This window comes from Ahaetulla prasina, chromosome 6 (genome assembly GCF_028640845.1).
Source record: "Ahaetulla prasina isolate Xishuangbanna chromosome 6, ASM2864084v1, whole genome shotgun sequence".
Classification (NCBI taxonomy): Eukaryota; Metazoa; Chordata; class Lepidosauria; order Squamata; family Colubridae; genus Ahaetulla; species Ahaetulla prasina.
In genome coordinates this window covers 111,931,090-112,002,739 of record NC_080544.1, presented here as the reverse complement: position 1 = coordinate 112,002,739, position 71,650 = coordinate 111,931,090, and the positions used below count along the sequence as shown (strand labels likewise).

General features: G+C 44.8%; 1 protein-coding gene and 1 long non-coding RNA gene across 2 annotated transcripts; both read left to right on the top strand.

The window, feature by feature from the left end:
* The first annotated feature begins 17,822 nt into the window (after nucleotides 1–17,822).
* Nucleotides 17,823–30,067, top strand: LOC131200716 (uncharacterized). Its single transcript, XR_009155694.1, has 3 exons — nucleotides 17,823–17,885; nucleotides 25,299–25,364; nucleotides 29,862–30,067. It is a non-coding gene; the product is annotated as an uncharacterized LOC131200716 (long non-coding RNA).
* Nucleotides 30,068–32,865: 2,798 nt separating this feature from the next.
* TFRC (transferrin receptor) lies at nucleotides 32,866–62,283 on the top strand. Its single transcript, XM_058187890.1, has 17 exons — nucleotides 32,866–33,078; nucleotides 35,745–35,955; nucleotides 36,851–36,985; nucleotides 38,601–38,694; nucleotides 39,651–39,773; nucleotides 41,372–41,470; nucleotides 42,487–42,626; nucleotides 46,891–47,054; nucleotides 48,276–48,395; nucleotides 48,971–49,056; nucleotides 49,450–49,513; nucleotides 50,336–50,403; nucleotides 51,577–51,623; nucleotides 51,960–52,041; nucleotides 56,156–56,398; nucleotides 58,070–58,210; nucleotides 59,163–62,283. Exons 1-17 carry the CDS (start codon nucleotides 32,943–32,945, stop codon nucleotides 59,403–59,405), a joined length of 2,196 nt encoding a protein of 731 aa, XP_058043873.1. The 5' UTR covers nucleotides 32,866–32,942; the 3' UTR covers nucleotides 59,406–62,283.
* Nucleotides 62,284–71,650: the final 9,367 nt, after the last annotated feature.

Below are 71,650 nucleotides of genomic sequence, written 5' to 3'. Positions count from 1 at the left end.
GGTTGTATCATTTGTAGTTTACATCATAGGAAATGTAGCAAGGGTCGGTTTTCCTCCTTTCTTGAGAACTTAAGCGGAAATGAGAGCAGTGGAAATACAGGAACAACTGCTAAACCAATCGATGATAGATAGATAGATAGATAGATAGATAGATAGATAGATAGATAGATAGATAGATAGATAGATAGACAGACAGACAGACAGACAGACAGACAGACAGACAGACAGATAGATAGATGATAAAACAGATGATAGATAGACAGGCAGATTGTTATGTATCTTTAAATGTTTTGGCGGGAAACAAGCACGTTGCTGATTGGTTGAAGCCGCCGGTTAAACAGTATATAAGGAGAGGTTTTTCCCCAGCCAGGTTGCTGGGTTCACCCTATATTAAAGAGCTGTTGTCACTACCCTGGTCTCCAGCCTCGTTACTTCCCGAACTTAACACTGGCGACGAAGGTGGGATTTCGAGGCTAAGGAGCACCAGAACCGAGCTGAAGCACGGAAGAACCGAACCCAGCAAACCCAGGGCAGAAACGCGGAGATGGCCAGTTACACTCCGCCCGCGCCGTTTGACCCAACCAGAGAGAAATGGGGAACGTACATGACCCGTTTCGAAAGCTTCCTGGAAGCAAACGAACTGCAAGGAGTTCCAGACAACCGCAAAAGGGCATACTTCTTGAGCCATTGCGGTCCCGAGGTCATCGACATAGCGGAAGCCCTGGCAGAGCCAACGCCGGTACAATCGGTATCGTGGCAAACTCTGCAAACCCTGCTTAAAAAACCATTTCGCGCCAACGCCGTCTAAATACGTGCGGCGTTTTGAATTCGGAGAACGCCGACAGCTAGAGGGAGAATCCATAGGCGACTACATGGCCGCCCTGCGGAAAGCCTCCAAAGACTGTGGGTACCGAGACCTGGACGAGGCGCTGCTGGAGCAACTCATCCGTGGGGTCAGAGACATGCGTTTGCGGAGGCGGCTGCTATCGAAAAGCAACCTAACGCTGGCCAACGCCCTGGACGAAGCCAGAGCGCATGAAATGTCCACCCAAGCGGCGGAGACCCTGCAACAGCCGCTCACACCGAAGGCGAGCACAAAATCAACCCCAGTACACCAAGAAGAGGTCCAGACCGAATCCGACGGTGAGGACGAGGAAGGGGTTTGTCGAACCGAGAAACGCGGAAAAGAAGACCGGGACGAATGCGGAAGTTGCGGAGGTCAACACCAGCGTCAACACTGCAAGTTCAAGGACGCTACATGTCGGCGGTGCGAGAAGAAGGGGCACCTAGCTCAAGTCTGTCGAGCTCCCCAACCTTCCCGCCGAAAATTCAAATCGGCCAATCAGAGCGCGGGATCGGCAAGGCGGCCCGTGATTGGCTCAAACAAAAAAGGCGCGAACTCGAACCAAAAGACGGTGATCATAGGCCGCGCCACAACCCGGGTGGAGAAGAAGATCTTCACCAAGCCCAAAATAGAAGGAGTGCCGTGCCGACTAGAAGTGGACACCGGGTCAGCGATCACCATCATGTCCTGGGACACTTTGGCGAAAGCGTTGCCAGCAGTCGCAAAGCGCCACCTGCAAACAGAACGGCTACGAGTCCACGACTACCAAGGGAATCGCATCCCTGTTCGAGGGACCACCTCTGTCCGAGTCGAGTACGGACCACACAAGAAGACCCTGCCCATCAGGATCGTCGAAGGGACCCTGCCTAGTTTGTTGGGACTAAACTGGTTCCGTGCATTGGGCATGGGAGTGACTGGCATCTACAGAAGTGACTGTAACCTAAAAGACATACTCATGAACGAGTTCGAAGATGTCTTCAAGGACTGCCTGGGCAAGTACAAGGGGACCCCTATTTCCTTCAACTTAGACCCCCAGGTAGCCCCCATTAGGTTAAAGGCAAGGAGAGTCCCTTTTGCCCTGAAACCTAAGATTGACAAGGAGATAGATAAGCTCATAAATCAGGGAATTCTGGTGCCAGTCGATCACGCAAAGTGGGAGACACCAATCGTCACCCCAGTCAAACCAGATGGGTCAGTTAGAATCTGCGCTGACTACAAGGCGACGTTAAACAAAGCCTTACAGAAAAGCGCTTACCCGGTTCCCGTGGTGCAACACTTGCTGCACTCGTTGGGGCAAGGGCAAGTCTTGCAAAGTTAGACTTGGCTCAAGCCTATCAACAACTGCCCAGACGCCAACACAGCCGAAGCCCAAACGATTGTAACTCACAGAGGTGCTTTCAAGTGTACCCGATTACAATTTGGGGTGAGTGTGGCACCGGGGCTGTTCCAAAATTTAATGGAACGACTTCTGCAAGGGCTCCCAGGGGTAGTCCCCTACTTCGATGATGTATTGATATCAGCCGAAAATTTAGAGGAATTGGGGGAGCGTTTGAGAAAAGTTCTGGGCATTTTCCGGTCAGCCGGACTAAAGGTTAAAGTGAACAAATGCCAGATAGGGGTAGAATCCGTCGAGTTCTTGGGCTACCGAATAGACAAGAAAGGAATTCACCCCACTGAGAGCAAGGTCAAGGCAATCAGAAAGGCTCCAGCGCCCAAAAACAAAACAGAGCTACAGGCATTCCTGGGGCTAGTGAATTTTTACGCGGTCTTTTTAAAAAACAAGGCGACCGTTGCTGAGCCGCTGCATAAACTTCTGGGAAAGAATACTGTTTGGTCTTGGGGAAAGTCGGAAGCTAGGGCTTTCGAAGCAGTAAAAAACCTACTCTCGAGCGATAGCCTATTGATCCAGTATCATAGCTCATTGCCATTATTACTGGTTTATATGCCTCCCTTACGGGTGGGGGCTGTGCCCAGCCACAGACTTCCAAACGGCACAGAAGCCCCAATAGCCTTCTACTCCAGAACGATGTCCTCGACAGAGAGGAACTATAGCCAGTTGGATAAGGAAGCGCTAGCAATTGTGTCAGGGGTAAAAAAGTTTCACGAGTATGTTTTTGGTAGAGACTTTGAAATTGTTACTGACCATAGACCGCTGTTAGGGATACTGGCTGGCGACCGCCCAACGCCTGTGGCACTTTCGCCACGACTGACCCGATGGACTATCTTCTTAGCCGCTTATTCCTACAAGCTGCAGCATCGACCCGGAAAAGAAGTGGGGCACGCGGACGCTTTAAGCAGATGCCCACTACCAGGGGCGATCGAAGACCCCACTCCGGGGACGCCCATCCTGCTAATTGACTCTTTGGACTCTGGCCCAGTCACATCTAAGGAGGTGGCTCGGGCATCATACCGGGACATTATTTTGAGGACTGTACTCGGTTGGGTACAAAGAGGGTCATTGCGCCGGGCGAGCGTTTTAAGGAATTTGTAAAAAAACGTGGGGAACTATCGGCTCAAGGGGGGTGCCTGCTATGGGGAGATCGAGTGGTGGTCCCGGAGAAATTGAGGGAAAAGGTATTGGACCTTCTCCACGAGGGTCACCCAGGGATCGTAAGGATGAAGGGGCTAGCGAGAAGCTATGTGTGGTGGCCCTTAATGGACTCAGAAATTGCTGAAAGGGTAGGGAAATGCCAGGCGTGCCAAGAGTCCAGACCTCTACCCCCAACGGCCCCAGTCAGGGAATGGGAAAAACCCCAAGGGCCCTGGTCGAGAATCCACATTGATTTTGCTGGCCCTTTCCACGGCCAAACCTTCCTAGTGGTAGTCGACGCTTTCTCTAAATGGTTGGAAATCATTCTCATGAGATCCATGACTGCCGAGGCAGTAATCGCAGCACTGCGGCATCTCTTTGCAACCCACGGGTTGCCCGACACGCTAGTATCCGATAACGGCCCGCAATTCACGGCAACCCAGTTTGAGGAATACTTGGCAGATGAGGGCATCCGACATGCCCTCTCTGCGCCTTTCCACCCTGCGTCGAATGGCCTTGCAGAGCGTTCCGTCCGGAGCGCTAAAGAGGCATTGTCCAGACTCAAGCCAGGCGACTGGCAAACAAAGATAGATTTCTTTCTGGCCGTTCAGCATAGAACCCCCAGCACTGCCACAGGCAGAAGCCCAGCCGAATTATTGATGGGACGGAAGCTCCGGTGCCCACTCGACCGTTTAAATCCCCACTACACACCAGAGGGTTACAAGGGGGAACTGGAAAAAACTAGAGAAATGGGCATAGGCGACCGAGTGTGGGCCCGCAACTATGGGGACGGCCCAAGTTGGCTGGCAGGGCAAATCATAAAAGCGACCGGTCCAAAGTCATACTTAGTTGAGTTACAAGACAACCGAGTATGGAGGCGCCACATAGATCAAATAAGAAAAAGAATAGCCGAACAATCCGAGCTAAATGAATCAGACCATGACCACACATTATTTGAACCCACAGCTGACCGCAACCCGGGAGAGGCGCAAGACTTAGCTGAGTCCCAGGAGGTCCAGCGACGCCATCAGGTTCCCCTTGGAAACAGCAGGGACGACTCTGCAAGTAATCCAAGGCCGGATGGCCAAGAAAAAGAGTCTGCAAGTAATCCAGGGCTGGATGGCCCAGCAAAAGAGCTGGGAGGAGCAAACAGCCCCTCCGACCAGCTCAACCCACTCCCAAGGACTGAACCGCGCAGGTCCGAAAGAATCAGGAGACGCCCAGGTTATTTGCGTGACTACGTCGAAAAATAACATGTAAATAATATGTAAATATAGGTAAAATAGATAGATAGATAGACAGATAGATGTGATAGATAGATAGATAGATAGATAGATAGATAGATAGATAGATAGATAGATAGATAGATAGATAGATAGATGATAGATTGACAGACAGAAATGAGAGGGAGAGGGAGAGGGAGGGACGGAGGGAGGGAGATGGGGGGAGGGGGAGGGGAATCCAACCAATTTCCAGAACTCTAGAAAGAATGCAGGGAAGAGCAACAAAAATGATTAGGGGACTGGAGGCTAAAACATACGAAGAACGGTTGAAGGAATTAGATCAGTGATGAAATCCAATTTTTTTTTACTACCGGTTCTGTGGGCGTAGCTTGATGTGTGTGGTGTGGCTTGGTAGGCATGGCAGGGGAAGGATACTGCAAAATCCCCATTCCCACCCCACTCCTGAGGCTAGCCAGAGGTGGTATTTGCGGTTCTCCAGGCTGCTCAAAATTTCCACTACTGGTTCTCCAGAATAGAATAGAATAGAATAGAATTTTATTGGCCAAGTGTGATTGGACACACAAGGAATTTGTCTTGGTGCATATGCTCTCAGTGTACATAAAAGAAAAGATACGTTCATCAAGGTACAACATTTACAACACAATTGATGATCTTGTCAGAACCTGACAAGATCATCAATTTGATGGTTCTGAACTTGTCAGAACCTGCTGGATTTCACCCCTGAATTAGATATGTCTAGTTTAATGAAGAGAACGACTAGGGGGGGACATGATAGCAGTGTTTCAATATCCAGGGGCTGCCCAAAGAAGAGGTGGTCAAGCTATTCTCCAAAGCACCTGAAGGCAGGACAAGAAGCAATGGGTGCAAACTGATCAAGCAACCTGGAAGTAAGGAGAAATTTCCTGACAGTTGGAACAATTTACCAATGCAACAACTTGCTTCTAGAAATTTTGAATGCTCTAACACTGGAAGTTTTTAAGACGAGATTGGACAGCCATTTTTTGGAATGGGTTAGGGTCTCCTGCTTGAGCAGGGGACTGGACTAAAAGACCTCCAAGGTGCCTTCCACCTCTGTTATTGTTGTGACCCAGGTTCCTGGACCCAGACTCCTGGACTCGGATGATTCAGAAAATGAGGGAGAAGACCTGGCAAGCCCTGCTTCTCTTGAGCCCTCTCCCTCCCTGGCACCCACTCAGAGGGAGGGGCCGGCGGGGCCTGATTCTCCCGGGCTTTCTTCTGATTTGGCAACGCCCCAAGAACAGTTTTGGAGGGACGCAAGGTTACGAAGGCTTGATCGGCGTGCGCAGCAGCGGAAGAGTTGGGACAAAGCCAAGTCATAATTGTCATGCAGTGACATCTGCAGAGACTATAAATAGGAGGCGGGACTTCCTGGTTTTTTGTCTCGGACAAAACAATGAATTTGGCGCAAGCTAATTCATGGAGGGAAGAATATATTCGTGAGTAATTCTGGCCTTATCTATAATTTCCTCGTTATCTCCAGAAACTTGGCAGGCCCGTGGGTAGACGTGGCCAGGACATGTATCTATGTAAATAAAAGGAAAAAAAAGGAAGGCCTCTGACGGACTCTTTGCTGGGAGTATTGGGGGAAGGGAAACAGAACAGTTATTCTGTTAAAGCAAGGAATAGCAGCAAATAACTTTTGCAGCTGTCTCGGCAAATAGACCATACAATTATGAGCTTACCCCCAAATCTGCAAAACACCATTTCTGGGTGGCTCCCTGAAAGCCCCAGATTAAGCCAAAACCTTTTTGTGGTGAAGCACTCAAATCATTTCAGTTTTCACCAGGCTGGTCTCTTGAAAGAACGTGTGTGGTACGGAATTAACTTCCAGCCTGGTAGAAAAGTAAGTGTGCTAGAAGCAGAGTGGCCAGCCCGGTGGGTGGATAAACACGTTGCATTTGTTGGTGAGCAATTCGGATGAATTCCTTTTGATGCGCAAAAGTATTTCTTGTATGCAAAGGCATAGCAGAATGGAAATGGAAATGAGAGGAAGGGTAGGGTAGGAAAGAGGAGAAGGGAAGGGAAGGGAAGGGAAGGGAAGAGAAGAGAAGAGAAGAGAAGAGAAGAGAAGAGAAGAGAAGAGAAGAGAAGAGAAGAGAAGAGAAGAGAAGAGAAGAGAAGAACTAGAAGGACCAGAGGAGACAGAATAGAATAGAATAGAATAGAATAGAATAGAATAGAATAGAATAGAATAGAATAGAATAGAATAGAATAGAATAGAATTTTTTTATTGGCCAAGTGTGATTGGACACACAAGGAATTAGTCTTTTGTGTATACACTCTCAGTGTACATAAAAGAAAAGATACCTTCATCAAGAATCATAAGGTACACCACTTAATGATAGTCATAGGGATCAAATAAGCAATCAGGAACCAATCAATATCAGTATAGATCGTAAGGATAAGAGCAACAAAGTTACAGTCATACATTCATAAGTGGAAGGAGATGGGTGATGGGAACGATGAGAAGATTAATAGTAGTGCAGATTTAGTATGATAGCAGTGTTCCAATATTTGAGGGGCTGCCACAGAGAGGAGGAAGGGGGTCAAGCTATTTTCCAAAGCACCCGAAGGCCAGACATGGGAATAATGGATGGAAACTGAACAAGGAGAGATTCAACTTAGAAATGAGGAGAAATTTTCTGACAGTGAGAACCATCAACCGATGGAACAGAAGTTGCCTTCGGAAGTTCTGGGAGCTTCATCACTTGAGACTTTCAAGAAAAGATTGGACTGCCATTTGTCAGAAATGATACAGGGTCTCCTGCTTGAGCAAGGGGGGGTTGGACTAGATGACCTATAAGGTCCCTTCCAACTCTGTTAATCTGTTAAAAAAACAAACAAACTAGGAAGCAAACTCCATTCTTATCGAACCAAATTCCTTTCCAGGTTGAACCGTTTCCTGCTCTGCCCCAATTTATCACCTTTCACAAGATCTTTCCAGCCGACCAGATGTGCTGACCGCCTCCAAAGCGGCCTTGCTGAGAGATAGTGACTTATCTGGACGTGAGCCAAGGCAGGGCTAGTGATAAAAGCAGCCACACGTCTTCCAGGCCGTGTGCAGAATTCTGCTGGGGACCTTCGTGCACCGAACAACCCTCCTCCAAGGTGACTCAGTGATGAGATATTTCTCTGGCCGTGTTGAAGCCCGAGGGCAGAAATGCATCAGAATCATAAGGTCCCTGCAAAACCATCCGATTTCTTAACATTTTTATAGATCTTGGTTCTTTGGTTTTCTAAGGTTTATTAACTTGTTAACTATCTTTTTATAAAACACCTGGAAGCAACGGATGGAGAGTAACTAAGAAGAGAAGCAACCTAGAATTAAGGAGAAATGTCCTGAGAGTTTAAACCAGACTTGGCAACTTTAAGACTTGTGGACTTGGGTTTAGAAAACTTAGAATTCCGCCGCCTTCGACAGGACCTGTGTTTAACTCATAGAATCATCTATTGCAATGTCCTTCCTGTTGAAGATTACTTCAGCTTCAATCACAACAATACAAGAGCAAACAATAGATTTAAACTCAATGTTAACCGCTTCAATCAATATGACTTCTGTAACAGAGTTATTAATACTTGGAACACACTACCTGACTCTGTGGTCTCTTCTCAAAATCCCCAAAGCTTTAACCAAAAACTGTCTACTATTGACCTCCCCCCAATTCCTAAGAGGTCTGTAAGGGGCGCATAAGAGCACAAATGTGCCTACCGTTCCTGTCCTATTGTTTCCTTTCATTATATCCAATTAATATAGTTATTACATACTTATGCTTATATATATATGCTTATATATTATATAGTTACTTTCATGCTTATGCTTATATATGCTGTTGTGACAAAATAAATAAATAAAATAAATAAAATAAAAATAAACAATTCCCAGAATTCCTTAAGTGTGTCTCAACCTTGACAATATTAAGATGGGTGGACTTCAAATCCCAGAATTCCCTAGCCATTGTCTCTCAACCTTCACAACTTTAAGATGGACTTCGACTCCCAGAATTCCCTAGTCAGTGGCTCTCAACCTTCACAACTTTAAGATGGACTTCAACTCCCAGAATTCCCTAGTCAGTGGCTCTCAACCTTGATAAGTTTAAAATGGATGGATGGACTTCAACTCCCATAGTTCCTCTGTCAGTGTCTCTCAAACCTTGACAGCATGGCTTGCTGGGGAATTCTGGGAGTTGAAGTCTACCTGGGTTAAAGGTTGAGAAACCCTGCTCCAGAGTGCTGAACAAAGTCAGCTGTTGGGATTTATAAGGTATTGTTTATGCCTTAGTCTAATTAGCTATTGCTAAACTATAGCTTAGCATGGATGCGCGTCACGTTTGCCAAGAAGGTAATGGTTTCACAAGAGTGAAGGCTTCTAAGCTGCCTTAATTTCAGTTCTGTGACAATTTCCTTGGCTGATCTCTGCAATATTCCCAGTCTACGTGGTGGTTATAACCAGTGGTGGGATTCAGCCAGTTCGCACCACTTCGGGAGAACCGGTTGTTAACTTTCTGAGCAGTTTGGCAAACGGGTTGCTGGAAGAAATCATTAAGGCAGAGAACCGGTTGCTAAATTACTTGAATCCCACCACTGGTTATAACGCAAAACATCTGGAACACACCTGATTGTGGAAAACAGCCTTATGCTACTGTAATAATTGTGTTTTGTTTGGACAATACAAACAGCCTCCGACTTATGTTCGTTTAGTGGCCGTTTGAAGTTATAATGGCACTGAAAAAAAGGGACTTATGACCATTTATCACACTTATGACCGTTGCAACATGATTAAAATTTAGACGCTTGGCGTCGGTCTCGTATTTACGATGGTTGCAGCGTCCCAGGATCACACGATCCCCTTTCGTGACCAAATGAGCAAACCAGATTCGCTTAACAACTGTGTTACTAACTTAACCACTGCAGTGATTCACTTAACGACTCTGGCAAGGAAGGTCGTAAAGCGGGACAAAATTCGCTTGACAAATGTTTCGCTTAGCAAGGGAAATTTTGGGCTCAGTTGAGGTCGTAAGTCAAGGACCACCTCAGTGGTGGGATTCAGCCGGTTCAGACCGGTTCGGGCGAATCAGTAGCGGCGATCGCAGGTGGGTGGAAGATGCGCTCGGGTAAGCATATGTAAAACCCACCTCTGGAAAACCTGTAAAATCAGGCATGACGCACTAATTGTCTTGCTTAGCAACAGAAATTCTGCTCTCACTTGTTGCAAGGGAATTCTGCGGGTTGAAGTCCACCAGTCTTAAAGTTGCCATAGTGTAAGCCGCCCTGAGTCTTCAGAGAAGGGCGGGATATAAATGCAAAAAAAAAAAACCTGTCATAAACCATGATTTGGTTTTTGCCTTTTCTGAAATCTCCCAGGGCTACCTGGGATAAGATGCAATTTTAACCTTTTCTCTTCTTTTATTTCAATAATTTCCACCATCGGCAAATACTGAAAGGATCGGAAAACCCGAATAACTGGTTATGAGAGATTATTTAGGGGTCATAAAAGCGGAAAAGTTCTTCTATTGTATGCGGATTGAGGTATAAGGGTTAACATTTGAAGTATTTGTAAGGGGCTTTTTTGGGGGGGGGTCCTGTGTTTATTTCCTAACAAATCAGTCTAATGTGTCGGTGGGAAATTTAAATGCTGGACCGCTTGCAAAGAGCGAGCTGGAAAATTTAGCATGTGGCTGCAAAGCAAATTACTTCCCATTAGAGAACAATTCATGTTATCAAGACTCGGAAGTCCAGATTCTCTGCAGGAGAAATGAATGAATTTAATTAACTAATTAAATACAAACATGCCCGAATGAGACCACCTGCGATTTCCACTACCGGCTGAATACCACCTCTGCCCTAATTCCCACCTTCCTTAATAGCTTCAGCAGGACTGAGCCATCCTATCTACAAAACAAAAGACCTCCAGCTCCAGGATGATGGGATTAAGACATGACCCTCCAGGACACAATAGGATTAACCCCGCTAGCAGCAGAGCTCACCACGTTGCACAATCTCCTAAGGACGTTCCATCAGCCAAACTTCAACCAAACTTAGCTCAGACAAACATGACCCCTACATGGCCCCGTGGGAGTCTGACAACAGCCAATAGAAGACATGTTCTTGCACAGGAACAGGAAGCTCAAGTGCAAAGCTCAAGAGAAGGTATAAATAACAACCCATTCTCCACTCCAGCTGCACCAGAGAACCATGGGCTTGGTGGTTCTGCTTCATCATTAAACTATCTTTCCACTCAGCCTCCATGTTTCCAGTGTCTTTCTCCTGGCTTGGAACCAGATGGCCATTTTCTTCCAACATTGTTATCTTACTGCTGAGCAAGGGGGCTGGACTAGAAGACCTCCAAGGTCCCTTCCAGCGCTATTCTATTCTCAATTCTTCGACTTACAATACTTCATTCGAAAGTTACAAAGGCCATGGAGAAAGTGACATTTCTGCTTGTTTTTACCCTTACAACCAGGGTCACGCGATCAACATCCATACGCTTGGTGACTGATTCGTATTTATGATGGGCGCAGTTTCCCGGGGTCACGTGATCAGTTTTTACTACCTTCCGACAATCAAAGTCCATGGGGGAAGCCAAATGGCAGCGATTCACTTAGCAACTGTGGCTGGAAAAGTCGTAAAAAGGGGCAAAGGCCACTAAACAACTGTCTCACTTAGCAGCATAAATTTTGGACTCCATTGTAGTCTTAAGTCAAGGACTACCTGTAATTACCTGACTAGGTGGCTCAGTGGCTAAGACACTGAGCTTGTTGATCAGAAAGGTCGGCAGTTTGGTGGTTCGAATCCCTAGTACAGGCTTCCTGCGTGAGCAGGGGGTTGGACTAGATGACCTCCAAGGTCCCTTCCAACTCTGTTACTGTTAAATTCCCTCGATTTTTTGTCAGCACGGTATACAGGGAGTCCTCCAATTGCAACCATAGCGGAGCCTAAAATGTCCAGGCTAAGCGAGAAAGTTGTTTAGTGAGTTTTGTCCCATTTTATGGCCCATTTCTTGCCACAGCTGTTAAGTGAATCACTGCATTTGTTAAGCTAGTGACAGGGTTGTTAAGGAAAGCTGGCTTCACCATTGACTTTGCTTAACCGAAGGTTGCATTAAAAGTTATAAAGGCATGAAAAAGTGACTTGCAAAACCTATTTTCACACTTAATGACCATTGCAGCATCCCCATGGTTGCACATGATCAAAATGCAGTTGGAAACTGGCACGTACTTATGACAATCCTAAGCCATTTTTTCCTGTATTGTTCTAACTTTAAACAGTCACTAAATGAACTGTCATAAATGGAGGAGTAACTGTATAGGTGTGTCGGTTTTAAAGTTAGAAAGTCCAGTTGTTAATTTGAATCAGCTCACAAGAATGATTTGTTATGGATGGTGAGAAAAAAACCAGAGCTCTGGATCAAAGATTGCCTACGGTGAATCCTAGACAGGCACAAATTGGAGAATTCAAGTGGTTAAGAAGATGATGCCTTACAGGTAGTCCTTGACGTACGACAGTTTTCACACTTAATGACCATTGCAGCATCCCCACAGCCACGTGATCAAAATTTGGATGGTTGGAAACTGGCATGTACTTATGACGGTTGCATTCTCCCCGGGTCATGTGATCGCCTTTTGCAGCCTTCTGACAATCATAGTCAACGGAGAAGCCAGATTTGTTTAATGACCGCATGATTCATTTAACAACTGCAGCAATTCTCTTAGCAACCTTGGCATAAAGGTCCTAAAATGAGACAACACAACTCACCGAACAACCTCCTAGCTTAGCAATGGAAATGTTGGTCAGAATTGTGTTCATAAGGTGGTGATACAGGTAGTCCTCAAATTACAGCGGTTCACTTAGTGACCACCCAAAGTTATAACACGCTGAAAAAAAGTGACTTATGACCATGTTTCCACACTTATGACCATTGCACCATTCCCCCATGATCGTCACATGATCAAAATTCAGACACTTAGCAATTGATTCATACTTACGACCGTTGCAGCATCCCATTTGCCGCCTTCTGACAAGCGCAGTCAATGGAGAAGCTGGATTCACTCAACAGCCGTGTTGCTAATTTAATGACGGCAGTGATTCACTTAACAACGGTGGCAAGAAAAGTCGTAAAATGGGTCAAAAAAGTCACTTAACACATAACATACATTTTGAGCTCAATTGTGGTCATAAGTCGAGGACTACTTCCCTCCCTCCCGATGGCTGTTATACTAAAAAGCTTTTTTAAAAATTAAGGTGGGGAAAAGAGTGAGAAAAAAGAGAAAAATAACAAAGCGTCAGCTTAATCAGTAGAGCCATTAAGCAGGGATTTTCCTGAGCTCCAATTAATACTTTAACTATTATTTACAGTTTCTTTGCAGTGAGGAAAAAAAGCACCTGGTTTGTTTTTGTCTTTTGAATGTGCAAAAATATTGGGTGGTCTCAGCTGATCAAACTCACCTTTGTACCATCAGGAAAAGCCCCGGCAATTTTCTTGGCGATTAAAAGAGGGAAATTATTCCCAGTTTCTTTCTTTATTTTTAGTCTGGAAGGTTCTCTTTTTCATCTGCACATGACTAATTACTGTACCCTTGCCAGATGGGGCTGTTTTTCCCACATCATTATTGTGGTCTGGCCTTCCTCTTTCACTTCTCTTAAATTGGGTTTTAATTGTTAGCACGCTTCAGCTCCTGCTTGTGGAATAAAGGCACCAGCGAGAGTTTTAAAGGCCTGATCCTGCTAAGCAACAAAGCCTTGTGTTTCTCGATCTTGGCAACTTTAAGATAGGTGGGCTGCAACTCCCAGAATTCCCCAGCCGCTCAAAAAAGGGTTGTAAGTGAAGGACTATCTGGGTACACGTCTCGTAAGTAAATACAGGTAGTCCTCATTTTACCGCCATAATTGAGTTCAAAATTTTTGTTGCTAAGCAAGACGTTGGTTAAGTGAATCTTGCCTCTATTTTACGAACTTGCTTGCCACAATTCTTAAGTGAATCAGTGCAGTTGTTAGGTTTGCCACACGGTTGTTAAAAGAAATTGGCTTCCCCATGAACTTTGCTTGTCACCACGATGGTCGCGTGTCGCGAGGACACTGCAACCGTCATAAATGTGAGTCAGCTACTAAGCATCTGAATTTTCATCACGCGGTCGTGAGGATGCTACCACGGTTGTAAGTATGACAAACGGTCCTAAGTCACTTTTTTCAGTTGTAACTGAAAAACATGCCAGCGAAAGATGAAAGTCAAACTGTTTCACGTTGCATTCACACCACCCATTTATCCTAAGGCAGGGGTCTGCAAACTTGGCTCTTTTAAGACTTGTGGACTTCAGCTCCCAGAGTTACTCAGCCAGCTTTGCTGGCTGAGGAACTCTGGGAGTTGAAGTCCACAAGTCTTAAAAGAGCCAAGTTTGCAGACCCCTGTCCTAAGGAATTCGTTTTTGGGATTCCCAATCAGAAACATATAATTCAGGCAGAGTTATTTAGCACCACGTGCCGAACCAGGAAAAAAAAAAAAATAATTTAGCCCAAAGCCAACCGAGTATGTGATACGAAGGCAGGAATGAAGTTTATGATTGACCTGGTTATACGTGCTGCCTGAACCCAAACAGAGGTGTGCAATATTTGGATCTGAGATACCTTTGTCCGTTTTTAATCCTAATATTGCACACCTCTCCGGTCGGCACGTAGATGTCTATTTTCTGGTAAACAGCAGGCGCCAGGGCTGTTTGTGACCCTCAGTGTTTCTGAGTAAATTTTCAATGGGACGCCTGGGCCCAAATATTTGGTTGCTTCGTACAAACAAAGATTGGAAAACCAGGCGCTGGGTTGTAACCTTGGGGCGCCTGAATTGCTAGACCTTCAAGTCCGCCTTGCCAAGAGCTTGTTTTGATATCTGGGGGAAGTTTTTCTGCCCCTCAACCCAAAGTTCTTTCTCCTTGACCCCGTGAAATTTCTGCCAAGGGGTGAGGGAATGATGTCCCGTGTCCTCTGATAATTGCGCCTTCAGGGTTTGGGGTGTTTAGAACAGGGGTGTCTGACTTTGGAAGTTTTAAGATTTTTGCGGACCCCAACACCCAGAATTCCCCAGCCAGCCATGCTACTCCTGCCTTGGGCATGAAAGCCGGCTGGCCATTGATTAGGAGACAGAGAGTTCTAATTCCGCCTTAGGTATAAAACCCAACTGGGTGACTTTGGGCCATTGATCAGGAGACAGGGAGCTCTAGTTCCGCCTTGGGCATGAAAGCCAGCTGGGTGTCTTTGGGCCAATGAACAGGAGACAGAGAGTTCTAGTTCCGCCTTAGGTATGAAAGCCAGTGGGATGACTTTGGACCAGTCCTTCTCTCTCAGCCCTATGCACCTGACAAGTGGGGAAAATAGGAGAAGGAAAGGGGTATTAGGAACATTCACCGCCTTGAGTTACTTATAAAGTAATAGAAGTGGGATTAAAAAAAACCCTAATAAATAAAGAAATAAGCTGCCAGCTAAAGGATTAATTTGCTCTCCTGAATTTGAGATGGAATCCTAGGAGGAGCCCTGCAAAATGGAGCTGGGTTGGGGATCCTTTAGGGCAGGGGTCTCCAACCTTGGCAACTTTAAGACTTGTGGACTTCAACTCCCAGAATTCCTCAGCCAGAGGGATTCTGGGAGTTGAAGTCCACAAGTCTTAAAGTTGCCAAGATTGGAGACCCGCTTTAGGGTCTACACCAAAAGTGTCCGTCCTTGGCAATTTTAAGACATGCTGGCTAGGGAATTCTGGGAGTTGAAGTCCACCAGTCTTAAAATTGTCAATATTCCTGGTTTAAAGGTAGTTCCCAAGCTATGGCTGTGATGGATCTGTCCATTACCGTTGAAAGGTTAAGCCAGGCATTCCTGTGATCGCCTGGCTTAACAAATACAATCCCTACTCTTCCTGTTGCAGTTGTTAAGTGACTGCACAGGTTGTTAAGTGGGACACAAAGTGCCTCAGAGTTGCAGGAGGTCTTTGCAATAATGCACCATAGTTTAAAATTGTGTATTTGTGCTAATTCAAGGCACCCACACACATATACACACATGCGTACGTATACACACAGAATCTCTTCCACAATAATAAAATTACAGCTTGTGGTGTGATACAGAAAGTCCTCAACTTGCAACTGCAATTGGAACTAGAATTTTCATTGATAAGCAAGGTGGCTGTTAAGTCAGTTGCGACCTGTTTTACAACCATTTTTTTTTTGCCGAGGTTGTTAAGCCGATTGCTGCAACCAGTCACGGAGAGGTTAAGCAAATATGTTGATTTTGCTTGTTGGAAGCCAGCTAGGAAGTTACCAATCAGGCAACCCTGGGCATTGCAAATAACATATGGCTATGGTCAAGCGTCCAAATTTTGATTACATGACCGCGGGGAATGTTGCAATGGTCATATGTGCGAGGACCGGTTGTCATTTTTTTCATTGTAACATTGGATGATCACTAAACAAAATGGTTGTACGGTGAGGATTACCTAGAATTAAATGATGATATATTCAGTTATCCCTATGTTGAGCTACATACAAAAAAGCAGGAGAAAGTTATAACGAGAACACAGGTAGTCCTCGACTTACGACCGCATTCGCAGCCAACATTTCTGTTGATAAGTGAGACCTTGGTTAAGTGATTTTTGCTTCGTTTTACGACCTTTCTTGCCACATTTGTTAAGTGAATCACTATAGCTGTTAAGCTAGTAACACGGTTGTAAAGTGAGTCAAACTATGGTTTAAAACCATGGACCAGCCAGCGTTCAATAGGCATGGAAGCATTACTTTATTCTGTTTTGAAATCATATTGCACTTTTACTTCCTGCGGTTGGATAAAAGATGGGGAAATCACAGGGGGGGGGGAAAAACAAACAAGATGATAATTTTGAAAATAGAAAATAATTCCGTTGAGAACATCTTGTGATCACCTTCTGTGGAAATTCTTGCAAGAGAAAATTGAAATAGCTTATAACTGTTTCCTTTTGCTGCAAACACAACTGTTATTTTAAAACAATTGGTTTTTCAAGCTTGTCTATCTTAAAATGCAAGCCCGCACAATTGGCTGAAGAATTCTGGGAATGGAAGTCGGCTCATCTTGAAATTGCAATAAAATAGAATAGAACGACAGAGTTGGAAGGGACCTTGGAGGTCTTCTAGTCCAACCCTCTCCTTAGGCAGGAAACCCCAGATAACACTTGTGCTTCCCATGGGCTCCAACTGGCTGGAAATTTTCCAATTTCTAATCCAATTGGGGTTAAAATAGAAGGGAGCCATTTTTAGAGACACAATGGGTCTTTTGCAATCAGGAATGTTTAATCTTTAATTAATTGCAGCTCATGCCCATGTTTGTGTCTCCCTCCCAGCTTGTAATGAATGAGCTATTTTGTGATGCACGTTTGGTTTTTGCAGCTGGTGAAGCATTTCATTTCTGCTTCTATATAAAAGCGCTTTTTTTTTTCAGACTAAGAATTGACTAAGAATATATCGACATATTGAACGATCTCCATCCCGCCTGGGATTATTTCCCGCCTTTTTTGCTTCGCCCCGCCCTCTCCCCAACCGTCCAAGGCCTTCTCCCGCCCTCTCCCGCCTCCTGATTGGCCGACGACCAATGCCAATCGAGACGAAGGCGTCCTTTCTCGTGAGGGATCCTCTTCGGGCCTGAGGTGATTTCTATCCCGGCTCATCTGGTTCCCTCCCACCTCAGCCACGTTTGAGCCCTGACCCACGTGTGCCTATTTCTCATTCTGACGTTATATTGCTGAACGTGAGGATTAGACATCTAAATCCTCCCCTTCCCAAGGGTCGCTAAAGGACTTGTGATACCGTTCAATTCACCCGCCGGCAAGGCCGAACGATAGGCCGGCAGGCTGCCAATCCTAATAGTCCGGCCCCCTGCATGGAACTTTCCGGGAGGGGGGCGGGTTGGAGAAGGGGGCGCGAGTGGCGAAATGCGGAGTTCTGATTACCCACCAAGGTGACCGATAGGTCGGCCGGCTGCCAATCCTAGCAGTCCCGCCCTCCTCCTGGAACCTGCCGGGAGTGGAAGGTGGGGAGGGGGGAGATTGGGAGGAGAAGGGGATTGGGAGAAGGGGGCGCGGAGCCTGCCGCCAATCAGCGGCGGGCGGTTGGCGCGAGCGGCGGAAGGCGGCGCTCTGATTGGCCGGCGCCTCCGCTTATATATAGGCGCGCCGCGGAGAGGACCCGCGTGCAGTGGAGGAAGGCAGCGTGTCAGGAGTGAAGGGTTGCGCCTCTCGCTTACACGGGTGAGGTTACGCAAGGGCGGGGCCTGCGGGGAAGGGAGGGGCCTGCGGGTGTCACGTACCCCCGCTGAACGAGCTGCCCTTCGCGGGGAAGAACCAGCCGGGGAAGGTGAAATACCGCGCGCGGGGTGTGTGTGTGTGGGGTGCAGAATAGAATGGATTTGGGGGGCTTTTTTTTTTTTTTGCATGCATGCACGTAGGAATGCAACCATGCTCGGGTCTCCTTTTGGCTGCAAGACCCGCCTGGACGGGGTGGAAAGCTTTTGCTTGCCCGGGGGAGGGAAGGAGAGAGAGAGAAAAGGAAGGAAGGACAAGACGCTGCAAAGACCCGGCGGCTGCGGCCTGCACCATGTGCTCTTGGCGAGGCCATTTTGGACGCCGGGGAGTGGGGGGGGTGTCTCTGTCTTTCCAAGCAAGCAACCCCTCGCGTGGGAGCGGGACGACTCGCGTGGAGCGCTTGCTAGCCGCCACGTGCCTCGGAGCACGTGCTGCATCCTCATTGAGGGGGAGGGGGAGCTTGGGGGGCTCCCAGTTGCGTCTGTCCTTACACGGGCGAGACTTTCTTTTCCCCCCCCCGGGAATAAGCCCCTAAATATATATTATAAGCTCCTAATTTGTATTTATATGCTATGCAAAATGTCTCTGGGCGGCTTGTAATAGCATAAGGCAAAGAAAGTACAACCTTGGCAAGTTTGAAAGACCTGGGGACTCCAACTCCCAGAATTCCCCAGCCTGCTGGCTGGGGAATTCTGGGAGTTGGAGTCCCCAGGTCTTTCAAACTTGCCAAGGTTGTACTTTCTTTGGAGTCCCCAGGTCTTTCAAACTTGCCAAGGTTGAACAGCCTTGACATGAAAGCATTGATAACAACACTATAGAAGTATCCAGAATGATGCTTTTTGCACCTATCTTGGCCACCACCCTAGGAAAGTAACTTTAAAAAAAAAAATCTATATCTTGGGTTGATTAAAGCTTGTGTTGGAATCCAGGTATGTGGTGGGAAATCTACCTTGCTTTTCTTTCAGTGACAGAACGTGTGTTTCAATGACAATTCAGTTCCTCCTCGAGCCACACAGTTTCCTCCAAGGGCTTCAGGTGCCTTTAAAGTTAAAAAAAAAAATTCTCCTCTCCGGCCATAATGGCTCCCCTTAACTTGCGAGTGACCTATTTGTCCTCTGCTGTTGCAGAAATTAGACTCAGCCTTGGAAACCCGGGTTAATGGGCTCTCCTTTAAACTTAGGGGGTGTGTGTGCTTGGCTAATGCTGGCCAGGACGAGTTAAATGTTGGAATTGCTTTTAATGTCTTAAAGGAGAAAGCTGCGAAGCTCTCAATGAAACATTAGGCTTTGGTGGTGGCGGCAAATGAATGGCTGATGGGTTTACTGCGTAAATTAACATTATTGGGCTTCAGAGCCACTATTTAGCAATTTTAAAGGAGTTTGAGAGCCACTTTCATTCCCCCCCCCAAGGAAGCTGGAAACTCTTAATTCTGAGTTCTAATTCTGCTTTTAGGCATGAAAGCTGGTTAAGTGACTTTGGGCCAGTCCCTCGCTAGGTTGTTTTGTGAGGGAAAGGCATATTAGAGATGTTTAACTTCCAGTTATTTATAAAAATAAAGGATAAAAATCTAAACCTAAACCCCATTTAATTATATAAAAGCTGGCCTATAAATTAGTTTGTTTTATAATTTACTGATAATTATATCAGTATAATTATCTGTGCATTATTAAAAACTGAATTATAATTACCAAGTTTATTATAAAATTAAATAATTTATATCAGTTTAGGTTGAATTATAAAAAACTAATTTTAAAGCTATAAGGCTAACCTAAGGAAATTGTATGTTTAGTATTGTTTGCCCACCCTCTTTTTAATATTAGAATGTTTTTAAAGATTAGTTTGCTTCTAATCAGAATGAAAGGCTTTGTTCTTGGTTTATAATACTTTAAGATCTGTTTCTTGCTATGCTTATGTGTATTTTCATGTAGAAGAAAACAAAATGTAACCTTTAAAGATATGAATGACTCCCCCCTTCTGTGTTCTCTCCTTTTCTTAAGGGACTTGGTTGAGGGGATTTGCCCAATCTCTTAATTATGCTTATAAATATAGTAAACTGTAAATAGCAGTTTTAGTTTTATTCCTTTCCTCATTCTTTCCATCATGTTGCTTGCCTTTTCCTACGACCACCTCCTGAGTCAGCACTTGAATTGTCCACCATAACCTTAATTTTCCTTTTCTTAATCATTGCTAAGACTAGCTCTACATATGGGACAAGCTATTTTTCCTTATATGCATCCCTTTATAGTGCACCTGATAACATTTGAATGGAAAATAGAATTTAGTGTCAACCTAAATTTTGTGAACTTGCAGACATGGGCATTGTAAGGACTGACTCTAACCTAACAAACATAAATAGATTTGTACATGAGACTTAGTTTAAGTCTCCCCTTTAGGAAATTTATCTTTAAATGTTACCAACTGGTGAAATTACTTTAAAACCTATGGAGGAAGTAGTGTATGTGCTATATATGTATATGCACACACACACTTTACAAATATATGTTTAAACATGCTATCAAGTATTCTTTCTTGGATCTAATACAATAGTAAAGTTTTATCTACAGAATGTTGTACTTTTTAACAGTTTTCTTATAAGTATGCCACAAATGCAGTCAAATGCTTATTTTTTGCATTTTTTAGAAACTTACATTACCACAAAGAACAATTTGGGCAATTAGTACAATATCAGGAGGTCCTGTATGTATAAATGCATTTGTTTTTGAAGAAGTGCAAATAATTTTGTTAGAAGATTAGCAGCTTAGTGTTTGAATCTAGAAAATATGAATAGATGTTAGCTGAACCTGTTCATCTGTCATTTCTCTCAGATTTTTAGACCGCTGCTCTCAAGTACCAGTTCATAATTTGGGAGCTTGTGTTGAGCATATAAATGCATTTATGTATCTGGGAGGGACCCTTGGTTGGGCTTAAAGATATTGAAAACTTTGAATATTTAATATTTGAAATCCATAGGATTCTCTGTTTCTATGTGTGGTGTCCCCCTCCCATGACTTTATATCTTTACCAATCTTTACCAACTGAAGATTAACTTAATTGTTGCAACAGTACTTTAAACAGGATAGATCAAGCCAACTGCAGTAATACCTTTATAAATGTGAAATGTTTGAATATTTAGTATATGTTGCTATCAGACACTGACTTTCTAAATATCAGGAGTTTGCTGTGTTGCAAGGAGTTCCTTTTGCAAGGGTGACTTGTATGCAAAAATTAGCCATTATCAAAGATAATTTCTCACAGAGATCCACGAACGCCCTTGTCTTATTTGTATAAATGCAAGTTCCTCATTTTAGCTAATCTGGAAAGGAAATAAAAAGAGGCAGTTTGCTGCTTCCTCATAAAGCAGTAATTTTACATTTGTTACATGTTCAGATAATTAGGCAAGACCCTATAAAAAGCATGAAGCTTTTAAATAAGTTCTAGCAAGTAAAGATAAATCTGCTTGTTACAAAAGAGACTGTGTGTTCCACTTTTCTTTATTCAATTTTTTTACCCTATGAAGTACTCTATTGCCCCTCTGTTCAAATTTGCAGTGGCCTGTTTCTTCATATCTTCTCCTGGAAAGGTGGGGTCTGATTTGCTTCATATCTCATGCACAGCAGGCCAAACTAGCCGGAAAACAGCCAGTTTTCCTTGAAATGGTTAATCTGTTCTAGCCAGAACATGTGCAGGCACTGAGCTTTTGCCAAGAGTTAAGATTTCTATCATAGCCTGCAACTTGAGAGTGGCTTCTCCTTTAGCTGTAAAAATGCTCTCATTACATAGATTCTAAATATACAAACGTTTAAATACCTTTTTGGGTTGTTATTTTTTGAAAGAATACAGCATGGCAGTAGCTTGGCATTTGAGCCCAAAACTTTTGTTTTTGTTATTAAGTCAATTTTGCCCCATTTTACAACCTTTTCTGCCACCGTTGTTAAGTGAAACATGGTGTTGTTAAGTGAATCCGGCCTCTCCATTGCATGTCAGAAGGTCGCAAAAGGGAATCATATGATCCCGGGACACTGCAACCGTCATAAATATGAGCCAGCATCCAAATTTTGATCATGTGAGCATGAGGATTCTGCAACGGTCGTAAGTGTGAAAAAGAGCCTTAAGTCTCTTTTTTCAGTGCCATTGTAACTTTGAATGGTCACTAAACGAACTTGTAAGCCAAGGACTAGGTGTGGTTGTAGCTTCCTTTTCAGGGTTTGCCTGTGTACCAAAATCCAAGAAAGTATACAAGTTTGGTGGGGAGGAAATAAGGGTCTGAAATAGGAGCATTGGGGATTTAAGTCGGACAATTTGGTGCTATAAAAGGCAGCACTTAGTGTACCTTACGCAGAACTGGCTGAAAGTCAAACCTTTGTTTAAAATGTAGGCAGGCCAGCTGGAAATAATACAGGGAGTTCTCTAGTTACAACCAAAATTGAGCCCAGAATTTATGTTGCTAACCGAAACATTTGTTACCCTTCCGTTGAGTTACATGTAAAAAAGCAGGGGAAAGTTATAAAAATAGCAATAACACAGGTCCTTGACTGCACGACCGCATCTGAGGCCAACATTTCTGTTGCTAAGTGAGACCTCGGTTAAATGAATTTTGCCCCCTTTTACGACCTTTTTTGCCACGGTTGTTAAGTGAATCACTGCGGTTATATTAGTAATGCGGTTAAGTGAATCCGGCTTCCCCATTTAACTTTGCTTGTCAGAAGGTCGCAAAAGGGGATCGATCACGTTACCCCGGGAAACTGCAACCATCATAAATAAGAACCAGTTGCCAAGCATCTGAATTTTAATCAAGTGATTAAAATGGGGGATACTGCAATTGTTGTAAGTGTGGGAAACTGTCATAAGTCCCTTTTTTCAGCGCCGTTGTAACTTTAAACGTCACTAAATGAACTGTTGCAAGTTCGGGACTACCTGTAGTAAGCTAATCCCCACCAAAAAAATTAGGGGTGGAAAAGCCAGGCACTTCCACCAACTTCTCAAACAATGGCTGGTGCAGACTCTCCCCCCCCCTCCCCTCTTATAGAGGACTGTATTCAAAGCAGCTTATGATAAAACCAATTACCAAAAATAAAGCATGTTAAATCAAGTAAGGCAACACTTCGGTAGCTTCCATACCACAGTAAGGTGGACTTTATTCATATAGAATGGAATAGAATAGAATAGAATTTTTTATTGGCCAAGTGTGATTGGACACACAAGGAATTTGTCTTGGTGCAGATGCTCTCAGTGTACATAAAAGAAAAGATACCTTCATCAAGAATCATAAGGTACAACACTTAATGATAGTCATAGGGTACAAATAAGCAATAAGGAAACAATGAATGGAATAGAATAGAATAGAATAGAATAGAATAGAATAGAATAGAATAGAATAGAATTTTTTATTGGCCAAGTGTGATTGGACACACAAGGAATTTGTCTTGGTGCATAGGCTCTCAGTGTACATAAAAGAAAAGATACCTTCATCAAGGTTCAACATTTAGTGACTAAAGTTAGAGCAGCACTGACAAAAGGGGACTTACAGCCATTTTTCTCAGCATCCCTGTGGGCATGTCAGAATTTGGACCCTTGGCAACTGGCTTCTATTTATGACGGTCCTGTGGTCATGGGATCCCCCTTTGCGACCTCCTGAAGAGTAAAGTCAATGGGGGAAAGCCAGATTCACTGCCCAACCCCATCACTAACTTAAGAATTGCAATATGAGGTGAAACACTGCAATTCTTAACTAACAACTTTGGCAAGGACAGTCATAAAACGGGGCAGAAGTGACTTAACTGCCTTGTTTAGCAACAGAATTCTGGGGCTCAATTGTGGTCGTGAGTCAAGGACTGCCAGTATATCACTGTTTAATAAGCGTTAAAGGAAGGGGGGAAGCAAAGGGAAGTAATTGTAGCTTGTCTATAGCAGGGGTCCCCAAACTTGGCTGCTTTAAGACTTGTGGACTCCAACTCCCAGAGTCCCTAAGCCAGCAAAGCTGGCTGGAGAATTCTGGGAGTTGAAGTCCACAAGTCTTAAAGCATCCAAGTTTGAAGGCATCTGGTCTATAGCACACTGTGAGATGATATTGCAATTTAAGAGCAATTTGTGGTCTTCTGAGTATCTTGATAGCTTTCGGCTGGCTGTATGCCTTGAAATGCTGGCTTAGGCAAAAAACCTGAGTTGGGAAAGGGACATGTAAGTGTGTGCTTGTTCCCTACTGCTAATCCTGCGAGATCTTTTAATCCCCAGAATTTGTCCTAAACCTACATTTATGTTGATTTTGTTATATTTCCTGTTTAGCACAGTTTGTGGGAAATTAGTCTCTGCCTCTTTGGACTTCAAAGCTTTCCAAGTTTGCATACGGTTTACAATGGGGAATGAAAATAGAACTATTTTCTAAATGTAGATTTTGCTGAAATCTTTCACCCCAGCTATATAGGAGGCACTTAAAAGCCTCATGCCTAGGCTCCCCATGTTTGCATTGCTGTCACAAAATGCAAGAACATGTTTGCACCCTTCAGATTAATTCCCTGGGGGTTGGATCCTACATTCTATGTCTCGAGTCAAGAGGGTGGCATTGGCTGTGGAAGGGTTCTGCTTTCTGGCAGTTGCCAGGTTATTGTTAGCATAATGTCAGGAAACCTTTAGTACTCCTCCGGACATGAGCTAATGCCTGGAGACCACATTATTCATTGAGAATGCAGTAATTACAGGAGCAGAAGGGTGTGGTTGCTGAATCTCTATGGGAAATAGATGCTGTGTTCTAATACCATTTAACAAAATAAGGGACCTTGGGGGTCTTTTAGTCCAACCCCTTGCTCTCAGGCAAGAGACTGCATCATTTCAGACAAATGGTTGTCCACTCCCTTAAAAGCCTCCAGTGACAGAGCACCCACAACTTCTGGTGGCAAACTGTTCCACTGGTTAATTGTTTTCACTTTCAGGAAATTCCTCCTTAGTTCCAGGTTGTTTTTCTCCTTGATGAGTTTCCATCTGTTGCTTCTTGTCCTGCCTTCAGGTGCTTTGGACAATAGCTTGACCCCTGTCTTCTTTGTGGCAGCCCCTCAAATATTGGAAGACTGTTATGTCACCCCTAGTTCTTCTTTTCATTAGGCATACTCCATTCTTGCAAACGTTCTATGTTTTAGCCTTCGTGTAATCTAGTGTACAAGTTATTAAAATACACTACATTAAATGTAATCTAATGTATATATTGTACATTAAACATGTACAACATAGGGTGATTTACAAAAATCAAATAAAATTGCATTATGAAGCAAATCGTAATAATTTCTAGAGGCCTGATAGCTGTACCTTTGTAAATTAGTTTTCATGCCAATGAAGCATTGCTAAGTTACAATGTTTTCTGACTTCTAGGTTCCAGTTAAGTAGCTGAAGAGATCTGGAATTATGAATCACGCCAGGAAAGCAATTTTTAACATGGTAAGGATGTTAATAGATATAAGAATGAATATGCTACATTAAGATTAGAATAAATTTGTCTGTTATTATGCAGTTTAACTTCATCTGTCATCTGTTTTTAACCCACTGCTGTAGTCCTTGGTTAGCCATTCTTCCTTCAGCGACTGTTATGACTGGTCCTCAAAGTTCTGACCGTCTCAGCGCTTCCACAATCATGTGATCAAAATCTAGGCACTTACAGTTGTAGCATACGTAACCATATGTGATTTGCAACCTTTCTTGCTGACCCACAAGCAAAGTCAGTGGGGATGCCCACCCCATGCACCCTTTTCCAGCCCCTCTGCACTCAACAGCCACTTACACACCCTCCCCAAACTTTGCTGTGCTCATACCGTATTTACCTAGCCACCCATAAATCATTTTGCATCTGACATTAGTTCTCCAAGCCCAAACTGTACTTGTGCTGCCCCTCCTCAGCCCCCTGTGCACCCCCTGAGCCCTCTTCTACCCAGATAAAAAGTCCCTACAGAGAGTGGTGAGGACGGTGGAGAAGATTACTTTCCTTTGCTGCTTACAAGCTCACTTTCCTTTGCTGCTTACAAGCACTATGCACTTAGAGCCCGAAGCATCGTTAGAGACCCTACACACCCACTTCAGGCTCTGTTTCTGCTGCTCCCCTCTGGGAGGAGGTTTCGAAGTATTTCTAGTAGAACTTTTACCAGATCCTGGAACAGCTTAGTTCCCTAGGCCATTTGTCTGGCAAACTCGCAGGATTCGTTTCTCACGCCATGTAGACATCCGAACTAGACTGTTGTTACTCCGTGTCTCGTAATGCATGTGGGTATTTGCATAATTTTGTGTTATTTATTCTGTGATGTTTATGTAGTGTATATTAGAGGTGGAGACCCTTTGAGAGGTATATTTAACGAAATTTCATTTCAACTTATGCCGATTAGTGTACATTCAAAGTGACAAAGTTATTCTAAGTCAGTAGCCACTTACCTGCCTGCTGACCTACCACCTAGTAACTTTCCCTTGACTTCCTCGCTGACTTGGTTGTTGGAAGCTGGCTGGGAGTTACAAGGCGGTGCTCACTTAACAACAACTGTGATACTGTTAGCAAAGGAAATTCCACACCCAGTTGCTATTGTAATTCAAGGACCACTTGCAATCACAAAAGCTCCTGCTACTATTTGCCAATTGGCATGCTTTGCCAATTGGCATGCTGTTAAGACGGCCTGCTTGAAATTTCTAAATGTTTATTGGCTAACCAGGAAACCTGGTGTGCCTGATTTTTACTCCTGCAGGAAGCTTGCTTGAGAGCATGTCAGACCACAGGGTAATTAACTAGCCCTTGAGAAGTGCTCCAGGAAGCAAGGAAGAATTAGCTAGCCCTTGGAAGCACTCCAGGAAGTTAGGACGAATTGTCTAGCCCTTGAGAAGCGCTCCAGGAAGCAAGGAGGAATTATTCATTCTTCCTGCTTGCTTCCTTGAGCGCTTCTCAGTGTCTGGCTAATTCCTAGCTAGCCCTTGAGAAGCGCTCCAGGAAGCAAACGGGAAGAATGAATAATCTCTGATTTAATGCCAGCTTCATTTCAAGGCTGTTGGAATGTGTGTAGAAAGAACCGTTTCAGCTCCTGGGACTGCAACACAATAGGGAGGTAAAATAAAAGAGAACCAGTGGTTGGTTCTAGGTTGGGTTTTTTTAGCCTGGTATCTTAAAAAACTAGGAGTTGGGGAGTTCTAGTCCCGCCTTAGCCATGAAAGCTGGCTGGGTGACTTTGGGCCTATCATCAGGAGACTATGAGTTCTAGTCCCACCTTAGGCATGGAAGCCGGTCCAGTGACTTTGGGTCAGTCCCCAGGGGACATGGGAGTTCTAGTCCCGCGAAAGCCAACTGGGTGACGTTGGGCTAATCGCCAAGAAACTAAACAAGACCAAAAAAAATATGCATAACGACATTCAAACAAATTACACAATTTATGTATAAAATTTAAGATTAGAATCTTGAGGGAAGAGGTGTTTATTTAGCAGCGTCTTAAATGCTGAAAGGAGGAGCCAGGTGCATCTCTAGGGAGTGTATGTACCAGTGTGTCAAACCTCTGAGAACGGGTGCACCTTTAGAAGGGCTGCTCTTGATTTGAATAGCTGGGGAAATTTTAGCAACTTAAACTGCCGCCCAGTTTCGTGAGCTCCTGCCAGCCATCAGCCAGAAACTCCGGTGTATTTATTTATTTATTTTATTTTATTTGCATTTATATCCCGCCCTTCTCCGAAGACTCAGAGCGGCTTACACTATGTCAGGCAATAGTCTTCATCCATTTGTATACTATATACAAAGTCAACTTATTGCCCCCCAACAATCTGGGTCCTCATTTTACCTACCTTATAAAGGATGGAAGGCTGAGTCAACCTTGGGCCTGGTGGGACTTGAACCTGCAATATTGCAGGCAGTTGCTGTTAGTAACAGGCTGCATTAGCCTGTATAGAATTACAGCTGTTGCACTCAGTTCCCTCCTCCACTTTCACTAGAAAAAGAGTGTTGAGTACTTACTCTCGAAGCAGATGGCTTCACTTCTGCGTTTCGTTGTATTGCAGCATATTTGGTTGTTGATATTGCAGTTGGTGGAATTAAAAACTTACAGGTAATCCTTGACTTGCAATCATTCATTCAGTGATTGTTCCGAGTTACGACAGCACTGGACTTATGACCTTTTTTTTTTTCCAGACAAATTTTGCAGCATCCCCATGGTCACGTGATCAAAATTCAGACGCTTGGCAACTGACATGTACAGGTAGTCCTCAAGTTTCGACCACAATTGAGCCCAAAATTTAGGTTGCTAAGTGAGAAATTTGTTACGTGAGTTTTGTTCCATCTTACACCTTTTCTTGTGTAAGTGAATCACTGCAGTTGTTAAGTGAATCACTGCAGTTTTTAAACTAGTAACATAGTTGTTAAGTGAATCTGGCTCCCCCATTGACTGCTTATCAGAAGGTCGCAAAAGGGGATCACACATTCCCGGGACACTGCAACCGTCATAAATGTGAGTCAGATGTAAACCATGTGACCACAGGATACTGCAACAGCCGCAAGTGTGAAAAATGATCGTCACTTTTTTCAATGCTGTTGTAACTTTGAACGGTCACTAAGTGAAGTCAAGGATTACCTGTATTTATGACCAGTGCAGTGTTCTGGGGTCATGTGATCACTATTTGTAAACCACCTCAGTTGACCTGCAAAGTCAATGCAGGAAGCCAGATTTTCTTAATGACCGCATGATTCACTTAGCAACTGCATTGATTCACCTAACAACTCTGGTGGTAAAATGGGGCTCTTGCTTAGCAATGTAAATTTTGGATTCTGTTGGGGGCCATAAGTGGAGGATCACCTGTACAACAAGCCTTTCTGCTTAGTTAAGATTAAAATAAAAATGAGAAACTTGGAATAACTGTATTGTCCCTTTGAATGTACACTAATCGACACACATTATTTCATGGCGTACAGCGTAAATACATACAAAATTATGCATATACCCACAAATATTATATCACATGGAATCTAGTTCGGATGTCTACGTGTACTTGGTGAGAAAAACAAATCTTGTGAGTTTACCGGACGGATGGCATCCGAACCTTTCGTCGCGAGCTTAAAACTCACTTATTCATCTGCGCAGGACTGGATTAGTTTTTAAATTTATGGGTTTTTTAATGGGTTTTTTATTATTTATCCTAAATTTTTTAATCTCGGCCAATTGAATAAGTTTTTTAATTGTATTTTAATTGTATTTATATTGTAATATTATTGTGTATTTTTATCTGGCTGTGAACCGCCCTGAGTCCTTCGGGAGAAGGGCGGTATAAAAATTTAAATAATAAATAAAAAAATAAATAGGGAACAAAGCTGTTCCAGAAACTGGTAAAAGTTCTATTAGAAATAGCAGAAGTGGCAAAAACAGACCGTGAGGTAGGTGTGTGGGGTCTTTAACGATGCTTTGAGCTCTAAGCACATAGCGATTATAAGCAATATCCTGAATAAGGGGAAGTGAGCTTCCTATAATCTTCTCCACTGTCCTCACCACTCTCTGCAGGGACTTTCTATCTGAGGCTCTGCTGCCACCAAAGAGGGATGCAGTTTGCTAAAATGCTCTCCATCATACCTCTGTAGTAAGTGGCCAGGAAAGAAGGAGAAAGATGTGCTCTCCTTCTGAATTTACATTACCCCAAGAACAGGACATGACCTTTACGACGTACAAGATATACTCACCACCATTAGAATAGCAAAAGACACAAAAGCTCGCTACATTGCACAATCCCCCTGGAGCATCTCAAACACCACAATCTCAGAAGCCTATAAAGATCCATCCATCCATTCATCCATTTTGTCAGCTGTTCCTTCCAGCTCTTAAGCACGTAGCGCTTACGAGCCGCATCCTGCATAACAGGAAGTAAAATTGTACATTTTGTACAAGTAAGTTTTTCTTTTTCACTGACATGCGATCGAATCTCTCCTCTTTCTAGTTCGGAGCAGAGCCCCTCTCCTATACTCGCTTCAGTTTGGCCCGACAGCCGGATGGAGACAGCAGCCGGGTGGAAATGAAACTCTCGGCCGAGGAAGAGGAAGGAGGGGAAAACGGCATGATCGACCATCTGCCCCCCCGGAAAGTCAAAGCCAGGAGCCATCGGAACCTCTGCTGTGTGTGTGGCGGGGCGGCCCTGCTTTTCCTAATAGGTAAGAGGAGCACAGGTACGACGGGCTGCTGGTAACCCTTAACGTGGTTAACGTGGTCCCCTCTTGCGACCTTCTGGCGAGCAAAGACAATGGGGAAGCCTGCTTTACTTAGCCGTGTTACTAACTTACCAACTGCAGCGATTCACTTTAATAACCGTGGCAAACCTTGTAAGATGGGGCAAAACTCACTTAAGCACCGTCTCACTTAGCAACAGAAATGTTGGGGGTCAGTTGTGGTCGTATAATCGAGGACTGCCTGTACTGCCAGGCCAACTTTTTAAAATAATCATGGGGTTGTCAATAGAATTGTGTCGTTAGCTAGGTGGGTTATTGTTATAGACTGGCATTTTACTCTTTTTATATTAAAAAAAGAAGCTGAGAGTATAATTCTGTTAAGTAACTGAACTGCATTGAAAGAAGTTGGAAGTCACTGTTTTTTATTTCTTTTTTTTCCTCACATCCCTTTTTCCCATGTTTTCCGTTGCCTTTATTCTCATTTGTATTTTATATTACAACAAAAAATTAAGTATATCTTTTCAACAACGTCTATGGAGATTCTCGGTCATCCAGGTCGTGGTTGTCTCAAAGGTGTTTTATTTTCCAAAAGGCAACTGGATTTCCTTGGGATTTTTTTTTCCCCCTTGAAAATGTTCAAAACTTCACAAGAAGCTTCTCGGATGAGAAGCAAAAGGGTTTCCAAGACAAAAAGGGTTTCCGGAGACGACTTCCGGTATCCGGCGGCAACGGACATCTGGAGGTGCCTCTCCTGCCTCCAGTGTCCGAATCCGGCCGCCTCCGAGGCCCTTAGGGGCCAGGTGTTCCGAAAAGGACACCTGCCGCACGGACGGCTCGCCAGGGGTCTCCCAGCCGACATACAGGACTGGGGGGACCGATGCTGGCGCGTCCTAGGCTCGGAGGGGTTCGGAGGCCTCAGGCCGCGGCCATTATTTTGGTCGTCGCCTGGGCCGCTGTGCCCGGTGACACCGGGGCTTTGGATTTATAATTGCAGCAGCCTGGTGGCGAACAGGAGCGGAGAAGAATTGAGGAAGGAGAAGGGAAGGAGATATCGGCAAATGTGGTGGAGTGCTCCGGAGTGCGGGGGTTTCTCTCCCCTGCGACTGGAAGGAGCACGAATCACTGGAGAGAGGAGAACTTAAAATAACAAGATTACGGTTTTGTGGAGCTCTGGAGAGAAGAGGTGATGGAGAAATTTAGGAGGGAAGGTTTGAGGCCCCCTCCTCTGAGGGAACAATGGTGGCGTCCAGCTTCCTCCTTCACTATGAGAATCTTGATGACATCACTTCCCTTGACTTCCTGGTTGACTAACTGTACTCTGGACTCGTTGCTCCTGTGAGTGCCCCTGGTGGATCCGGAGGAAATTACAAGGATACTGTGCTTGCCTGAGGATTTTAAAAATTTTTAAATGGCAAAGGTCAGAGACCAACTGCTGGAGAAATGGAAGAATTTTGGAAAAGTTATCTAATATGGACAAGAAACTGGATGAAATAAGAGCAGAAATTGTGACTATCCAAAAGGATTTAAAGGACACTCAACAAGTCTCAGCAGAAAACAAGCAGAAAGTGGAAGGTCTGGAGGGAGAGATGCGGGCAGTGCAGAAAAGAGAGGAGGCGACAGGCAATGCTGTGCTTGGACTACAGATGGATAAAATGTCTTATTTCCTTAGGTTTCAAAATCTGGAAGAAGTGGACCAAGAAGACTTGAGAGATGTTGTGACTAAACTGTTGGGAGAATTTCTTGGGAGAGGTGTTGACTTTATGAATTGGGATGTGGATCGAGCTTATAGAGTTAATTCAAAATATGCACGCACGCATGCAGTTCCTAGAGAGGTTCATGTCAAATTTGTGAGAAGAGAGACGAGATGAAATTCTTAGAAAACATAGGAGTGGGGCACTGACTTATAGGGGCAGGAGATAGCCATTCTGAGGCAGATTCCCAGACAGGTACGTGAAATGAGAAAGAAATATTACTTTTGTCAAGCAAATTGTACCAGAAGGAGTAGGCTTCAGATGGCTGATGCCAGAGGATTGATGATTTTCCGGGAGGGCATTACGAAAAAATTAGTACAATTGCGGAGGCTGCGGCCTCGTGGAGGAACACAAAGCCCTCCTGGAATTAGATGACCCAGGAGTTGAAGAAGGAGGTTATAGACCATGGGAGGAGGCGGCTGCCGCTGTTGCGGCCCTGGAGTTGGGTCAGGCTGAACCCAGAGTTCTGAGATCCAAAACTAGGAAGTGACAATGATATTTGGTATTGTGTTGGTTTTCCTTATTCTCCTTTGTATGATATTCTGATTATTCTTGTCCCTTCTTTATTGCGTATGTAAGATTGATAAACTTAGCTACTTCAGATCACCTGCTTGCCATATGGCTGTTGTATGTGTTTAAAATTTTGAGTAAAATGCTCTCCATCATCCCTCTGTAGTAAGTGGCCGGGAAAGAAGGAGAAAGATGTGCTCTCCTTCTGACTTTACATTACCCCAAGAACAGGACATGACCTTTACGACGTACAAGATTTACTCACCACCATTAGAATAGCAAAAGACACAAAAGCTCGCTACATTGCACAATCTCCCTGGAGCATCTCAAACACCACGATCTCAGAAGCCTATAAAGATCCATCCATCCATTCATCCATTTTGTCAGCTGTTCCTTCCAGCTCTTAAGCACGTAGCGCTTACGAGCCGCATCCTGCATAACAGGAAGTAAAATTGTACATTTTGTACAAGTAAGTTTTTCTTTTTCACTGACATGCGATCGAATCTCTCCTCTTTCTAGTTCGGAGCAGAGCCCCTCTCCTATACTCGCTTCAGTTTGGCCCGACAGCCGGATGGAGACAGCAGCCGGGTGGAAATGAAACTCTCGGCCGAGGAAGAGGAAGGAGGGGAAAACGGCATGATCGACCATCTGCCCCCCCGGAAAGTCAAAGCCAGGAGCCATCGGAACCTCTGCTGTGTGTGTGGCGGGGCGGCCCTGCTTTTCCTAATAGGTAAGAGGAGCACAGGTATGATGGGCTGCTGGAAACCCTTAACGTGGTTAACGTGGTCCCCTCTGGCGACCTTCTGGCGAGCAAAGACAATGGGGAAGCCTGCTTTACTTAGCCGTGTTACTAACTTACCAACTGCAGCGATTCACTTAATAACCGTGGCAAGCCTTGTAAGATGGGGCAAAACTCACTTAAGCACCGTCTCACTTAGCAACAGAAATGTTGGGGGTCAGTTGTGGTCGTATAATCGAGGACTGCCTGTACTGCCAGGCCAACTTTTTAAAATAATCATGGGGTTGTCAATAGAATTGTGTCGTTAGTTAGGTGGGTTATTGTTATAGACTGGCATTTTACTCTTTTTATATTAAAAAAAGAAGCTGAGAGTATAATTCTGTTAAGTAACTGAACTGCATTGAAATAAGTTGGAAGCCACTGTTTTTTATTTCTTTTTTTCCTCACATCCCTTTTTCTCATGTTTTCCGTTGCCTTTATTCTCATTTGTATTTTATATTACAACAAAAAATTAAGTATATCTTTTCAACAACGTCTATGGAGATTCTCGGTCATCCAGGTCGTGGTTGTCTCAAAGGTGTTTTATTTTCCAAAAGGCAACTGGATTTCCTTGGGATTTTTTTTTTCCCCTTGAAAATGTTTCCCTTCTCACCCAAGAAGCTTCTTCACTTCTAACTTCACAAGAAGCTTCTCGGATGAGAAGCAAAAGGGTTTCAAGACAAAAGGGTTTCCGGCGACTTCCGGTATCCGGCAGCGGACATCTGGAGGTGCCTCTCCTGCCTCCAGTGTCCGAATCCGGCCGCCTCCGAGGCCCTTAGGGGCCAGGTGTTCGAAAAGGACACCTGCCGCAGACGGCTCGCCAGGGTCTCCCAGCCGACATACAGGACTGGGGGACCCGATGCTGGCGCGTCCTAGGCTCGGAGGGTTCGGAGGCCTCAGGCGCGGCCATTATTTTGGTGTCGCCTGGGCCGCTGTGCCCTGACACGGGGCTTTGGATTTATAATTGCAGCAGCCTGGTGGCGAACAGGGAGCGGAGAAGAATTGAGGAAGGAGAAGGGAAGGAGATATCGGCAAATGTGGTGGAGTGCTCCGGTGCGGGGGTTTCTCTCCCCTGCGACTGGAAGGAAACGAATCACTGAGAGGAGAACTTAAAATAACAAGATTACGGTTTGTGGAGCTCTGGAGAAGAGGTGATGGAGAAATTTAGGAGGGAGGTTTGAGGCCCCCCTCCTCTGAGGAACAATGGTGGCGTCCAGCTTCCGCCTTCACTATGAGAATCTTGATGACATCACTTCCCTTGACTTCCTGGTTGACTAACTGTACTCTGGACTCGTTGCTCCTGTGAGTGCCCCTGGTGGATCCGGAGGAAATTACAAGGATACTGTGCTTGCCTGAGGATTTTAAAATTTTTTAAATGGCAAAGGTCAGAGACCAACTGCTGGAGAAATGGAAGAATTTTGGAAAAGTTATCTAATATGGACAAGAAACTGGATGAAATAAGAGCAGAAATTGTGACTATCCAAAAGGATTTTAAAGGACACTCAACAAGTCTCAGCAGAAAACAAGCAGAAAGTGGAAGGTCTGGAGGAGAGATGCGGGCAGTGCAGAAAAGAGAGGAGGCGACAGGCAATGCTGTGCTTGGACTACAGATGGATAAAATGTCTTATTTCCTTAGGTTTCAAAATCTGGAAGAAGTGGACCAAGAAGACTTGAGAGATGTTGTGACTAAACTGTGGGGAGAATTTCTTGGGAGAGGTGTTGACTTTATGAATTGGGATGTGGATCGAGCTTATAGAGTTAATTCAAAATATGCACGCATGCAGTTCCTAGAGGTTCATGTCAAATTTGTGAGAAGAGGCGAGATGAAATTCTTAGAAAACATAGGAGTGGGGCACTGACTTATAGGGGCAGGAGATAGCCATTCTGAGGCAGATTCCCAGACAGGTACGTGAAATGAGAAAGAAATATTACTTTTGTCAAGCAAATTGTACCAGAAGGAGTAGGCTTCAGATGGCTGATGCCAGAGGATTGATGATTTTCCGGGAGGGCATTACGAAAAAATTAGTACAATTGCGGAGGCTGCGGCCTCGTGGAGGAACACAAAGCCCTCCTGGAATTAGATGACCCAGGAGTTGAAGAAGGGGAGGTTATAGACCATGGGGAGGAGGCGGCTGCCGCTGTTGCGGCCCTGGAGTTGGGTCAGGCTGAACCCAGAGTTCTGAGATTCAAAACTAGGAAGTGACAATGATATTTGGTATTGTGTTGGTTTTCCTTATTCTCCTTTGTATGATATTCTGATTATTCTTGACCCTTCTTTATTGCGTATGTAAGATTGATAAACTTAGCTACTTCGTATCACCTGCTTGCCATATGGCTGTTGTATGTGTTTAAAATTTTGAGTAAAATTCTTATCTTGTATAAGAAAAATGAAAATTTACCATACCTGATATGTATTTGTATAAACCTTTTTTGACCAATAAAAACTTTTTGGATAAAAAAAAAAAAAAAAAAAAAAAAGGGTTTCCAAGACTGAGCAAGTCCGGTTGTCTTGGGATATTTTCAGCACTTGCAGCTGTGTGTGAATTGTGCTGTTCTTTTGCGATGTTACATCTTCACCTAGTAAATCCTGACGTATTCCATCTGCTCACCTCTTGCAGGATTTTTGTTTGGCTACATAAGTTTCCGTGCCCGGATGCCACCAGCGGCAAAGTGTAACAATGGTGCAGTGTCATCGAATGACGGGGCCTTGTATACAGCTGGATACTTTGAAACCAACAACCCGCCATCCGAGCCAGTGCTCTATTGGGGAGACCTGAAGAAATCATTGGGCAGTCGGCTAACCACGGCCAGCTTCGAAGAGACGATCCGGTAAGGATTTCCCGATAGTCCCTTCCGCTGTAGAAGAAGGTTTTAGCACGTGGCCAGCTGTGGGTCTGGCTATGTTACGTGCAGAATAACAGAGTTGGAAGGGACCTTGAAGGTCTTCTAGTCCAACCTTATACTTTTTCAGACAAATGTTTGTCCAATCTCTTCTTAAAAATATCCAGTGATGGGGCAGCTACAACTTCTGAAGTTCAGTGATTAATTGTCCTCGCTCTCAGGAAATTTCTCCTTAGTTTTAGGTTGCTTCTCTCCTTGAGTAATTTCCATCCGTTGCTTCTTGCTCTGTTCCTGCCCTCAGGTGCTGTGGAGAATAGCTTGACTCCCTCTTCTTTGTGGCAACCCCTGAGATATTGGAAGACCTCTATTATGTCACCTGTAGTCCTTCTTTCCATTAAACTAGAGAAACCCAATTCCCGCAATTGTTCTTCATATATTTTAGCTTCTAGTTCTCTAATCATCTTTGTTGCTCTTCTCTGCAGTCTTTCTAGGATCTCAGCATATATTTTTTTATATCATGGTGACCAAAATTGGATGTAATATTCCATGTGGGGTCTTACTAAGTCTTTAGCAACAGCAATAGCCCTTAGACTTATATACCGCTTCACAGTCCTTTTACAGTCCTCTCTGAGCGTTTTACAGGGTCAGCCTTTCGCCCCCAACAATCTGGGTCCTCATTTTAACGACCTCGGTAGGGTGGAAGGCTGAGTCAACCTTGAGCCGGTCAGGATCGAACTGCTGGCAGCTGGCAGCCGGTAGAAGTCTCCTGCAGTACTGCATTGTAATCACGGCGCCATCACTTTATAAAAGGGCATTAACAGTTTGGGCGAAGACAATGGTCTGATAGAACTCCTGACTTTTGATTCCTTTGCTTCCCTTACAGGAAAGTGTCCTCTGAGAATCACGAAGCCGGCAGTATACGGGACGAGTTTCTGGCCAATGACATCCACAAACAGTTTGAGTCTTACAACTTGGACAAAGTCTGGGATGATGAGCATTATGTCCGCCTCACAGCCAGGTAGGAAGTTTGGTTCAAGATTTCCTCAGGGGTGTACCAGAAGGGAGTGGGCTTCAGATGGCTGATGCCAGAGGGATTGATGATTTTCCGGGAGGGCATTACGAAAAAAATCAGTACAATTGCGGAGGCTACGGCCTATGTGGAGGAACACAAAGCCTTCCTGGAATCAGATGACCCAGGAATTGAAGAAGGGGAGGTTATAGATCATGGGGCTGAAGCGGCTGCCGCTGTTGCGGCCCTGGAGTTGGGTCAGGCTGAACCCAGAGTTCTGAGATCCAAAACTAGGAAGTGATAAAGATATTTGGGATTGTGTTGGTTTTCCTTATTCTCTTTTGTACGATATTCTGTTTATTCTTGACTCTTCTTTATTACGTATTTAAAATTTGCAAACTTAGCTACTTCGTGTCACCTGCTTGCCTTATGGCTGTTGTATGTGTTAAAAAATTTGAGTAAAATTCTTATTTTAGATAAGAAAAATGAAAATTTACCATACCTGATATGTATTTGTATAAACCTTTTTTGACTAATAAAAACTTTTTGAACAAAAAAAAAAAAAGATTTCCTCAGGGGAGTGGGTGGGTGGAGGTGTCGTCTTTTCAGCCGGCTCCATTCGCACTCGGAAAGGTTGCCATTTGGGTTCCTGATCTAATGATCAAGTCTCGTGGAAAAGTTCACTTAGAAAAGAAAGCCAGTTTGGCCTAGTGGTTAAGGCACCAGGCTAGAAAGCAAAGAATGGTTAGTTCAGGTCCCAGGTAGACCTGAAAGCCTGCTAGGTCAGGGGTCTGCAAACTTGGCTCTTTTAAGACTAGTGGACTTCAACTCCTAGAGTTCCTCTGGGAGTTGAAGTCCACAAGTCTTAAAAGAGCCAAGTTTGCAGACCCCTGCGTTAGGTGACTTTGGGCCAATCACCAGGAGGCGGGGAGTTCTAGTCCCACTTTAGGCATGAAAGCCAGCTGGGTGACTTTGGACCAATCACCAGGAGACGGTGTTCTGCCCCCCACTCCTCACCCATACAACAAGGTTGATGTAGAAAGCTTTATTCAGTCTGTTCCCCAAACAGATCTACGTCAGGTTTTCAGCTAAACCCCAGCTGTGTGATGATCACGTAATGACCCATGTGGTCCTTCCTTAAGGACGGCAATGCGGCATTGCAGTTGATGACCAATTGCTGTAATCGCCGGCTGCTTATGGTCTTGGTTTTTGTTCGTTGGCTTTACGTAGCTTTTCAATTTAATTTCTGTCTGCCACCCAGAGTTATGTATTTTAGATAGGCAGCCCTGTCAATTGAAATAGATACTTTAAAATGCCGCTTTGAAGCATGCAGTAATGGCCACAAGGGCCTCTGGTGGCTCAGACTGCTAATGCAGTCTGTTATTAACAGCAGCTGCCTGCAATTACTGCAGGTTCGAGTCCCACCAGGCCCAAGGTTGACTCAGCCTTCCATCCTTTATAAAGTAGGTAAAATGAGGACCCAGATTGTTGGGGGCAATAAAAGTTGACTTTGTATATAATATACAAATGGATGAAGACTATTGCTTGACATAGTGTAAGCCGCCCTGAGTCTTCGGAGAAGGGCAGGATATAAATGCAAATTTAAAAAAATGCTGTTTTTTAGGTCTTCAAATGTAATTTCTTTGGAAGATAATAAAAACACACTTGTGGAGGAACCCACTGCGTTCGTAGCCTACAGTGAAAACGGCGAGGTTTCGGTAAGTCTCTCCGAGAGCTCAGTAACAGCTTTATTCTTCCCAACTTGACACCATCAAAGATGATTTAGGACAAGTTTCCCACAATGGTGTTTCCTCTTTCTGGCAAAATAGTGCTTCAGTAAATACACCTGGATGGGGTTAGAAGCAAGTATTTAATAATAATAATAATATTTTAATTTGTATACCGCCCTTCTCCCAAAGGACTCAGGGCGGTGCACAGCCAAAATAAAATACAAAAAGAACAGTACATATAATATTAAGAACAACCCCTTAAAAAACTTACTCAATTGGCCAATAATTTAAAATACAATAACACCCTATAAAATTTACAAAAGTTTAAAAACCCCTAAAAACAAATTAAAAATTTTAAAATCAATTAAATCAATATAAAATCATTTATATACTACAAAATAGTATATTGTGTGTGTGTTAATATAATAGTAATGCACATATGCACAAAATACTATTTTATAGCATTTTTTATTTTTTGTCAAACCACATAGGGCTAGGGCTATTACCTTCTGTCCTTCTCATCTTTCCTATTAACCTATTTCCTTAGCTTCTTATGACTATTTTAGGTTTGTTTGTATTTTACGATTTATGTTGTTTTCATTTTAGTATCCTATTTACGTCATTTGCTTATTGAGTATGACTATGACACATCCCTGAGTATTGTGTCTTAGGATTTATGGTGATTGCATTTTATGATTATGATTGTGATTTATCACGTGTTGCTTGTATTGCACACTTGAGAATTCCTTGTGGGTGTGCAATCGCACTTGTATTCTGTTAATTTCTTCAAAGATTTTTCCTTCATCCAAAGTAACTGGAGGTGGAACACCCCCCCAAAAAAATCTCATTGCCTGCCTGCTAAGGTCCACCTCTGATGTTGGCCAAGTTTGGTCTTAAGACAGCTTAATGGAGCTCTGTGGCCTGACTAACCTTCTCTATTGTAGGGCAAACCGGTTTTCGCCAATTACGGCCGTAAAGATGATTTCAAAGTCCTTCCAGACAAAGGTATCGTCCTGAATGGCACAGTGGTTATTGTGCGAGCTGGCAGTATTACTTTTGCCGAGAAGGTAAAATTATTTTTATTTATTCCCCATTTAGAAATTACCAATGTCCCTCACAAATGTGATGTGGTCAGTCAGATACAAAAAAAAAAAAGACATTAAAAAACGGTGTAATACAGAGCAGGTTAAAACAAGAACATATTTAAAATTCAGAATTAAAAAGCAGACATAAAATCCTGCATCTCTGCGGGTCCCAAGTGAGTGGGCAGAATTGGCGTTCCGGGAGCGGTGGAAAATGTGACATTCCCCCAAAACATGAACAGAGTGTAAAAATAAGAAAAGCCAGGTGACGAGCAATTGAGTGACAGTTCCAGCCGTTGGCATTTTCCGTTGCCCAAGCAGGTCATCTAAAGTGATGCTATGAATGAGAAAAATTCGAGAAGATGTACTTCTTCTAAGAACTTCTAAGTACTTCTACTAAGGAGAAATTTCCTGACAGTTAGAACAATTAATAAGTGGAACGACTTGCCTGCAGAAGTTGTGAATGCTCCAACACTGGAAATTTTTAAGAAAATGTTGGATAACCATCTGACTGAGATGGTATAGGGTTTCCTGCCTGGGCAGGGGGTTGGACTAGAAGGCCTCCAAGGTCCCTTCCAACTCTGATGTTATGTTATGTTATGTTATGTTATGTTATGTTATGTTATGTTATGTTATGTTATGTTACTTTGTAGGCTTACTATGCCTGCTTTGGATGACGCCCTTTCTGTCTCGATCAATTTATTTATAGGTTTCTAATATTCAGCAAAATTTTAAAAAGAGAACAAACAAAAACAGATAATGCAATAAAAATTACTCGTGGCTAGCAAAATAAATCGCAGGATTTAACACTCACTCCTCTAGTCCTTGGGGATCTCTGAGCTTGGTTGTACTAAACCTTTCTCCCTTATAGCACTGATGATGTTACCTAGTTGGGTAATGAAACAAGCTTTGAGAGCACCAAGGACCCCACAGTCCTCCTCTTCCTCCCTCCTCCTCAACCACCTTTCTCCTCCTCTCTGCAAACTCCCCCCCCCCCTCTTTATAGCACTGATGATGTTACATAGTTAGGTAATGAAACGTCTGAAAGAAAACCATCAACCTCAGAGAGCACCAAGGATCCCACAGTCCTCTTTCTCCTCCTCTCCGCAAACCCCTTTCCCTTGTAGCACTGATGATGTTACCTAAACGTCTGCAAGCAAACAGCCAACCAAGCTCAGAAAGCATCAAAGGCCCCACAGTTTTCCTATATTTCAGGGGTCTCCAACCTTGGTCCCTTTAAGACTTGTGGACTTTAACTCCCAGAGTTCCTCAGCCAGCTTTGCTGGCTGAGGGACTCTGGGAGTTGAAGTCCACAAGTCTTAAAGGGACCAAGGTTGGAGACCCCTGCTCTATTTTGACTTTGTAGATCGGATGGGGGAGAGAAATACAAAATCTATCTGGAGCAGAGCTGCTTCACTGTTAGAACTAAGTAGAAACGTGATCGAATGGGGCGGCGTAGAGGTTCGGGGGTCTCTGGGGAAACTTGGGGGCAAAGAAATGTCCCATTACTTGCCAATTCTGTGTGCCGCTTGGCTGCTTTTCCACATCCCAGTAAAAAAAAACAAACCAATGTCTCCCTGTAGGTTGCCAATGCCAAAGCTTGGGGCGCTAAAGGAGTGTTGATCTATCCGGATCCTGCCGACTACAGGAACCTTGGACAAACTGTGGCTCTGTTTGGACACGTGAGTTTTGACCGTTTCCTTGTCAGTGAACTTCCGTGCCTCCGTTTAAGCAGAAGCCTCCCAACTTTCAAGAGCCGTGGACTATGACTCCCAGAATTCCCCAGGCCAGCCATGTTAAGGGAATCCTTCCTGTTGTTAATTTAGTCATCCGGTTTTTGGCTTCCCCATTGACTCTACTTGTCAGAAGGTCGCAAAAGGAGGTCATCTGACCCTGGGACACTGCAGTTGTTGTGTCTGCGCCCCCCAAGCTGGGCCCCCTGCCAGAAAGTGACTTGGAAAGTGAGGGGGAAGGGCCGTCAGGACTTACCTCGGGAGCACCGGCTTCCCTGGCTCAGCTCCAGGAGCCAGAGGCAGGCCAGGTGGAAGAGATAACGAGGCCTCCGTCCCCTGACTCTTTCCCCTCCCCCTGACTCTTTCCCCTCCCCAGGCCATGCCTCCAGATCCAGCTGATGGCAATCAGGCCTGGCTGGACCCTAGGTTTTGTAGGCAGGAGAGACGGGAACAACAGAAGCAGGGGTGGGGCAGGCCTAGGAAGTGCTGAGTCATGGAGCCACACCCCACAGGTGTGTAGCAGGCAAATCAACCGATAGCAGGCAAATCAACCGATTAACTAAGAGCTGAAGTACTGTTCGTTCCTGGGTGACTCATCGGCGTCGAGGGAGATAACAGACACTTGGCAGACGCTTGCTATTTCACTGTCAGCTGATAGTGCCGGCTAATTAAGCCATAGCTCGGACGGAGGCGAAGGGGGACAGAACAGTGACTGTCATAAATAGAAGTCAGTTGCCAATGCCTGACCACGGGGATACTGCAATGGTCATACGTGTGAAATACGATCATGAGTCATTTTTTTCATGAAACAAACGGTTGTAAGTTGAGGACTACCTGTAGGCCAGACTTGAGCAAATGAGACCTCGGAACTGGTGGCATGAAGGACGTGGGAGGAAACTCTCAATTTAATCTGCTTTTGTGGTGCGTCTTTTTTTCCCCCCTGAAATTCTCCTTTCGTCTTGCAGGCTCATCTTGGTACCGGCGACCCTTACACACCTGGGTTCCCTTCTTTCAACCACACTCAGTTCCCCCCCGTCCAGTCTTCGGCTCTCCCCGGCATCCCCGTCGCAAGTATTTCGAGCTCGGCCGCACGAAAATTAGCCAGGTAACCGCCTACCTGTTTTCAAACTTCTCGTTTGTAGATTTGAGGGTTGCGGGCAGCGAGACCGATAAAGCTCCATTATTTCAACCATTGTCTATCCGTCCTCTTCCTCTCGGAAAATTAAACTGAGAAAGAAAAATCCCATGATGTAGACTTGTGGCATGCAGCTGCAGCACAACCATCATCATTTTCCAGGGGGGACGGGGGGGGGATTGGTTTCTCACCCCATAACAGTTAAAAGAAAAAGGAAAATACCAATAGCACTTAGACTTATATGCCGCTTCGCAGGGCTTTCCAGCCCTCTCTAAGCGGTTTACAGAGTCAGTCTCTTGCCCCCAAACAATCTGGCTCCTCATTTTACCCACCATGGAAGGATGGGAGGCTGAGTCGACCTTGAGATTTGAACTGCCAAATTGCAGGCAGCCGGCAGGCAGCAGAAGTCGCCTGCGGTACTACATTCTAACCACTGTGCCGCCATAGCTCCCCACAATACGGGTAGCCCTTGACTTAATGACCACAATTGAGCCCAAAATTTCTGTTGCCAAGTGAGATAAGCGAATTTCGCTCCATTTCCTTGCCCCTGTTGTTAAGTGAATCACTGAAGTTGTTCAGTTAGTAACAAGGTTGTTAAACGAGTCGGGCTTCCCCCCCCCCATTGACTTTGCTTGTCAGAAGGTTGCAGAAGGCGATTGGTTACATGACTCCGGGACGTGGCAACCGTCATTTTATTTATTTATTTATGTATTTATTTATTTATTTATTTATTTATTTATTTATTTATTTATTTATTTGATTTTATACCCTTCTCCCGAAGGACTCAGGGCGTGTACAGGCAGAATAAAACAAACAATACAAAATACAATTAAAATGCAATTTAAAAACTTATTTAAATTAGCCTGACAATTTAAAAATTTACCATACACTAAAAACCCCATTTAAAATTAATAAAATTTGACATTTAAAATTCAATTTAAGCCAGCCCAGCGGATAAAAAGGTGTGTCTTCAGTTCGCAAAAAGTCCGAAGGTCAGGTATTTGGCGTAAACCTGGGGAAGTTTGTTCCAGAGTGTGAGCCCCACAGAAGGCCCTTCCTGGGGCCGCCAGCCGACATTGTTTGGCGGGCGGCACCCTGAGAAGTCCTCTCTGTGAGGCGTCTGGGTCGGTGGGAGGCATGTGGTAACAGCAGGCGGTCCCGTAGTACCCAGGCCCTAAGCCATGGGCGCTTTAAAGGTCGTAACCAACACCTTAAAGTGCACTCGAAGGCCACAGGTAGCCAGTGCAGTCTGCGCAGGAGCGGTGTTACATGGGAGCTACGCAGCTCCCTCCACCCGCGCAGCTGCATTCTGGACTAACTGAAGCCTCGAGTGCACTTCAAGGGGAGCCCCATGTAGAGAGCATTACAATAATCCAAGCGAGAGGTAACGGGCGCATGAGTGACCGTGCACAAGGCATCCCGATCAAGGAAGGGGCGCAATTGCCGAACCAGGCGAACCTGGTGGAAGGCCCTCCTGGAGACGTCCGTCAAATGATCTTCAAGCGACATCCGATCATCCAGGAGGACACCTAACTTGCGCACCCTATCCTTTGGGGCCAATAACTCGCCTCCAACAGTCAACGCGGCTGCAGTTGACTGAATCGGGATGCCGGCATCCACAGCCACTCCGTCTTGGAGGATTAAGCTTGAGCCTGTTTCTCCCCATCCAGACCCATACGGCTTCCAAACACCGGGACAGCACTTCAACAACTTCATTGGGGTGGCCCGGGATGGAAAAGTACAGCTGGGTGTCATCAGCGTACTGTTGGTATCTCACCCCGAAGCCACTGATGATCTCACCCAACGGCTTCATATAGATGTTGAACAGCAGGGGCGAGAGAATCGACCCCTGCGGGACCCCACAAGTGAGGCACCTCGCGGCCGACCTCTGCCCCCCTGTCAACACCGTCTGCGACCGGTCGGAGAGATAGGAGGAGAACCACCGATGCACGGTGCCTCCCACTCCCAATCCCCCCAACCGGCGCAGCAAGATACCATGGTCGATGGTATCAAAAGCCGCTGAGAGGTCTAATAGGACCAGGGCAGAGGAGTACCAATGCGACCAAAGCTGTCTCCGTGCTGTATCCAGGTCGAAAGCCGGACTGGAACGGGTCTAGATAGACGGCTTCATCCAGGTATTGGGGTAGCTGTCGCGCCACAGCACTCTCTACAACCTTCGCAACGAAGCGAAGGTTGGAGACTGGACGATAATTTCCCAAAATAGCTGGGTCCAGGGAGGGCTTCTTGAGGAGGGGTCTCACCACCGCCTCTTTCAAGGCGGCAGGGAAAACCCCTTCCAGCAAAGAAGCGTTGATAATCCTCTGGAGCCAGCCTCGTGTCACCTCCTGAGTGGCCAGTACCAGCCAGGAAGGACACGGGTCCAGTAAACATGTCATGGCGTGAAGCCTCCCAACAACCTGTCCACGTCCTCGGGAGCCACAGGGTCAAACTCATCCCAAACCGGCTCAACAAGGCGTGTCTCCTCTCCCTCGCTTGATCATCCCAATTTCGGTCCAGACCGTCCGGAGCTGAGCGATTTTATCGTATAGATAACCACTAAACTCCTCGGCTCGTCCTGCAAAGGGTCATCCGCACCTCCTGATGAAGGAGGGCGGGCCACCCAACAGGGCGGCGGGCGGTTATCTGCAGCGCAATGAGGGTGGAGTAGACGCCTCGCCTCCCCATTGCCACTAGGTAGGTCCTAGAATAGGACCCAACTAGTGTCGATCAACTTCAGAACGACTGGACCTCGAAGTGCTCTCTAGGCGTCTTCTCCGGCGTTTCATCTCCCTCAGCCCCTCGGAGAACCAAGGTGCTGGACGAGATCTACACCGGGTCAGAGGCCGCAAAGGCACGACACGGTCCAAGGCCCCAGCCGCGGCCTGTTCCCAGGCCACGACTAGTTCCTCAGTCGTGCCGTGGGCCAGATCCTCAGGAAATGGCCCAAGCTCCGTCAGGAACCTCTCCGGGTCCATCAGGCGCCTGGGACGGAACCAACGTATAGGTTCCGTCTCCCTGCGATGGTGAGTGGCGGTTCGGAAGTCTAGGCGAAGGAGAAAATGATCGGACCATGACATTGGTTCTGTTCATAAATATGAAGCCGTTGCCAAAGTGTCTGAATTTTGATCTCGTGATCATGGAGATGCTGTAACTGTTGTTAAGTGTGAAAAGGATCACAAGTCACTTTTGTCGATACCGTTATAACTTTGAAGGGTCACTAAATGAACGGTTATAAGCCGAGGGCTCCCTCTATCCTGTTCCTTGAAATAACGAGAGAGAGAGAGATTTGGTGTTAAACGATGACAATTTTTAACATCTCACGGGATGTTGGAGAAGTGTACCTCAGATCAGGGGTCTCCAACCTAGGCAAAAAAACCAAAATGCACAGGTACCGTATATGTGGTACCTTGCTCAACAGTAGTAACTGAGAGGGATCTTGGACTCCTAGTGGATAACCATTTAGATATGAGCCAGCAGTGTGCAGCAACTGCCAAAAAAGCCAACACATTTCTGGGCTGCATAAACAGAGGGGTAAAATCAAGATCACGTGAAGTGTTAGTGCCACTTTATAATGCCTTGGTAAGGCCACACTTGGAATATTGCATTCAGTTTTGGTCACCACAATGTAAAAAAGATATTGAGACTCTAGAAAGAGTGCAGAGAAGAGCAATAAAGATGATTAGGGGACTGGAGGCTAAAACATATGAAGAATGGTTGCAGGAACTGGGTATGTCTAGTTTAATAAAAAGAAGGACTAGGGGAGACATGATAGCAGTCTTCCAATATCTCAGGGGCTGCCACAAAGAAGAGGGAGTCAAGCTATTCTCCAAAGCACCTGAGGGCAGAACAAGAAGCAATGGGTGGAAACTCATCAAGGAGAGGAGCAACCTAGAACTAAGGAGAAATTTCCTGACAGAACAGTCAATAAGTGGAACAACTTGCCTGAAGAAGTTGTGAATGCTCCAACACTGGAAATTTTTAAGAAAATGTTGGATAACCATCTGACTGAGATGGTGTAGGGTTTCCTGCCTGGGCAGGGGGTTGGACTAGAAGGCCTCCAAGATCCCTTCCAACTCTGTTGTTATGTTATGTTATAAACTTTTAAGACTTGTGGACTTCAACTCCCAGAATACCTCAGCCAGCAAAGCTGAAGTCCACAAGTCTTAAAGTGGCCAAAGTTGGAGACCCCTGCCTTAGAATAACGTAGAGTAACGGGTTCCGGTTCTGCTTTCAGTGTTCTGGACGGGCCAGACTGTCCCACCACCTGGCAATACACCCTCTTCCGCAAGTGTGCCACCTCTATGCCCGGAACGAACGTGAGGCTCAATGTGAACAACCAACTGGTAGAGAAGAAAATCCTGAACATCTTCGGCGTGATTAAAGGTTTTGTGGAACCAGGTAAGCACCGCTTCTCGGGCCGTGGTGTTTGAGAAAAGGTTGGGTCTGAACACTTTGGCAACCTTTCTGGTCCTTGGAGGACGGGGGCCTGAGGAACCCCAAATCAAAGCATCCCCAAAATGGGCTCTTTCAGTCTCTCCTGGTATATATATGGGTATCCTCGACGTACGACCACAATGGAGCCCAAAACGCATGTTGCTAAGCGAGGCATTTCCGAAGTGAGTTTTGCCCCATTTTACAACCTTCCTTGCCATGGTTGTTAAGTTGAATCACTGCTGTTGTTGAGCGAGTAGCCCGGTTAAGTGACTCTGGCTTCCCCATCGACTTTGCTCATCTGGAGGTCCCGAAAGGGGATCACGTGACCACGGGAAGCTGCAGCCGTCATAAATGTGTGAGTCAGTTGCCAAGCGTCCAAATTTTGATCACGTGACCACGGGGTGGCTGCAGTGGTTGTAAAAACAGTCCTAAATTCGAAGAGCTACTAAATTTAGAGTGGAAGTTAAGTTAAGGACCATATGCATTCCATTGAGGCACCAAAAGCAACACAGCCAGAGAACAGGTCTATAAAATGGTGGTTTTATTTATTAAGTGGTGAGAAATACAGGTAATCCTTGACTTACAACAGTTCGTTTAATGACCAAAGTTACAACTGCACTGAAAAAAAATGACCTACGGTCATTTTTCAAACTTACGACTGTTGTAGCATCTTCATAGTCATGTGATCACACTTCAGAGCTTTGGCATCTGGCTCCTAATTATGACGGTTACAGTGTCCCGGGGTCACGTGATCCCCTTTCGCGACTTCTGGCAAGCAAAGTCAATGGGGAAGCCAGATTCATTTAACAACCGTGTGACTAAGTTAACAACTGCAGTGATTCACTTAACAACTTGCAGCCACAATGGAGTCCAAAATTCCTGTTGCTAAACAAGACATTTAATTGAATTTTGCTCCATTTTATGGCAAGAAAAGTTATGAAATGGGGGGAAATTCAATTGAAATGTCTCGCTTAGTAACAGAAATTTTGGGCTCCCTTGTTATAAGTCGAGGATTACCTATAAGCGATCAGAATCAGGCCTATATCCTTGGCCACGTGTTTTCTTTGATACTTCTTAACAGCTTTCAACTGTCCTCTTCACCCTCACCCTAGAAATTTCTGGCTGTCACAGCCCCTCCCTTGCTTCACTGCAATTTTGGATTCAGTGAGCCGCTTCCTCTTGCAGATCGGTATGTCGTGATCGGAGCTCAGCGTGATGCCTGGGGAGATGGAACAGTGAAATCTGCAGTCGGGACGGCCGTGTTGCTGGAGCTGGCCCACACAATCTCCGCGATGGTCAAAACTGGTAAGGCTTTTGAGAGAAATAGAACGAGAGTTTTGGTCACCACACTACAAAAAAGATGTGGAGACTAGAAAGAGTGCAGAGAAGAGCAACCAAGAGGATTTAGGGGACTGGAGGCTAAAACCTATGATGAACAGTTGCAGGAACTGGGCCTGGCTAGTCTAGGGAAGAGAAGGACCAGGGGAGAGAGGGTAGCATCCTTCCAATATTTGAGAGGCTGCTACAGAGAGGAGGAGGTCAAGCTATTCTCCAAGGCACCTGAAGGCCAGACAAGGAATAATGGATGGAAAGATTCAACCTGGAAATAAGGAGAAATTTCCTAAATGTGAAGACAATTAAGCAGTGGAACTGCTTGCCTCAGAAGTTGTGGGAGCTTCATAACTGGAAGCTTTCAAGAAGAGACTGGACTGCCATTTGTCAGAAATGGTGTAGGGTCTCCTGCTTGAGTGGGGGGTTGGACTAGATGACCTACAAGGTCCCTTCCAACTCTGCCAATCTAATTGAATCTAAAGGGGAGAAAGAGTTGGTTTGGGAGCTGAACTGAACGGGATCGCCAATTTCTCTCCCATGCTTTTCAGATGGCTACAAACCTCACAGGAGCATCATCTTTGCCAGCTGGAGCGCAGGCGAATTCGGAGCCGTCGGTGCCACGGAATGGCTAGAGGTAAGAAGTGGGTTTTTTAAAAAATTAAAACACTTCCATGCTACAGAGCCTCTTTGTGAGATTTTTGCACTCACCAAAGTCAGAAGTGCTTTGTCAGAAGTGTTGAAAAGATTAGCCGGTGACATCAGCGTTGCCTTGGGGATGCCCATTTGGGGGCTCCTTTCATGACCCTGGCAAGAGCTGGAGTGAAGGACGAGAACTTAACCCTGCCCCACCGCGGGGTCTCGAACGCGGCTTGCTAACCTTCTGCCCAGCACTCCAACTGCTCGAGTCACCGTGCTCTTTTTTGTGTGTGTGAGATGAGCAGCTGTATAAATTGAGTCCATAAAAAAATTAATTTAACTTGTAGAATAGTACAGAAATCTCACTTTTTCTTTTCCTAAACCTTCTCAGGGCTATGCCGCCTCTCTGCACTTGAAAGCGTTCGCTTACATCAATCTGGATGCCGCTGTTTCAGGTACGTGCCTATGACGCTCAATCAAGGTTTGAATTACGGCTTGAAAAGCAAGAATGGAGAAGTGACAGGAAGTGCTTTGTCCTTTGTGTAAGGAGTAGACTTGGATACCTAGGTGCCTGGTATCCAGGAGCAGCATTAAGCCTGCTGGCCTATTTCTTCCTACTCTCTAAAACAGCTTTTAAGCAGCAACTTTTAAGACTTGTGGACTTCAACTCCCAGAATTCCTCAGCCAGCTTTGCTTACTCTCTTATAATCCCTTCCTCTGCAATCTCTCCACTTTGGCGGATAAGAGGGGAAAAAACCAGACATGTCCGGCTGAGGAATTCTGGGAATTGAAGTCCACAAGTCTTAAAGTTGCCAAGGTTGGAGACCCCTGCTCTAAAATTCCTTTCTTCTCTAACTTCAGCCTTTAGATTCTTTGAATTAAGAAAATGACTCCACGTCTTTCCTCAGCATAACATTTGCTTGCACACCTCTGAGCCTTGCACAGACCCCAGAGAAGTGAAAGAGAAACATTGGAAGATGGTTATTATTTATTTGTATCCCAGTTTCGTTAGTTTATAAATAACTCAAGGTTGCGAACCATAATCATTTGTGTTGTAAATGTTGTACCTTGATGAAGGTATCTTTTCTCTTCTTTTAATGTACAGAGAGAGCCTATGCACCAAGGCAAATTCCTTGTGTATCCAATCATACTTGGCCAATAAAGAATTCTATTCTATTCTAATTTGGCTCTCCAGTCTAAAATTGGCCAACCTTTTTCGTATCCTGTCTGGTAGCTCAGAGCCTCTTGGGCTCAAGCATCATCTTTCCATCTCGCAGGATCCAAGGAATTCCGGTTCTCTTCCAGCCCCTTGTTGAAAAAGCTCCTGGAGGAAGCAGTCACAGATGTGAGTAGCGCTTGCCTGTTTGGGGGGGTTTCTGAGAAAATAAGAAGTGAGCCAGGCTGCTCTGGTGCCCCTCGTGCTCCCTGCAGGAACAAAAAGAAAGATGTGCTGATCCCGTGGACTTCTATGTATTTGATTTCTTCGTTTTTATCCTGCCTTTACTAACTTTTATTTTTATAAAAGCTCAAGGCAGCAAACGTATCTAATATTTCTTATTCTACCATAACAGTCTTCTGAGGTGGGTTGGGCTGAGAGAGAGGGACAGGCCCAAAGTCACCCACCTGGCTTTCATGCCTATGGTGGGACTAGAACTCACATTGATCCAAAGACCCAATCAGCTTTCATATCTAACATGGGACTAGAACTCACCGTCTTCTGGTGATTGGCCCAAAGTTGCCCAGCTGACTTTCATATCTAACATGGGACTAGAAATCACTGTCTCCTGGTGATTGGCCCAAAGTTGCCCAGCCGACTTTCATATCTAACATGGGACTAGAACTCACCGTCTTCTGGTGATTGGCCCAAAGTTGCCCAGCCGACTTTCATATCTAACATGGGACTAGAACTCACCGTCTCCTGGTGATTGGCCCAAAGACACCCAGCCAGCTTTGATGCCTAAAATGGGACTAGAACTCACATTGGTCTAAAGACCCAGTCAGCTTTCATATCTAACATGGTGTCAGCTTTCCAGAATCCCCTCTCCAAGTAAAAACTCCAAAGCAAGGATCTTTCAAAGTTCGATTTACTAGGATAGATAAACTGTGGCACATCTGGGAAAACCCGAATATGAGAGGACTAGAACTCACCGTCTCCTGGTGATTGGTCTGTATTCACTCAGTTGGCTTTCATGCCTAAGGCAGGACTAGAACTCACGGTCTCCTGGTTTCTAGCCTGGTGTCCTCACCAGTAAACCAAACTGGCTTTTATAGGGTGGGATGGGTGGGTGGGTGGGTAGGTAGGTAGGTAGGTAGGTAGGTAGGTAACACACACAGACTTGACTGTCCCTATCCTGTGCAGTTGAACATCTTTTGCCTTCTGATTTAAGATCTGCAACAGCAGAAATTTTGGGGAAGGGATTGGGAATTGAGCCACAGAACTGTTTTAAGTCTCGGAGGGGTGTGTGGATTATCCCTGTTATGGAAAGGGTGTGATTTGGTCCTCTTTGTCCTTTTTCAGGTCTCCTTTTCGTCACTCAATCTTCGTGCCGCTTTTGCAAGCAAAGAGTAAGTGAAAGCTTTGGCTCTCCCTGATCTTCTTGCAGCCATGACAGGACATCCTGCTTTGCAACTCACAGCTCCGAGAAGCAGCTAAAAACTCTCGTTGATAGCCAGATTTTTATAAACATTAAGTGTTTCCCCCATCAGAGAAATCTCCAAACTTTCTGGCCCTAAGGCAGGACTAGAACTCATGTTCTCCCAATGATTGTTCTGGCTTAAGCTGGGATTAGAACTCACCGTCTCCTGCTTTCTACATCAGCACCTTAACCACTAGGCCATACTGGCTTTCTAAAAAGTTCCAAAGCAGTGGCTGAAACTTTTTCCCCCCCTTTTCCTTCTCAGAGTTCCATTTCGGTTTGATGACGCTGCGAGAACATTCATCGCCTCTTCCGGGATACCCGCCATCTCCTTCAGCATCAACAACGTGAGTTATGAACTCGCCCTTCTGTGCTGTAGCTTTCCGGCAGCCTCTGTTGACATTGGGAGAGGGGGGGGGTGCAAGCTGCTTTCAGAACTGGGGTGTCTTGCTGGGCATCAGAATTCCAGGACAACGTGGGCATCCCCACACTCAGTAGTTGGGCTTCGGAGAGTTTGCGCTCTGCTCATCGAGCAAGCTCTTTGATGACAGGTTGAACAGATAGAATGACAAGAGTTGGAGGGGACCTTGTAGGTCATCTAGTCCAACCCCCTGCTCAAGCAGGAAACCCCATACCATTTGTGACAGATGGCTGTCCAGTCTCTTCTTGAAAGATTCCAGTGATGAAGCTCCCAAATCTTAAGGCGAGGGTCTCCAAAGTTGTCCACTTTAATTCTTGTGGATTTCAACTCCCAGAATTCTTGGCTGGCTGGGGAATTCTGGGCGTTGAAGTTCACAACTTTTAAAACCGGACACTTCCCTCCTTAAAGTCTTTGAGTGGGGCGGGCAGGACTGCAGGTAGGGCCACAATTGAGGCCAGAATTCCTGTTGCTAGGCGAAATAGCTGTTCGGTGAATTTTGTCCCATTTTTATCACCTTTCTTTCCATGGTCATTAAATGGGTCTGGCTTGCCTCATTGACTTTTCTTGTCAGAAGCTCACAAAACGGGATCACGTGACCCACGGGACACTCCCAACCGTCATAAATAGGAGCCAGTTACCAAGCATTCTGAATTTTGATCACATGACCATGGGGGTTGCTGCATAAGTGGGAAAACGGTCGTGTCACTTTTTTTCTTTTTTCTTTTTTTTTTTTTATTGAAAGAGTTTTAAAAAAAACAAAAACATTTTCCCCCTTTTTTCCCCCTCCCAAAAAAAAAACAAAACACCCCTCCTCCCCACCCCGGCTTCCCGGTCAATCACAAGGTAAAGTCCAATCCAAATAACCACATCCAAAGCTTTTCGTCTCCCAACCCCTCCCATTACATAAAATAACTTTCTAATTATTCAAAGGCAATCTGATATTTCTTAATCTGATATCTGTTTTGTAGATAATCAATCCATTTTTCCATTCAATTAAATATCTTTCCTGCGTATTGTCTTTTAAAACGCTGAGATTTTAGCCATCTCAGCCAAATTAATAACTTTCAATATCCATTCTTCTATTGTAGGTATCTCTTCTTTCTTCCAGTATTGTCCAATCAACAGTCTTGCTGCTGTTATTAAGTTCAAAATCAGTTTAGTCTCAATCCCTGTACAATCCATTATAATTCCCAAAAGGAAAAATTGTGGCAGGAACTTTATCTTCTTCTTCAGTACATTTTGAATAATCCACCAAATTCTTATCCAAAAGACCTTAATTTTCTTGCAAGTCCACCAAATATGAAAATATGTAGCATCATCACAATCACACCTCCAACATTTCGCTTGGATATTAGGATACATACATGATAATTTTTTGGGATCTAAATGCCATCTATAAAACATCTTATAAAAATTTTCCTTAAATTCTGTGCTTGTGTAAACTTAACATTTCTAACCCAAATTTTCTCCCATGTTTCCAACATTATTGGTTCCTGAATATTCTGTGCCCATTTTATCATACAATCCTTTACCAAATCCTTTTCCGAATCTATTTCAAGCAACACATTATACAATCTCTTTATATGCTCCTGGGTCTGATTTCTAATTTGCTTTATTAAATTTTCCTCCCTTTGCATTATACCAATTTTTTGATCTTCTTTCCATCTAGCACTTATTTGCCCATATTGAAACCAAGTATAATTCCTCCCTTCTTCATTTAATACCTGTAATGATTTTAATTGCAATCTACCTCCTTCAGCATACAAAAGTTCTTTATATGTAATCATTTCCTGTTTCTGTTCTATATTTATATTCTCTATTGCATGTCTAGGGCTCGCCCATATAGGAATCTTATAATCTAATTTATAGGAATATTTATTCCAGACCATAAAGAGCACTTCTCAACACATGATTCTTAAAAGCCCTATCCACTTTTTTCCATAAAATAAGTCGCATGCCATCCATATAACAAGTCATAACCTTCTATATTCAAAATTCTTTCCTCTGTTAAGTTAAACCAGTCACTTATTACTGAGAGGGTTACTGCTTCATAATATAGTTTAAAATTAGGCATTCTTAAACCACCTCTTTCCCGTGAATCCTGTATTATTTTCATTTTAACCTCGCCTTTTACCCTGCCATATAAATTTATTAATCCCACTCTGCCAATCTTCCAAATTTTTATCCTTTTTAATTATAGGTATCATCTGGAACAGAAACAAAATCTAGGTAACACATTCATTTTAATAGCAATCCTTCCCAATAGGGATAACTGCAATTTCTTCCAGCCATTCATATCATTCTGAACTTTTTGCCATAGCAAGTCATAATTATTCTTATAAAGTTTCTTGTTCGATGAGCTAATATAGACCCCTAAATATTTAACCTTTTTTACTACCTCAAATCCTGTCATTTCCTCTAGTTTTTGTTTCTGTTGTATAGACATATTTTTAATTATCACTTTTGTTTTTTCTGATTTATTTTAAATCCTGATACCTTTCCATATTTATCAATTACTTCCAACAAAATCTACTTGAATTTATAGGATTCATTAACGTAACCACTACATCATCTGCAAAAGCTCTAACTTTGTACTCATATTGTCTAATCTTAATTCCCTCTATTTTCATTAATTCTCGTATTTTATCTAATAATGGTTCCAGAGTCAAAACAAACAATAATGGTGATAAGGGACATCCCTGTCTTGTTCCTTTCGCAATCTTAATAACTTCTGTCAAACTACCATTTACTATAATCTGTGCTGTTTGCTCTCCATAAATCGCTTTAATTATTCTAATAAAACAGTCTCCAAATTGCATTTTCTCTATTAATTTAAATAAAAAATCCCAATGCAATCGATCAAAGGCTTTCTCTGCATCCAAAAAAATAAGTGCCGCTGAAGTATTCTTCTTTTCCAAATATTCCAATATATTAATAATCTGTCTAACATTATTCCTCATCTGCCTCCCTTTTATAAAACCAGATTGATCAGTATGAATTCTTTGTTGTAAAACTAACATTAATCTATTTGCTATTATTTTTACAAAAATCTTATAATCATTATTTAAAAGTGAAATCGGCCTATAGTTACCAGGTTTAGAGCAGTCTTGCTCCTCTTTCGGTATCAGTGAAATAAAAGATGTTTTCCATGACGGGGGTATTCCCACTCCTAATTGTATCTGATTAAATAATTCTTTAAGTGGGCCTAATATTTCATCCTGTGTTTTTTTATAATAAGTTGCTGTAAGACCATCTGTACCAGGGGTTTTCCCCATTTTTAATTCTGGGCGTTGAAGTTCACAACTTTTAAAACCGGACACTTCCCTCCTTAAAGTCTTTGAGTGGGGCGGGCAGGACTGCAGGTAGGGCCACAATTGAGGCCAGAATTCCTGTTGCTAGGCGAAATAGCTGTTCGGTGAATTTTGTCCCATTTTTATCACCTTTCTTTCCATGGTCATTAAATGGGTCTGGCTTGCCTCATTGACTTTTCTTGTCAGAAGCTCACAAAACGGGATCACGTGACCCACGGGACACTCCCAACCGTCATAAATAGGAGCCAGTTACCAAGCATTCTGAATTTTGATCACATGACCATGGGGGTTGCTGCATAAGTGGGAAAACGGTCGTGTCACTTTTTTTCAAAGTCCTTGTCACTTCAGAACGTCACTAAATGAACCATTGTGAGTCAAAGATTTAACCTGTATAGGAGAGGGAGGCCTGTCCATTGGAACACAGATCGGGTAGTTTCCATGCTGTGAAATATTGCAAAAGGTGGGACGTAATTTTGCCAGGAGTTTTGAACATTTTATGTGTTTCAAAGACGGAAAACACTCTTGCTTCTAAGCGCTAAGGAAGCAGCCAAAAAACGGGATCCTTCCTCCAAGGCTCAACTCACAAAAACTTCCACTTTCTCTCTCAACTACTCGACTAGTTGCTACTGGAAAGCTTGCCTAGAGGAAAAATGGAGGCAAGGCCGGGGCACTGAAAAAAGACCCCACTCGGTGTGGAGTTTTGCTCACTGTTTCGCTTCTCCCTTGTAGGGTGGAGACTCCTACCCCTACCCCTATTTCGGCACAGCGGAGGACAATCCAGGCAACTTGCTCGCGGCCTTTAGCAACAGCGTCTCCCTGATGGAAAAGACGATTCGGTTGGCTGCCGAAATAGCCGGCCGGATGGCCCTCAGGTTGACCCACGATCGGGAACTCTATCTGGATTACAAGAGCTACAACAGCCGGCTGCAGAATTTTGTCACGAGCCTGCTCCCTTACCAGAAGGAAATGAAGGTAAGGGCATGGGAGATGATTCGTTATACGACCGATGGGGTTGGTAAAACAGACGATAACAGCCACTGGGGAGGACTCCCATCTAGAAAGGTTAGAAAATAGAGGTAAAAGGTTTCCCCTGTCCAGTCGTGTCCGACTCTGCTTAGCCAAGCGAGCCAGCGTTGTCCGAACAGAAGGGGAGAACTCGCCATAGTCAACTCACTGCAGGAGAACTCGCCATGGCCAATTTGCTGGGACAATTCAGCAACTCAGCAATTCAATTTAATTATTCAAAATAATTAAAGATTTATTTTAATTTTTGTCATTCCCATTTTATTTTGTCGCTCCTCTGGCATCCTTTTTTAAAAAAAAAAAAAAGATTCTATTTGACTATTTCTTCGATCTTGGTGTAACTTTTGTCCTGCAGTGAGTTGTCCCATAGAGAGCTGGTCATGGCAAGTTGACCACGGCGGGTTGGCCGTGACGAAGTGTCGTAGACCCTTATCCGAAGACATTTTCTGTGCTCGTGTGGCCAGCATGGCTGCACACCACAGGCGCACGGAACGCTGTTACCTTCCTGCCAAAGTGGTGCCTATTTATCTACTCGCATTGTGTGCATTTGGACTGCTAGGTGTGGGCCAGGAGGTGAGGCAAGGAACAGCAGCTCACCCCGTCACGTAGCGCTTGGGTCTTGAACCTGGGCTGTCGGTTTTTCAGCTGACAAGCTCCGCATCTTTTAACCACTGAGGCGTGAGAGAAAAGGGGGTATTTAATTTGTTAAATGTATATGCCACCCACTTCGGTGTCAAAGCAACTCTGGGCTGCATGGAACACCATATATATTCCCTCTTTGGATACCCAAAGCATTTCCAGGTGAATGCCCTTTGGAGATATAGGATAGAATTTTACTGGCCAAGTGTGATTGGACACACAAGGAATTTGTCTTGGTGCGTATGCTCTCAGTGATCTATCTATCTATCTATCTCAGGGTTGAAGAGTGGGGTGCATGGTGCTGTCTGAGCTTGCTAGTTTTGTTGCAGACTTTTCACAACCCAAGTAGGGAACCTGGTCAGGGCTAGAAGGGAGTGGGGTTTATGGAGTGGAGGAGGAAGAGGAGGAGGACTGTGGGTTCCTTTATGCTCTCTGAGCTTGGTGGTTTTCTTGCAGGTGTTTCATAATCCAACTAAATAACATCATCAGTGCTAGAAGGAAGTTGGGGTTTGGAGAAAGGAGGTGGAAGGAAGGAGGGAGGTCCTTGGTGCTCTCTGAGTTTCTTGCAGACATCTCGTGACCAAACTAGGTAACATCATCAGTACTAAAAGGGAGGGAGGTGTGTACTGATGATATCACCTAGTTGGGTAATAAAAGGTCAGCAAGAAAACCACCAAGGTCAGCCTCCAGTACCCCTAAGGTACCCTGGACATCTGGGCTATTGAGGCTACAACAGAAAGGTTGCCAAGTTTACATTGCCAGATTTTGGGGCAGTTTTGAAAGGTTGAAGGTTCCCGGAGAGCCAAACACAACTATTGAAATGTGTTAACTGGAGTTCGTGTCCGGAATGCAAACGATGTTCCTGGTTTCCTGAAGGGCCCCGTCATTAACGCTTCACGAACCCTGAAATAAATTTGCAAGGCAGCTCTGTCGCGTGTCCTTGTTGCTAACCCTCCCGGTCCCGCTTCTCTTCTGCTGCAGAAACGGGGTTTGGAGATCCAGTGGCTCTTCGAGGCCCGCGGAGATTTTACTCGCGCAACCACTGCGCTGACCCGGGATGTGAAAAACACCGACCTCGACGACAGGGCTACGTCCCGTCTCCTGAATGACCGGCTGATGAAAGTGAGCCTTTCTCAATTTTCTCCTCTCCTCTCGCTAACTAACCCTGGTTCTGCCCAAGTGAGTCATGTGAGTTGCCTTAAGTGTTCAGAAGAATAGAACAGAGCTGGAGGGGTGCTTGGAGGTCATCTAGGCCAACCCCCTGCTCAAGCAGGAAGACCCTGCACCATTTTGGACAAGTGGCCGTCCTGTCCCTTCTTAAAAGTTGTGGAGCACCCACAACTTCTGAAGGTAACTTCTGTTCCACTGATGGTCTTCACTGTCAGGAAGTATCTCCTTGGTTTCAAGTTGCTTCTTCCTTAGTTTCCCTTCATTATTTCTTGTCCTGCCCTCTGGTGCTTTGGAGAATAAATTAACTCCCCCTCCCTTCCTCTTTGGGACAGCCCCTCAAATTAGAATAGAGCTGGAAAGGACCTTGGAGGTCTTCTAGTCCAGCCCCCTGCTCAAGCAGGAGACCCTAGACCATTTCTGACAAGTGGCTGTCCAGTCTCCTCTTAAAAGCTCCAGGGATGAAGGACCCACAACTTCTGGAGGCAAGGAGTTCCACTGGTTAATTGTTCTCACTGTGAGGAAATTCCTCCTTATTTCTAGGTTGCTTCTCTCCTCGATTAGTTTCCATCTGTTGTTTCTTCTCCTGCCTTCAGGGACTTTGGAGAATAAATCCCACCCACCCCCTTTTGGGGCAGTGCCTCAAATACTGGAAGATGCTATCGTGTCCCCCCAAGTCCTTCTTTTCTCTAGACCGGCCAAACCCAAAACCTGCAACTATTCTTCGTATTTTAACCTCCAGGCCTTTAATTATCTTAGTGGCTTTTTCCAAAGTCTCAACATCTTTTTAGTTGTGTCTTTTTTGCTAAGTGTTGCTGGCTGGGGAATTCTGGGAATTGAAGTCCACCCATCTTAAAAAGTGGCCATGTTTGCAAAGGCCTTCCTCCAACGCTGCCTTTCTTTGCAGGTGGAGTACCAGTTCCTCTCCCCATACGTCTCCCCCAAGGATACGCCTTTCCGCCACATCTTCCTGGGCTCCGGATCCCACACCACCCAGGCCCTGCTGGAACACATCAGCCTGCTCAGGACCAACGCGAGCATTTTCGACGAAGACCTCTTCAAGAACCAGCTGGCGCTCTTGACGTGGACCATCCAAGGAGCAGCAAACGCCCTCAGCGGCGACATTTGGGACATCAATAACGAGCTCTGAAAACCTTGATCCCTACTCTTCCAAAAGACCCCCACACAAAACACACACACAGAGCTCTTCCCCCAACCCGTTGCACAGTTACACCTTTCCCTTTAGCTTTTCAGCCGAATTTTTTAGAGGCCCCCAAAGTCGAGAAAGGAGGGGGAGAGATTTTAGATGGCAATTGAGCCCCCTTAGCAATCTGAAGGAATTTCTGTTTTTTCGAGTAATCGAACTCTGGCGCCCGGCTGGATAGAAAGTCTGTAAGCCGACCACGTTCCAGTTGGCATCAAACTCCTCCCGCATAAGCGAAAAGGCTTAAATTGGTATCCCTCTACTGCTCGGGAAGGCGGGAAGCGAATTCGAGTCCTCCCACACATTATTAAGAGCCTTTGTATCCACTCTGGAACGTGGTGGAGCCTTCTGCCTTCTGTCCGGTTCCCCTCCGGCCGCTTACTCGGGAAATGAGATAAATGGGATGGGTCTGGCGGACACGATTTAGGAATTAGCAACGGGAAGCCCTTTTCGGGGAGAGCCCGGGTTTTGTCTTTGTCTTCTTGCGTTGTGACCTACCGGGAAAACAACGAGCACCTTTCCGTCGGTCGCACCGGGGAGGAGGGTGAGTTCACCTGGACTCTTGGTCCCGAGATATATTTATTAGTTATTTATTTATCAGTGACAGTGTTCACTATAAATGCTATTTGTGTTCTACTGAATATAATTATCGGAAGCAGTGACTTCCATAATTATGACAGTTATACTGTCGTTTTTTTGATATAAGTAATAAAAGCAGCATCTGCTAACCGTGAGGAGAACTGGAGATTCGAGGCCCTCGAGCCTTCATTGGCCTGCAGGAATGGCGGTGAACATCTGGGGGAGGGGGGGAAACCCCAAGGTTTTAGAAACAGGGAAGTGAATTTCCCTCCGCTGCGGCGTTTTAAGAGCTCACCAAGGAGAGGGTCTGCGGTTGCTGCCTCTTCTGGCAGAAAACACCCTGGCGCCCTCCAGATGTGCTGGATTGCGCCCCAGGATTTGAGCAGCTGTGCCTGCTTTAAATTCTGGCCGTCGGCAGGTTTGGAGGGTGGCCCGTTTGACCACCCACGCTGGCCTCGATCCCTCTGGATCAGGGATCTCCAACCTGAGCAACTTTTAAAGACTTGTGGACTTCAGCTCCCAGAATTCCTCAGCCACCCGTGTCTTGTGTCTTTTTCTCTCATCCCCCAAAGAGGAGAGATTGCAGAGGAAGGGATGACAAGAGAGTAAGCTATGCTGGCTGAGGAATTCCGGGAGTTGAAGTCTTACAAGTCTTAAAAGTTGCCAAGGTTGGAGACCCCCCTGCTCTGGATTGGTACTTTGCTTGACAGACCCAGGGGGGATCTTGTCCACATTCCCTAGATTTCTGCCTATCCAGAAGTGGCCAGCAATTGCAGACCCCCTCCCCACGTGGGCTTCGACCTAGCCGTCCCCCGCCTTTGCTGGCGAGGGCTAAGCGGAAGGGAGCTGGCTGCAGGCTTTCGTACCCATCTCTGGGCCGTTGCCGAACAGCCGCCAGTCCTGCAGAGCAAACTCCAGTCCTGCACAGTGACGGTGAATCTCATTATCGGGGGCAGGGTCTCCCATAATGTCCAAGAACAAGGTAGCTTTTGCCTACCAGAGTGTTATATCGGAGGCAGTGACCTCCATATGTTGCACTGAAGGGTGTCTTTATAATTATCGGGGACAGTGTTCCCCATAATTTTTATTATCTAAATGCTCGTCGCCTGCAGAGCATGGTCGTTAGTATCTAACATGAATTATTTGAAGCCTGGTACGATTGTCTCTTTCTGTCTCAAGGGCTGGCTGGGCGAGAACCTGTGGTGGGTGGGCATCATCACCCCAACTCTGGCTTGGCCAGGTTTGCCCTCCTTACCCAGCGGCCAACAGATGCCACCCCCCCACCCAGCTCAGTTTCTCTCGCTCGGCCACCTCCTTGCCCTAAGGAAGCAGAATTAGCCACCTTTCCTCTCTCGACCAGGAATCCTGGCTTGTTCTCCAAAACAGCTCGAGGCACGCAGGAATGATAGCTAAGAGCCACGTGTGTTTCTTAAAAGGCATGGACTTTCTCTTTAAAATCTTCATCCTCCTCTTTCTTTCTCTCTCTTGTTTGAAAAGCTTTTAATGATTTCCTGGGATGAATGTATGTATGGGAATCGCTTGTGATAAGACGAATCTTCTGGGTAAGTCAGAAACGGGCCAGGAAAAACCTGGAAAGCCCAGTAACAGATGTTCTTGGTTGTTTTTCTCTCTCGCACATCTCTAGCCAAAACATCTGCGGTGTAAACTGTAAAGAACCTTTTAAGGTGAACGGAAATTTTACTCGCCCCTGGCTTTCCAAAACGCCGAGCCTGCTTGCGTTTTCTGCTTCGGAGGGCCAAACCATAAAAGTGGAATTCGTACACGGAAAACGTGACTTTTGAGATACGAGAATTCCCAGGCCTGCTTGCTATAAAAATACCTTGGTGGGATTCATTTCCAACCAAAGGCTGTTGCGTTTCACACCCGTTTTTGTTCAGGTGAAAAAAAAAGAGTTTGCTTAGTCAACCTTCCCGCGCGAGTTTCTCTTCCCTGTTGTTTCATACAGCAGAGGCACTTCTTGTGTATATTGTTTCCGTAGCGCTGCATGCATCCAGGGCGCGTTAAAAGCAGTAGATGTAGTTGTGAGGTGGGAAAAAAAAAAAAAATTCCACACGGGCCCAGGCACCACGTTGTTATCGAGGAAGTGTCGGTGTTTCATCTTGATAAGCTGCAACTGTTTTTCTCTCTCGAGTTAAGAGACCACTGTCTTGATGCAATCGCTGTTTGAAAAATGCAAAACCTTGACTTGCTCCTTCATTAAAAGGAAAAGACAAAAAAACCCAAACTGTGTCAGCTTGGAAAATGTGATTATTGTGGGGCGATTTGCAGTGGGGGGGGGGGAGGGACAGTGGGGGAGGGATGGGGGGGATGTGTTTGAAAGAAAGGCAGTCCTCGACTTACGACCACAACCGAGCCCAAAGTGGATGTTGTTACGCGGAACATTTTTTTAAATGAGTTTTAACATCATTTTATAACTTTTCTTGTCACTCGTTAAGTGAATCGCTGCAATTGTTAACGTTACTAACACGGATGTTAAGTGAATCTGGCTTCCCCTACTGACGCTTGTAAGGAGGTCGCAAAAAAGGGATCACGTGACCCTGGATGTCGACCACCGTCATAAATATGAGACGGTTGCCAAGTGTCTGAATTTTGATCATGTGACCGCCAGGTTGCTGCAGTGGTTCTCGGTGTGGAAAAACGGTCATCAATCACTTTATTTCCTGTGCCTTTTGGTAACTTTGAACGGTCACTAAATGAACCGTTGTAAATCAAGGACTACCTCTGGTGCTTTCCGACCCCGGAAGTGAACACTTTTGCTGGCGCATCGAAGCCTGTGGAGAAAGAAACACGTGGGTGGAAGACGGGGAGGGGAGGGTCTCTCCTGGGAGGGGAGGGGGGTCTCCTGACCAAGCCTGCAGATTATTCCATCGGCTGGTTTGCCCTCTGGAGCAGGGGGTCTCCAACCTTGGCAACTTTAAGCCTGGCGGACTTCAACTCCCAGAATTCCTCAGCCAGCTTTGCTTACTCTCTTATAATCCCTTCCTCTGCAATCTCTCCACTTTCGCGGGTAAGAGGGAAAAAACCAGACATGCCCGGCTGAGGAATTCTGGGAGTTGAAGTCTTAGATTTAAGCTTAATGTGAACTGCTCCAATCTTGATTGCAAACAATATGACTTCTTTTTTTTTTATTTACATTTATATCCTGCCCTTCTCCGAAGACTCAGGGCGGCTTACAGTGTATAAGGCAATAGTCTCATTCTATTTGTATATTTACAAAGTCAACTTATTGCCCCCCCAACAATCTGGGTCCTTATTTTACCTACCTTATAAAGGATGGAAGGCTGAGTCAACCTCGGGCCTGGTGGGACTAGAACCTGCAGTAATTGCAGGCAGCTGTGTTTTAATAACAGGCTTCTTACAGCCTGAGCCACATTTTTAAAAAACACTTTAAATTCTCCACATAAGTACTAATAGCATCGTTGTTAGTTAACCCTTATTTTTTTTTCTACGATTCATCCAAATATTTTAAAAATGGCTAAAGCCCAGAATGTCTGTTTTTCAAGTGAGACATTTGTTCAGCGAGTTTTGCTCCATTTTAGGACCTTCCTTGTCACTGTTCTTAATCCTTACAGTTGATCAGTGAAGTAACATGGTTGTTAAAGTGAATCTGCCTTCCCTGTTGATTTTGCTTGTAAAAAGGGGGTCGCGTGATCTTGGGACACAAATGGGAACCAGTTGCCAAGCGTCTGAATTTTAATGACATGATGGTGGGGATGCTACAAAGGTCATAAGTGTGAAAGCTGGTCGTAAGTTCCTATTTTCAGTGCTGTCGTAACTTCGGGCGGGCACTAAATGAACGGTTGTAAGTTGAGGACTACCTGTATCCTAATGGGCAAAGATCCTTTAAAATGTCTGTCTGAAATGGTACGTACTAGACAGGGTTTCTTGCTCAAGCTGGGGGTTGGACTAGAAGACCTCCAAGGTCCCTTCCAACTCGGTTATTCTGTTATAAAGAGCCCTTCACTTTCCGCACTGTTCTGAAAACACAAACACAATAGCTTCAGGTTGGATGGGAACAGCAAAAGGTGCAACTGTCTCTTGGTAAGCTAGAAAAATGTGGGATAGAACAGGGGTCTCCAACCTTGGTCCCTTTAAGACTTGTGGACTTCAACTCCCAGAGTTCCTCAGCCAGCTTTGCTGGCTGAGGGACTCTGGGAGTTGAAGTCCACAAGTCTTAAAGGGACCAAAGTTGGAGACCCCTGGGATAGAGAGCATCACCCCCAGTTGGATTTGTAACTGGCTGACCAACCACACTCAAGGTGTAGTCCTCAAATTAAATTGCAAATTTCTGTTGCTATAGGAGACCTTTGCTAAGTGAGTTTCTCCACCACCACCCCAGTTTCTTGCCACCATTGTCACGTGATCCCTGGACACTGAAATCTGTCATAAATACGAATCACTGGCCAGGTGTCTGAATTTCGATCACGTGACCTGCAACGGTTGTTAAGTGTGAAAACGGTCACTTTTTCCTGCACCGTTGTAACTTAGAACACTAAACTAATGGTTGTAAGTCAAGGACTACCTGTGTAAGCGATGCACGTAGCCCTCCCTCCTATTTTCTCTTTCACAACAACCTTGGGAGGTAGCCTGGATTGAGAAGAGAGTGGGATTGGCCCAGACTCGCCTCGCTTTGTAAATTCAAACAGTCACTAAATAAAGAATTGTAAGTTGAGGACCTGAGATCGCATAACCTAATTTTGAGAAGATGACAAAATTAGGGGAACCAGAGGAATGCTGTCGATATAATTTACTTGGACTTCAGTAAAGCATTTGATAAAGTAGACCATAACCTACTACTAGATAAAAGTAGAAAAATGTGGGTTAGACAGCACCACCACCAGATGGATTCGTAACTGGCTGACCAACCGCACTCAACGTGTAGTCCTCAACGGAACTACATCCACATGGAGGGAAGTATGCAGTGGAGTACCCCAAGGCTCTGTTTTAGGCCCAGTACTCTTCAACATCTTCATCAATGACTTGGACGAGGGGATAGATGGGGAACTCATCAAATTTGCAGATGACACCAAGCTGGCAGGAATATCCAACATCCCAGAAGATAGGCTCAAGTTACAGAAGGATCTTGACAGACTTGAACAATGGGCACAACGTGAATTTTAACGTGGAGAAAAGCAAAGTTTTATACCTGGGCAAGAAAAAGCAACGTACAGATCAGGCCAAACGTGGCTCAATAACCAAGAGGGACCGGAGTCCTTTTAGACCATCCCTTAAATACAAGCCAGCTGTGTTTGGTAGCAGCCAAAAAAAGCTAATACAATCCTTGGATGCATAAATAGAGGCACAGGATCAAAATCACGTGAAGGATTAGTGCTGCTTTATAAATCTTTAGTAAGGCCACACCTGGAATCCTGCATCCAGTTTTGGTCCCCACATTAAAAAAAAGATGTTGAGACTTTGGGAAAAAGTGCGAAGAAGGGCAACTAAGATGATGAAAGGCCTAGGGACTAAACCCAATGGTTGCAGGATTTGGGTTTGGCTAGTCTAGAGAAAAGGGGGGGCGGACACGATAGCAGTCTTCCAATATTTGGGGGGGCTGCCACAAAAGTCTATTCTCCAAAGCACCAGAAGGCAAGACAAGAAACAACGGATAGAAAGTAATCAAGGAGAGAAGCAACCTGGAATTAACATAACATAACATAACATAACATCAGAGTTGGAAGGGACCTTGGAGGCCTTCTAGTCCAACCCCCTGCCCAGGCAGGAAACCCTACACCATCTCAGTCAGATGGTTATCCAACATTTTCTTAAAAATTTCCAGTGTTGGAGCATTCATAACTTCTGCAGGCAAGTCGAATTAAGGAGAAGCTTCCTAAAACCTAAGAACAATTAACCAGTGGAACAGCTCGCCACCAGACGTTGTGGGCGCTTCATCACTGGAGGGTTTTAAGGACAGTCACTTGTCTCAAATGGTATAGGCTCTTCTGCTTGAGCAGGGGGCTGGACTAGAAGACCTCCAAGGTCCCTTCCAGCTCTATTCTGATTCTCTTGTTGACATAAACATCACACTACTAACCAGAGCATATAAAACATTTGCTAGACCAATTCTAGAATACAGCTCGCCAGTTTGGAACCCTCACCACATCTCTGACATCAATACAATTGAAAGTGTCCAGAAATATTTTACAAGAAGAGTTCTCCATTCCTCTGAAAACAATAAAATACCCTATCCCACCAGACTTGAAATCCTAGGCTTAGAAAACTTGGAACTCCGTCGCCTTCGACAAGACCTAAGCTTAACTCACAGAATCATCTATTGTAATGTCCTTCCTGTCAAAGACTACTTCAGCTTTAATTGCAATAATACTAGAGCAACTAATAGATTTAAACTTAATGTCAACCGCTTTAATCTAGATTGCAGAAAATATGACTTCTGTAACAGAATCATCAGTGCTTGGAACACTTTACCTGACTCTGTGGTCTCTTCCCATAATCCTAAAAGTTTTATCCAAAAACTTTCTACTATTGACCTCACCCCATTCCTAAGAGGACCATAAGGGGCGTGCATAAGCGCACAAACGTGCCTACCGTTCCTGTCCTATTGTTTTTCTTTTCTTCTTCCTATATATATGCTTATACCTCCTTATATTTACTCATATATGTGTTTATTTACTATATAATCTTTTGGTATGATACCTACATATATTGTTGTGACAAAATAAAATAAATAAATAAGGAGGCAAGGCAAAGAAACTGGGTAGGTGGGGGGGGGAAGAGAAGAGGGATCTGTACAAAACAAGGTATTTCTGAACATCTGTACCTCTTTCTGGTACAACAGCATCACACCAGCATCTGCCTCGGAGGGCAAGACGCTGGGAACGCTGTGCCGGAGGAGAGAGAGAGAGAGAGAGGCAGGGGCCTGTCAGTGTCTCCTTGCACGCTGCCTCCTTTGCACACGGCGAGCTGCACAAGCTGCACGTAGAAGCTCTGAGCTCTTGACTTCACCACGGCTCAGCAGATGGCAAAACACGCCCGCCCGGCGCCTTCCTTCTGTCGGTAAAATCAGCCGCGCCTGGCTGGTTGAAGGAGGGTCTCCAGGGAGGGTGTCAAACCCAGACAGCCCCCTTTTGCATCAAAGGGTTGGGATTTAAGGGGGTGCCCTCTTCTGCTGCCATCTAGTGATGGTTCGGGATTTGGTACCCCCAACAATCTGGAGTGGAGTTTGCACTTAGGATGTTTTTTAAAAAAAAAATCTAGAGGTGGTTAGTAGATTAGGAACAGATCCCACCTGTACCCGGATCGCACTACTTGTCCCATAACTCTTTGGGCTGAAATTAAACAGGAAGTTTCTTTCTTCCTTCCTTCCTTCCTTCCTTCCTTCCTTCCTTTCTTTCTTTCTTTCTTTCTTTCTTTCTTTCTTTCTTTCTTTCTTTCCTTCCTTCCTTCCTTCCTTCCTTCCTTCCTTCCTTCCTTCCTTCCTTAAATGTGGATGCTGCCCAGCTCTTTACCAAGTCGCTCTGGTTGGCTTAGAGAAAACTATCAAAGGAGTTAAAAGAAAAAGAAGAGTCGGAATACTACATAATACGGAACAAATTGTATAATTGGCTAGAGACTAGAAACACTAGATGATGAAAAAAGGTGAAAAGCTTATATATATATGTATATAAAATGGCAATGTATGGAAGAAAATGAGTAGTTAGAAGGATAGATAGGATAGAAAAAAGAAACGAGAGACTGGGACAAAAAAGAAAAGTACAATTAAAAGAAACGAGAGGGGGAATAAGGATGTAAATATAAGAAGAATAAGGAAGCTGATTTAAAGAATGAATATATGCTTTATGTCAATGTATGTTATGTATTGTTCTTTTTTGTTTTATATATATATATATATATATATATATATATATATATATATATATATATATATATATATATATATATATATATATATATATATATATATATATATAAATGGGTGGCTTAAAGAAGAAAAGAATTACAGGATCAACCTTGGTTCTTTTGGTCCATTTTGATATCCATTTTAATTTTTAATGTCTGATCGTTCGAGTTGTGATCCTGTAATTGTTTTATTCTAATCTAAGCCATCCAGAAGTCACTTGGTAGGCAGGTAGGTAGAGAGAGAGAAACACGGGCAGCCAAGAGATTTAATAAAGCTGGATCAGGCTGGGAGGCGACTTCCATGTGGATTTCTTAAGGAATATTTTGCAGGTGTTTGAGTTTGTTTTTCTTTTTTCTTTTTTTCTTTTTTTGAAAAGTCGCCTGGAAAAATGGGTTGATCAGAAAAGTGAGTTGTGTTTGTTTGTTTTTATTTATAGCCTGCCTTTATTAGCTTCATCGCTGGAGACTTTCAAGAAGGGATTGGACTGCCATTTGTCAGAAATGGTATAGGCCAGGGGTCTGCAAACTTGGCTCTTTTAAGACTTCAACTCCCAGAGTTCCTCAGCCAGCCAGTTGAAGTCCACAAGTCTTAAAACAATGTCCGCCAAACAATGTCAGCTGGTGGCCCCCAGGGGCAGGGCCTTCTCGGTGGGAGCTCCTACGCTCTGGAACGAACTTCCCCCTGGATTACGTCAAGTGCCTGATCTTCGGACCTTTCGCCGTGAGCTGAAAACACACTTATTTATTCAAGCGGGACTGGCCTAATATTTTTAAATTTTAACTGGGGTTTTATCATCATTTTAGGGTTTGGAATTTTAAATTTTAAATTTTTAATACTGGCCATTTTTTCTAATTTGCTCGGTTTTAAATTGTTGTTTTAATTGTATATTTTTTATATTTTTTATCCTTTGGCTGTGCACCGCCCTGAGTCCCTCGGGAGAAGGGCGGTATAAAAATTTAATAAAACTAAACTAAACTAAACTAAACTAAAAGAGCCAAGTTTACAGACCCCTGGTGTAGGGCCTCCTGTTTGAGTGGCGGGGTTGGACTAGATGACCACCAAGGTCCCTTCCAACTCTGTTAAATCTGCAATCTTTAGAAATAACTCAAGGCAGGGAACATACACAAAATTCCTTTCTTCTCTGATTTTTGCCACGACAATCCTGGGAAGTGGGCAGAGAGATGGGGGCTGGCCCAAAGTCAACTTTTAAGATAGGTGGACTTCAACTCCCAGAATTCCCCAGGTAGCCTTGCCACCCTTCTATTTTCCCCACAACAACCTTGGGAGGTGGGCTGGGCTGAGAGACTGACCGGCCCCAGCTGCTTTCATGCCTAAGGCAGGACTAGAACTCACCATCCCCTGGTGATTGGCCCAAAGTCATCCAGCAGGCTTTCATGCTTAAGGCAGGACTAGAACTCACAGTCTCCTGGTGATTGGCCCCAAGTCACCCATCTAGCTTTCATGCCTAAGGCAGGACTAGAACTCACCGTCTCCTGGTGAATTTCCCAAAGTCATCCATTGGCTTTCATGCCTAAGCCAGGACTAGAACTCACCGTCTCCGGTGATTGGCCCAAAGTCACCCAGCAGGCTTTCATGCCTAAGGCAGGACTAGAACTCACCGTCTCCTGGTGATTGGTCCCAAGTCACCCATCTAGCTTTCATGCCTAAGGCGGGACTAGAACTCACCGTCTCCTGGTGATTGGCCCAAAGTCATCCAGCCGGCTTTTATGCCTAAGGCGGGACTAGAACTCACCGTCTCCTGGTGATTGGCCCAAAGTCACCCAGCAGGCTTTCATGCCTAAGGCGGGACTAGAACTCACCGTCCCCTGGTGATTGGCCCAAAGTCACCCAGCAGGCTTTCATGCCTAAGGCGGGACTAGAACTCACCATCTCCTGGTGATTGGCCCAAAGTCACCCAGCAGGCTTTCATGCCTAAGGCGGGACTAGAACTCACCGTCCCCTGGTGATTGGCCCAAAGTCACCCAGCAGGCTTTCATGCCTAAGGCGGGACTAGAACTCACCATCTCCTGGTGATTGGCCCAAAGTCACCCAGCAGGCTTTCATGCCTAAGGCGGGACTAGAACTCACCGTCCCCTGGTGATTGGTCCAAAGTCACCCAGCAGGCTTTCATGCCTAAGGCAGGACTAGAACTCACCGTCTCCTGGTGATTGATCCAAAGCCACCCAGCCAGCTTTCATGCCTAAGGCAGGACTAGAACTCACCGTCTCCTGGTGATTGGTCCAAAGTCACCCAGCAGGCTTTCATGCCTAAGGCGGGACTAGAACTCACCGTCCCCTGGTGATTGGTTCAAAGTCACCCATCTAGCTTTTATGGAGGTCTTTTAGCCCAATCCCCTGCTGAGGCAAAAGACCCTACACCATCTCAAGTCAAATGGTTGTCCAGCCTCTTCTTAAAAAGCTCCCATGATGGAGCACCCACAACTTCTGGTGGCAAGCTGTTCCACTGGTTAATTGTCCTCGCTATCAGGAAGTTTCTTCTCAGTTCTGTCCTGTGATAAACGTTTGGATGCTTGGCAACTGACTTGCTGACTTTATGACAGTTGCAATGTCCCGGGATCATGTGATCAGCTTTTGGGATCTTCCCACAGGTAAAGTCAACGGGGGAACATGACTAACTTTATTTATTTATTTATTTTTCAAATTATTATACCGCCCATCTCCGAAGACTCGGGGCGGTGTACAGCAAATAAAAGACAAATAATCAAAAAAATTTTAAATACAATATTAGTTAAAAATCTAATTCAATGGCTGTATGTTAAAAGTATTAAGTAAAAAATTACGAAATAAATTTAAAACCCCTTTAAAAACCCGCTAAAAACCCTCGATATTAAAATTAATCAATTAGGCCAGCCCCGCTTGATGAAACTTAACTCCTGGAGTGGTTCGCTTAACAACCATGGCAAGGAAGGTCGTACAACGGGGCACGATTCACTTCAATGTCTCACTTAGCGATATAAATTTTTGGACTCCATTGTGGCCGTAAGTCGAGGATTACCTGTACCAGCAAAAGGACTGTTGGCACACCCATTGACCTGCAGGTGGCACCAGAGATCTGTTCATGGATGTCCCTTTAAACTTGCAATACCTAAACAGCTTTTAATATGCAGCTTTTAATTCCAGCATCCTGTTAATTTCCTTGGAGCAGTGAAAACAAATTCCGAGTGGGTTGGCTGCTATCCTTTGGATCACAGTCTTGCCTATTGAACGATGGCCTTTTAAAAATAAAAATAAAATAAAAATAAACCTTAATCTGGTTGGTAACCAGGAAAGGTTGATTGCGCAAAATCGATCAATTTTGGTAGCGCAAAACGTGTTTAAATGTTGTTTCTGGTTAGAATAGAATAATAGGATGGAGCAAGAAGAGAAGATTAGAATAATACGATGGGAAGGAACCCTCAAGGTCATCTAGTCCAACCCTCTGCTCAAGGCAGGAGACCTTGTATAATCCTGGTCCAACGGCTGTCTAGGCTCTTCTTGAAAACTGCCCTTTAATATAATATAACAACAGAGTTGGAAGGGACCTTGGAGGCCTTCTAGTCCAACCCCCTGCCCAGGCAGGAAACCCTACACCATCTCAGTCAGATGGTTATCCAACATTTTCTTAAAAATTTCCAGTGTTGGAGCATTCACAACTTCTGAAGGCAAGTCGTTCCACTTATTAATTGTTCTCACTGTCAGGAAATTTCTCCTTAGTTCTAAGTTGCTTCTTTCCT

Coding starts and splice junctions, on each gene's coding strand:
- TFRC (XM_058187890.1), top strand. CDS start 32,943: ATGAAACTCTCGGCCGAGGAAGAGGAAGGAGGGGAAAACGGCATGATC. Junction 36,986..38,600: donor TATGTCCGCCTCACAGCCAG/GTAGGAAGTTTG, acceptor GCTGTTTTTTAG/GTCTTCAAATGTAATTTCTT. Junction 56,399..58,069: donor CTTACCAGAAGGAAATGAAG/GTAAGGGCATGG, acceptor CTTCTGCTGCAG/AAACGGGGTTTGGAGATCCA.